The sequence below is a fragment of the Zootoca vivipara genome, chromosome 15 (assembly GCF_963506605.1).
Source record: "Zootoca vivipara chromosome 15, rZooViv1.1, whole genome shotgun sequence".
Taxonomy (NCBI): Eukaryota; Metazoa; Chordata; class Lepidosauria; order Squamata; family Lacertidae; genus Zootoca; species Zootoca vivipara.
The window spans coordinates 39,288,056-39,360,144 of NC_083290.1; the positions used below are offsets into that span (position 1 = coordinate 39,288,056).

The 72,089-nt window shown below is 44.8% G+C and overlaps 2 protein-coding genes across 2 annotated transcripts; one reads left to right on the plus strand and one right to left on the minus strand.

Moving 5' to 3' along the window:
- The first annotated feature begins 12,814 nt into the window (after positions 1-12,814).
- On the plus strand, positions 12,815-28,517 carry LOC118097081 (uncharacterized). Its single transcript, XM_035139677.2, has 2 exons — positions 12,815-12,953; positions 23,211-28,517. The coding sequence occupies exon 2, from the start codon at positions 23,221-23,223 to the stop codon at positions 25,006-25,008; it is 1,788 nt and encodes a 595-aa protein (XP_034995568.1). The 5' UTR covers positions 12,815-12,953; positions 23,211-23,220; the 3' UTR covers positions 25,009-28,517.
- Positions 28,518-33,310: 4,793 nt separating this feature from the next.
- Positions 33,311-53,112, minus strand: LOC118097106 (major prion protein homolog). Its single transcript, XM_035139717.2, has 2 exons — positions 52,965-53,112; positions 33,311-37,637 (listed from the first exon to the last, which is right to left on the minus strand). Exon 2 carries the CDS (start codon positions 37,634-37,636, stop codon positions 36,833-36,835), a length of 804 nt encoding a protein of 267 aa, XP_034995608.1. The 5' UTR covers position 37,637; positions 52,965-53,112; the 3' UTR covers positions 33,311-36,832.
- Between the last annotated feature and the right edge of the window lie 18,977 nt (positions 53,113-72,089).

A 72,089-nucleotide genomic window follows, 5' to 3' on the forward strand; every position in this document is an offset into this window, starting at 1 on the left:
ATTATTTATACCCCTCCCATCTGGTTGGATTTCTCCTGCCACTCTGGGGAAATTAAGGATGCATTGCAACAATGGATGTAGATCTATTTCTACTATTTTCTGTACACATGGTGTTATGTATTGAAGTTCTCACCCTGGGCCAGCAGAGGGATACTGTATATAGTTTCCACTCAGGTCCTCGTCAGTTAGTTTAGGCAGGAAACCCTGGGTTGTTGTTGTGTTACAATGTCGCATTATTGCCAGCCGGCTGCCTATAAAAGGAGGCCGGCTGAGCTGTTCTGCCAGTTCTGTTCCATCTTCCAAATAAAAAACTGCTTTGGAGAAATAGCTGTGTCGTCTGCTATGTCAATCCACTATTCAACACTGGCGACGAGGATGGGATATGATGGACATCAGAGCACAGCCAGATTCGGACGCTCACTGAGCAGAATCACTGAGCAGAACCAATTCAGAGCTGACCGTTCTGGCTAGAGCACTGTGTTCCATCCATTGGCCTCCACATCGGCATCAGAATCATGGCTTCACTCGTGCTTCTACCACCGTTTGCCCCAGCCTCTGAATCCTGGGACTCTTACCTAGCTCGGTTCGACTGCTACCTCCAAGCAGACGAACTGACAGCAGGGTCAGAAGCAGGTAAGCTCTTCCTCAGCCTCTGTGGGCCTGAAGTGTTCAAGATGGCCCAAGCTTTGGTCGCGCCTCTAGCAGTCAAAGCCATGGGAAACGCTTAAAGAAAAGCTCCGAAACCATTACACTCCCAAGCCATCCAAAATTGCCGCCCTCCGAAAGGCCGCAATGCACTGAGAGTTCCAAGACTTAGACGATGCCCTGATGGATCGAATTGTCTGTGGGGTCGGGGACAACCGTCTGCAACGGTGTCTCCTCACCAAGCCAGACCTAACGCTGCAGAAGGCCATTGAGGAGGCTGTGGCCTCAGAAGCTGCTGAACTCTCTGCCCAGGAGATCCGCAAGGCCAGCAGCCCGCAGCTTGCTAGGAAGACAGTCCCAGTGCATCACAAAGACGCCAGCAGTGATGAGGATTCCTCCAGTGAAGACGATGACGTGCACCAGACGAAGCGTGAACGTGGGAAGTTTAAACAGAAGTCCAAGGGCCAATCAGAATGCGCCGGCTGTGGAGGCAACCATTACCGTGCCAATAATAATAATAATAATAATAATAATAATAATAATTTATTATTTATACCCCGCCCATCTGGCCGGGTTCCCCCAGCCACTCTGGGCGGCTTCCAAAAAAACAGAAATTCTAAAATACAGAAATCCATCAGACATTAAAAGCTTCCCTAAACAGGGCTGCCTTGAGATGCCTTCTAAAGGTCTGGTAATTGTTCTCTTTGACCTCTAGTGGGAGGGCATTCCACAGGGTGGGTGCCACTACCGAGAAGGCCCTCTGCCTGGTTCCCTGTAACTTGGCTTCTCGTAATGAGGGAACCGCCAGAAGGCCCTCGGAGCTGGACCTCAGTGTCCGGGCAGAATGATGGGGGTGGAGACGCTCCTTCAGGTATACCGGACCGAGGCCAAGTGTCGGTTCAGAGACACCACCTGTTGGCGATGTTCCAGAAAGGGCCACATCGCTAAGGTCTGTCAATTGGCTCTGTCCAACACCCCCCATTCACTGTCTCACAAGTAATTATTATTATTATTATTATTATTATTTATTTATTTATTTATTTATACCCCGCCCATCTGGCCGGGTCTCCCCAGCCACTCTGGGCGGCTTCCAACAGAAAAATACAACACGATAATCTATTAAACATTAAAAGCCTCCCTGAGTCCAAGTCTTCACTCCAGTCTGCCAAGAAAAGCTGTTTCGCCCTCACCAACTACAAGCTGCATGTCACTGTGCTCATTGAAGGAGCTCTGTGTGACATGGAGATCGACACCGGCGTCTGCCATGTCCATCGTGTCTTGGAGCACCATCAAAAGACTCGTACCCAAGGTGTCCAAGAGGCAACTCGGCTCGCACCGCATATACCTGAGAGACTACCAGGAAACGACATCCCCGTGGTAGGCGTTGGCCGGTTCTGGATCACCTTCAAGGATTTTTGGGGCATGCTCCGACTGGTGGTGGTCGAAGGTCTGCAGCCAAGCCTCCTAGGGCTAGACTGGTTTGATGCCCTCAGCCTGGAAGTCACCGGCATCAACTGCATCTCTAACGCACAGACTGAAGGTCTGATCAAAGACTTTGCCGAGGTTTTTGACGGCACCTTGGGCCAATATACAGGCATGCCCATCTCCTTTAGCCTTGATCCACAAGTCGCCCCCCATCAAGCTAAAGCCACGCCGGGTTTCGTTTGCCCTCAAAGCTAAGGTGGACGAACAACTTGACAAGCTGATCGCACAAGGAGTTTGGGAGCTGGTTGTCCACGCCAAGTGGGAAACCCCCATAGTCACGCCTGTCAAGCCGGACGGGTCAGTGAGAATCTGCGCTGACTACAAATGCTAGATCAACAAGGCACTTCAGCAGCATGCGTACCCAGTTCCCGTTGTCCACCACCTGCTGCATTCTCTGGGTGAGGGTAAGGTCTTCGCTAAACTGGACCTTGCCCAAGCCTATCAACAACTGCCTGTTGATGATGCCACCGCTGAAGCTCAGACGATCGTCACCCACCTACCGTGTTTCCCCCTTTTTAAGACACCGTCTTATTACTTTTTTTTCTCAAAAAACCACAGGGTGGCTTATTTTTGGTGGGATGTCTTACTGGTACCGGTATTTTTATTACGAGTCTGAGGGAAGGGAGGTGTGTGCGTCCCTGGTGCAGCCCTCTCTCCCCGGCCCTGGGATGTTCGCGAAGGGCTGCTCTCTCTCTCCTCCAAGGTGGGGACTCACTTAATAGCAATCTGCTACACTGGAGCTTCTTAAATCTAAACCAGTATAATGGAATCTATCTGTGTGATACAGTCCTAGCAGTAGCCTATACCTAAAGCAAGTAAGGATCTCTACCAGCCAGCTGCCCAAGACTGCAAGACTGTCTGAAGTTCCAACAACATAGCACTTTGCAGTGCTATCACTGATAGCAAAGAAGCTACCTGCTGAGAACAAAGAAGCCAGCTAAGCAGCAATTAAGATTGCTGACTTGGTAAATGGTAGCAATTGAGAGGCAATTGAGCCAGCGAGGTGAGGAAGCACGTGTTGTTAGGACCGGCAGTTTAACTTTTGTGTAAAGCAGCGTTTAGCAGCTCCTTTTAGCAGCTCGCAAACAGCGAAGGAAAAAGTCCTTAATAAATAAATAAAAGTCCCCAAGGCAAGGACTGCGATCCAGACTACTTACAAATCCTTAAAGGGGCAGCTCCACAGACAACCAAGCAGCATAAGGTAGAAAGAAAACTGCAGCAGGATTTTTAAAAGGCTGCTTTATGCCCGGTAAAAGCAATGAGACAACAATCAGACACGGGAGATTCCCGTTAAGAGGAAATCAACGTGCATTGAATGGAAGGGAATTTAGGGAAAGGTGGGGGGAAGCGAGAGGTGGGCTGTGTGTGTGTGTGTGTGTGTGTGTGTGTGTGTGAGAGAGAGAGAGAGAGAGAGAGAGAGAGAGACACGCAGGGGGGGGGAGAGAGACAGACGCGCGCACGGAGGTCTCTCCCTAAAAGGGAAAACAGCCTTTGCATTCTTCAATCGCCCCTCTTTTCTTCCTCGTGCCTTCATCTCCTCCCCACCCCACTTTTCTCCCCTTCACCAAGTAGAGCTTACACAGCTTGGCTTAAAAAATTATTTTTGGATCTTTTTATTTAAAAAAATGCTCTCAGAAACGGGGAAGGGAAATCACAAGGCTTCGGCAGCCAGCAGCTACGGCTGTTCGGTGCATTTTTACAAGCTTTTAAAGGAAATACGTGTCTGTGGAGCGACAGCAAAATGGGGAGAGATTTTTAAGGGGGGAGTTGGCTGGCAGGAGGGGGGTTATTGCTAGTGGGTGAAGGGTCTATTAGTATGTCTTATTTTCGGGGTATGGCTTGTATCGCGCAATTGCTTAGAAATCCTGCTATGGCTTATATAATGACTACGTCTTAAAAAAGGGGAAACACGGTAGGGGCGTTCTGGTGCCGTCGGTTGCAGTTCGGGGTGAGTGTGGCTCCTGGCATCTTTCAAAGCCTTATGGAGTGTCTCCTGCAAGGACTTCCAGGTGTGGTGCCTTATTTCGACGACGTCTTAGTGTCCGCAGACTCACACCAGCAGCTGTTCGAGCGCCTCCGCACCGTGCTGACCAGGTTCCAGGAGGCCGGGCTCAAGGTGAAGAAGGAAAAGTGCCAGATCGCCGTTCTACAGGTGGAGTTCCTGGGCTACCTTATCGATGCCTCCAGCCTTCACCCGATGACATCCAAGATCCGGGCCATCTAGCAGGCCCCCATCCCAAAGAACAAAACGGAGTTACGGGCATTCCTGGAACTGCTGAACTTTTATAACACATATGAATTGGGCAAATGATTTGGAGTGCCTAATACAGTGGTGCCTCGCTTAATGAATGCCCTGCTTAACGAAATTTCCACTTAACGAAAGGATTTTTCGAGCGGAGCTTGCCTCGCTAGACGAATGCGTTTTACGAAACATTCGTCTAGCGAATTGCGGTTTCCCATAGGAATGCATTGAAATTCAATTAATGCGTTCCTATGGGCTAAAAAAAATTCAATGCATTCCTATGGGATTCGCTAGACAAATTTTTCGCTATAAGAAAAGACCCGTGGAACGAATTAATTTCGTCTAGCGAGGCACCACTGTATCTTCTTTCAGAGTGACTTAAGTTGTGGTCCCCACCACCACCACTGATGTTCCATAGTATACAACAGAACTTGCACATCATACTCTTGAAATTGAAGCACCTTGTGTTCCAGTGGTTCTAAATGCTTAGCTTTGAAGCGTACAGAACAATTAAGTGTTCTCCTCACACACCTTCTCCAGAGTGATCCTAGGAGCCAATCCTCTGTGGATGACTCAGTTCCTTTCACTATGACTGGCTCCAATCAGCACAAACTGCGCTGCAAAAATAGTTGCGTGTGTAGACCTTTTAACCACCCCCGAAATAAATTCAGACGAGACTCAAATTTTTGGTTTGGTTTTTGGCAGAATTTAGGCCACAACTTTATTGATTACAATCAAGTGAGTGGTTGCATAGGCTCTGGTTCGACCAGCTTCCTGCACCCTTGCAGGTAGCGCTGACCCAGGGCACCAACCATAGGTCAGCCTCGGGTGAACACCTGGGACAGTGGAAAGCAGGAGCCCTGCTAGTCCTCCACCCAGATGTCCCCTGGACTCAGGCTCCGGGCACAACCCCTCACAGGGAAGACCAACCATGAGTCCGTGGATTCCTTTATTGGAATACCCATTACATAGGGATGGCCAGAACGCTCTGCCAACCCAATCACCTGAACCAGAGCCTATCTGCAACCTTACAAGTTGTGTCGATTTGCTACGCGGCAGATGAAACCAAAGTGGCACCAGCCAATCAGCCAAGTGGGGAAAATTCCTGCCCTGCCCCTGTCCCAATGACAGGCGACACACAACTGCATAGCAAGGTCAAGCACAAGCCCTAAAAATGGGGAGAGGTGGCAGGTGTTCCGGTGCACTGAGCCCAAAAGAGGAAGCTCAGGGACACGTGCATGGGCTTAAATAGAGGTCCCTTGATTGATTTGACTGACATCCCAATGGTCAAATTGCACCCGAGATCGAGGGACCTCCAATAGGGTGTTGTGGCCAACCAATGTTCCCACCCACAACGCAGGGTCTGGTTGCCAGGTCACACCACAATACATGCCCTCTTGTTAGGGAGGACCCGATTAGCAGATCTTTGACCCCCCCTCAACCCTGACCACTACCACTCTGCTCATTCTCTAATAACAGATCAGCGGCAACAAATTCATTCTTAAAAATGTCAGATCAAGCAAGCAACTATATGACTGTAAGAGAGGCCCTAACATAAAAGAACAAGGAACATACAATGTTGAGAAAATTCAGAACGCATTTTAAATATTTAAGGGAAACCCCACAACTAACTGGTTCTTAAGGGATCAGGCCCTTGCAGAGAGGAAAGCCTGAAGGACTATCCTAATTGCACAGAGGTAAGTAACCTTGGCTCATATGGTAGCAGCTATTTGTTTACTGAGCACGTGCAGAATTAAAGTCAGATACACCAGTGGATTATACCTGCCAGCCCCCTTTTTGTCCAGCTGTGGCTGTGCCTTTACTTGTAAAGCAATTGGGGGTGGCTTGGCCAAAATAATCTTGCAGACCAAATGTGGAGGTCTGGTGGACCTAATTAGACCCATGGGATGGAAGTTCCTGACTTCTGCTTTAGAACAGAAGCAGCTGCAAAAACAGATTACATTTTTAACTTATTGTTGTCAGGGTTGTTTGTTTGTTTGCTGCACATTAGCTAGACCAGCCATCTTTCTGAACTATCCCCAAATAATCTGAGCCTATGTTTCTGGCATATATTCCTTTATGTTTGGGGGTATATATACCCAAGCAAGCAGCATTTAACAATGCGGTAATTTGTGGTGTTATCAACTAGTCCTTCTTTCTTTGATTTGTTTCTGCTTGAAGAAAATGCTGGTGGAGAGCTGTCTTCATGATACTTAGTACTTTTTCTATAGAATATTTTCCCTCCTACAGACATACTTCTCAAGACCTTTTGGTTCTTTTCAGCTACTTTTACATGTAAAAAAGAAGCTAAAGGACCTCTGGATGGTTAAGTCCAGTCAAAGGCAACTATGGGGTATGGCACTCACCTTGCTTCAGGCCGAGGGAGCTGGCGTTTGTCCACAGACAGCTTTCCAGGTCATGTGGGCAGCATGACTAAACTGCTTCTGGCGCAATGGGACACCATGACGGAAACCAGAGCGCACGGAAATGCCATTTACCTTCCTGCCACAGTGATACCTATTTATCTACTTGCGCTGGCATGCTTTCGAACTGCTAGGTTGGCAGAAGCTGGGACATAGCAAAGTGAACTCACCATTGTCGTGCAGATTCAAACAGCCGACCTTCCGATCAGCAAGCCCAAGAGACTCAGTGGTTTAGATCACAGCACCATGTAAAAGTGGCTAAAAACCTGTAAAATCAACTAGAATCCCAGATATTACTGTTAAGTGCTATTAAAAAATTTAAAAAAAATAGTTATATGTTTTCCAAGTAATTAGAAACTTCAGAACCACAAAGTCATTTGGGAAACATTAGCTCATAATATTTATTTTAATGAGCAGAATGAACATGAGTTAATGGAACTTAAATGTCAGAGTTTTGGTTTTTAAAGAGCATTGGAAAGCATTATCCGTATTTAACACTCACCAGATTGGCAAAAATGTATATAAAAAGAAAAGGTATATTTTGGAAGTGTAATGAAAATGAGGGATCTTTTTTCACATGTGGTGGTCCTGTAAAATAATTAAGGAATATTGGGAAATTATAATGAATTAAAAAAGATACTTTAAAAAACTTTCCCCAAAACATCTGAGATTTTTCTCTTAGGAATGGTAACAACGGAGGTCCCCGCCCCAAAAAACCCAAAAGGGTTTATTACTATGTGCCACCACTGCAGCTAGAACCTTATTGGCACAAAGGTGGAGAACAAGTATAGTACCCACTATAAGGAAGAATGGCAGTGTAAAATGTTTGAATATGCTGAACTGGCTGGTTTGACGAACAGGATAAGAGAAAACAAATATCAGGAATACAAGGAGGAATGGAAAATGTTCATTGCATATTTTAAAAAACCAGCATAAACAAATACATAGCTTAGCAGGTCTCGTGTAAATCCAGCAGAGTTGAAATAGATAGAGTTGTTAATAGATAACAAATTGGATGATTAAAAAGATGTGGCTTATGTGGAGTAGTAGAAAAGCAATGGAACCAGGAAAATGGTGGAAGGGATGTCATATGGTATATGTACGGTATACATGCTGTATTTGGTACAAGGTTGTAAGTGGGACAGGAGGAGTGGAGGGGGAGGGGGGTTAAATATTCTCTGTTCCTGTTTTTGAAAATGCAAATAAAAAAATAAATGGGAAAAAAAAAGCATTATCAGTCTGGAAAGTCCAGCCTGAATGGTCGGCTTCAACGGTCAGTGCAAGGGCTTCTGGGATTGCACTTGCAAAATATCGTGGGATTGCTAGGCACTGTTTTGTGCCTCTTTTGCCCTTTTGGGCTCTTTGAGGGCCATTTTTAAAGTCACTTCTGGATTTGACTGGACATGTAGTCACAGTTGCATGTCAGTTGGACCCGCATAAATCAGGAGTTGCCTGTAATAATAAACAGGATCCACTTGGCTTAGTATTTATTGCTGCTGAAAAGGCATTTGACTGAGTCAACTGGGAATAACAGGTTCAAATTAAGCAGAACTTGGATTGGGACCTGCTTTTGTTATTTGGGTTAAGTTAATATACAGGAATCCAGTTGCTATGTGTAGACAGCACAAGATTAAAAAAATATTAGGCAGTCTAGAGTAGCAATACAGGGATATCCATTATCCCCCTGGTTGTTCAATACTATGATAGAGCCATTGGTAGAGAATGTAGGATCTAGCCAAGAGAATGAAGGGCTTAGAATAGGAAGCTAGCCTTTATTGCTGACAATGTACTGCTAACAGTGAAAAATCAAGAAATTTATCTTGAGAAAACACTAAAGGTTTTTCAAGACCATTGTAAGATCTAAGGCCGTAAGATTAATCTAAAAGAAATCTGAATGGTTCAGTTATAATGCACAGAGGAAGGTTAGACTCAACTATACCAATGCCATTCAGAGCTGTTAGCCATCTTTGTTGTCATACGCATTTATGTGTCAACCACTATAAGTTTATGCAGGGAGGAAACAATTTTTTTAGCTTGCAAGTGTGGTGAGAGAGATGTAATTCTGCCAGAAGTTTTTGCACCATACCAGAAGGAATGGGTGAGTGCTAGCAAAGATGCTCAGGATCTGAACATTCTAAATCACTCCTGTGTGGGAGATAGGACACTTCAGAAATTACTTGCTACTGTTCACATGCTTAATCTGCAAATACACCACCTTTCCCTGGGAAAAATTGATTGCACAAATATATATATATTATCCAAAAATGCATACAAAGATGTGTTTGCTGGGAAAATTGCACACAAAAATGCTGAAAAAAATTCATGAAGACCGCCCCCCCCCCGCAAAGCTCTACTACAGTAATGTGGAGGACTGAATTTGAAATGGACACATATATCCATTCCCTACCCACCAATCACAGTAGTGATTTCACTTGTTGACTAAAAGCAGGCTAATTTCCTGTAAAGAAATGGCTTAGAATAGCGCCTGCCCATTTTGCTTCAGGACTGTAATTCTACAAGGGCTAGAGACTTCCTTAAAGCTCAGAGTCCAATGGCTCTGCGCCCAGGACAGTGGTATCTCCTGTGCTTCCTCTTGGCAAGGCTGCCTGATCGCCCACCAGTTTCATGGTTTGATGCCAGGATTCCAGGGCAGAAAAACTTTTGCCTGTGCAGTTTTCCCACACCTTGCCTCATTTATAGACCTCTATCTTATTCTGCCTCACTCAACTTTTTAAAGCTAAACCTATTCTAACCTACCGGTATCCTCATAGGGGAAGCTTTTCCTCATAGTAAGGCATTGGAATAAAGCAGTGATTCTCAGAGGATGCGGCAAGAGAGGATGGCAAGGGTGATGGGAAGATTCAACAACAATCAAAGAAACATTTAAACAATATAAAGTATTTGTGTTCTATGTTATAAATCAAGCACTGCTAGTTGTTGTTTCTTTTTGTTTTCCAATGTTATTTATTATCAATAAGAAAATCGGTGTGGCACAAGCAAATCTTTTTTTTAAAGACAATTTATTAAATTTTCAAATAAACCACATTAAACAATAACAAAACATTGAACAACAAACACAGCAACACACAATAAACACAGAATTTCCTCCTTTTAACATCTATTCAACTATTTTACTTCACTTTGCTCCGCCGAGCTTTGACTTCCCTCCTTCCCCTCATTCGGTTTTCCTACCCACTCTTATCTCGCAGTTCCTTTGTCCCATCTACTTAAAGTCAATTCGTAGGATTTATTTCAGCCCTGCAAGTGTCTTTAAACTTCTACAGTTCCTCTCCATATAGTCCACAAATTTACTCCAGTCCTTTTGGAACCTTGACTCTCCCTGGTTTCGGATCCTGCAGGTCAGCCTTGCTAATTCCGCATAGTCCATCATTTTCGTCTGCCACTCCTCAATCGTCGGTAACTCCTGAGTTTTCCATTTTGGGGCTAATAAAGTCCTAGCCGCGGTTGTCACATACATAAATAATTTTTGATCTCCTTTTACAATCTCTTCTCCTATAAGTCCTAATAAAAAAGCCTCTGGTTTTTGGGGGAAAGTGTATTTAAAAATCTTTTTCAGTTCATTATATACCGTGTTTCTCACATTATAAAACACCCCTACAAAATAAGGCATGGCAGGATTTTTCTGAGGTGGCAAAATATAAGGCATACCTCGAAAATAAGCCATACCACAAGTCTGTGGCAAAGAAGAGGAAAAGGAAGGGGGCTGCTCGGAACCGGCTGCTGCTGCTGCGTTAACCCCTGGGACCCGGCTGCAGCCTTTGCACGCGGCACGCAAAGCCCCGGGACCCGGCTGCAGCCTTTGTGCGCGGCGCGCGAAGCCCCGGGACCCGGTTGCAGCCTTTGCGCGCGCCGCGTGAAGCCCCGGGACCTGGATGCAGCCTTTGCACGCGCCGCGCGAAGCCCCGGGACCCGGATGCAGCCTTTGCGCGCGCCGCACCAAGCCCCGGGACCTGGATGCAGCCTTTGCGCGCGCCGCGCCAAGCCCCGCTCGCAGACAGGCAGGCGCACGAACGAACGAGGGAGGTGTGGAAATGGCCAGGAGAGGTTTCCCACCCACCCCTCCTCCTCCCTCGGCCTTCACATACGATAGCTGGGCAGCCAGTCACCGGCTCTAACTACGGTATGGACTTTTTACCTCAGGCGGGGAAATGGGGTGGGGGTCGGTTGGCGGCGAGGGAGGGGCGGAAGGAATCTGAGGGGTTGCATGCTGACGCGCATCTTGCCCCCGCCGCGCAAAGCGGGCTGAGGATGCGCGCCCGGCTGAGGCGCAGGCATGGGGGGGGGAGAGCAGCAAACGTTTCCTCAGGCAATCCGAAATAGACTCCCTTGCCTGCCTGCCTGACTCAATCAACTCAGCAAAACCACCTCCGCTCCCCAGCTCACTGCCCGGTGTGGGAGCGAGAGGACACACACTCGCAACAGGACACGCAAAACGAGATAGCGGGGGGAGCTACTGCACTACCCATGTACCGTAATAAAAATAAGACATCCCTTGAAAATAAGCCATGGTGTGTTTTTTTGAAGAAAAAATAAATATAAGACGTGTCTTATAATATGAGAAACACGGTATCATTTCCCAAAATCTTTTAACTTTTTCGCATGTCCACCACATATGATAAAATTCACCATCCTTGTCTTTACATTTCCAGCATGATTTACTACTCATTCTATACATCTTAGCCATTTTTACTGGTGTTAAATACCATTTATACATCATCTTCAAAACATTTTCTTTCAAGGCAGTACATGCAGTAAACTTCAATGTTTGATTCCACAATTTCAACCACGCATCATATTCAATATTATGCCCAAAATCTTTTGCCCATTTTATCATCACATCTTTTGTCAATTCATCTTTCGTATAACATTCTAACAACAAATCATACATTTTTGACAACAATTTTACTCTGCCTTCCAATAATTCTATTTGAAATTTGGACCTTTTTTCCTCAAAACATATTTTTTTAATCACTTGTTAAAACATCATTTACTTGGTGGTATTGCAACCATCCAGTCAGAACTTCTTTAATTTCCTCATAAGGTTTCAATCTCCATCCCTTTTCTGGTTTCATCAATATCTCCTCGTAAGTGGCCCTCCCCCCCCATATTTATTTTTTTGACCGTCAACACCTCCACTGGTGAAATCCACCATGGGGGCTTTGTTTCTAACAGCAACTTGTTTCTTTCCCACACCTCATATAAAGACCTTCTTATCACATGATTTGTAAAACCTTTATGAACTCTTTTTTTGTCGTACCAAAGATATGCATGCCACAAGCAAATCTTTAGTGAGTGTGTGGCCCAGAGGAAAATGTTTGAGAGCTCATGGAATAAAATATCCTAAGGACCACCAATGGCATGTTTTGACAGTGGTCAGCAGCAAACATTCTCCCTACCATACTAAAATGCGCTTCTGCTTTAAAACTTACCACCAGAGGCAGGGCCGGCTCTTCATAGCCCCCCGGTGGCGCAGTGCACCATGGCGCGGGGCTGGTAAGCTGGGCGCCGGCCCAGAAAGGAGGGCGCCGCGCGACGAAGCCGCACGGAAACCAATTGCGCCCTGCAAGGGCGGGGCGGGCGGCGGAGCGATCTCCGCCCCTCAGCACCAGGGCGCGCGATCTGCTCAAGGCGGCCCTGACCAGAGGGGAGAAAACATCCATTTTTAAACAGAGGCTGAATCAATCTGAAAAAGGTAGAATTCTATCAGAAGCTGATAAGAGTGCAAAAAAGATTTTGATGTGCACAGTCGGTGATCACACACTGCATGGAACACAGTCCTAGTTTTAAAATCCTACTGGAAAATATGGACCTTGTTCAACTACATGTTTGAAAGTTAGAAACTAGTTCTGAAAGCACAACTTTTCCCTGAAGTCTGAGGCTGACTGGTGAGTCTTCTGCTCCCCTGCTCCCTCCCACCATCCAGAAACTAATTTCCTAATGCGTTTACTGTAGAAGGGTGGGCTGACTCAGAGGCTGCTCTCAAGTGACGTACCTCCCAAGAAAAACAACTGTTCTTATTAGGCGTTCAGCATGCCCCACCTACTGCTACTTATTTGGAGAGACTCATAGATTTCCGGACACACAGAGAGACCTGACGTATAAAAGAAGAGTGTCTTTGAAAAGCAGTCCAAATAAGGGTAAGTTGTTTCATCTTTTAAAATGAATTTACAGGGCTTACAGCTGCTCAGTCACATCATGGATACTCTTAATTTCTACCTCTTAGATACTTACAGTTCCGTTGTCAGCAGCGTAAGAGGCTGATATTCTAGACGCTGTGATTTTCTTTCTTCCTTCCCCTCCCAAATGGCATCTTCAACATTCTGCTGTCATTCTATAGGTCCTGAATGTTCATATTTATTAAATCTGCTTCATTAAATTAAATTGAGTCCCTGCAGCTGCTATATTGCATAAATCGTAGACATGCCTGCCAATTTCCTTTTATTTTTAAGCTACTCTGAATGGAGACATTATTTGGAAGGGTGTCCGTTCATGTTAGGATCAGAGTGCCGGGTTGCCTAATGATCTCATAGCATCTAAATGAGCAATGGAGGCAAAAGGATTTCCTTTGGTTTGCAGTTTGAGGCAGTCGCATTTCATTGCATAACGCAGCAGATAAACTGTCTGGGGGTTTATTCTGTGAGTGCTCCGCATTTACAAAGCTTTTCAGGCAGCTGTTGACAGGATGTTTAAATCCTTGCTGTCTTCACCAGCCATTATAAACATATCCCAAATTAATAGCATATATGGGGTGCAAGAAATTTCTGACACATTGTCAGATTGTAGAGACTTCTCAGCAAAGAGGAACTCCTTTTATATCAAGGAAGAAATGGAAGGTAAAATAGAGCATGTCATATAAACATGACCACAATATTCCTTCAGTTTGGGTTTTTAATAAAACCTGCCTTTGTAGCTGCTTCTAAACTCAGGGGAAAGAGCAGAATTCTACACATTTTATTTCCGCACCATTTTGGAATATACAATACACACCTGCATGCACACACGTTCCAAATAGTTTCAGGAAAATTAGATTAGATTAAACCTGGGTTTGTAAAAATGGGAGGAAATTGGCCCCACCCCTCTGCACTGTTATTACACACCAAATCTTACTGCTTTACGACCAATTGTGTGCTACGCAGTTAGAGCACCAGTGTGGGGTTGTAGCCAATGGCATGTTTGTATTGCTTCTAGACACAAGTTATATTCGATGCATTACCTTATAATATATTCACCACCCCCACCACCCAACAATCTGTCTCCAGATTATGCAAAATGTGCTTCTCTAATTCCCTGCGTGATTGTCATTTTAGCTCTTAGGAACTACTGTTTATATCTTCATCTAAGGGTTAAGCCGGTAGCCAGAGCTACAAAGCATTAACTGGCCAGAACATATTATTTATACCCTGCCCATCTGGCTGGGTTTCCCCAGCCACTCTGGGCGGCTTCCAACAGAATATTAAAATACAATAATCTATTAAACATTAAAAGCTCCCCTAAACAGGGCTGCCTTCAGATGTATTCTAAAAGTCTGGTAGTTGTTTTTCTCTTTGACATCTGGTGGGAGGGCGTTCCACAGGGTGGGTGCCACTACCGAGAAGCCCCTCTGTCTAGTTCCCTGTAACTTCGCTTCTCACAGCGAGGGAACCACCAGAAGGCCCTCGCCGCTGGACCTCAGTGTCTGGGTTGAACTATGGGGGTGGAGACGCTCCTTCAGGTATACTGAACCAAGGTTGTTTAGGGCTTTAAAGGTCAGCACCAACACTTTGAATTGTGCTCGGAAACGTACTGGGAGCCAATGTAGGTCTTTCAGGACCGGTGTTATGTGGTCTCGGCGGCTGCTTCCAGTCACCAGTCTATAGGTGATCTATGGATCAACACAGCGCCAACAAACTTGTTGATCCTCCCAGGCTAACGCTTGCTCTCCTGGTTTCTGTCTCAGTGCATTTCTTCTCTGCCTGTGGAGTTATTGATACAATAACAAGTGTGGCCAGCTGCAACAAAATGGTGCAGTGCATTGCCAGCTCCTAAGAGGAGTGTTCCTGGAAGATCTCCAGCCAGCCTCAGACAGAAGGCACCATTTGGGCTGGTGTTGCTGCTGATGGTGGGAAGAGTTCCAAGAGGAGGAATAGACGCTGCTGATGGTGGGAAGAATTCCAAGAGGAGGAATAGATGCCCTCTTTTCCTTTACCATCCTCATGAAACCTTCCCTTGCTCTGCTATGAAGCGTTAATGGGATCAGTTTTGGAGTCGATTACCAGCCCTGAAACTTACTACTTTATTGGGTGCAAGTGGCGGGTGGGAGGTTTCTGAGGAAAGTTTCAAAGACTCACCAGATTATGCAGAAGGGTGGTGGGAGTTTTTAATTTCCTGGTGGGCAACCCTTTAATTGTGCCTCCCCCCCTAGTATGGCACTGGTGGTCACCATGGCACCCGCAATTATCACCAGTGCCCTCTGCCTCTCCTTTTTTAATGAGTTTTTTTGGGGAAGGGGATGTTCTTGGTGGTTTGTGTGCTGCCTGCCTCCCTGCTTTTTTGTGGGGTGGGGTGTGTGGGTGTTCTGCTTGCTTTGGAGCAGGAGTCAGCAACCTTTTTCAGCCGTGGGCCAATCCACCATCCACCATGGGGGCCGACGGCGGACTATATTTTGAAATAATAATAATAATAATAATAATAATGAATGAATTCCTATGCCTCACAAATAACCCAGAGATGCATTTTAAATAAAAGCACACATTCTACTCATGTAAAAACATGCTGATTCCCAGACCATCAACGGGCCGGATTTAGAAGGCGATTGGGCCGCATCCGGCCCCCGGGCCTTAGGTTGCCTACCCCTGCTTTGGAGGAAGAGTTCTGAGCATCACATTTTTCTTCTGTGAAACTGGTATTTTTTGGTTTTATGACAGTTTCTTGGCTTCCCAAAAGATAGGGAACCTCTGCAGATTTCTACCACCTGAACACTCACCATACGTTGTTAAGGAAAACTGATATCAGTCCCTATTTGAATTTTCATCTGCCATCCTCAACAGGCTGTGCCTCTACTGCGGTCAACATTCAATAGGTCCTAGAAGCTAACAGGTCCTTGTCAGGCTGTTGTGATGTGTGTGTCTCCCCCCCCCTAAAATCTCTTTTTTTTACCAGTTAATACACTTGTGACAGGTAGGTAGCCGTGTTGGTCTGCCATAGTTGAAACAAAATAAAAGCAATTCCTTCCAGTAGCACCTTAGAGACCAACTAAGTTTGTCATTGGTATGAGCTTTCGTGTGCATGCACACTTCTTCAGATACACACTTGTATCTGAAGAATACACTAATACACTTGTGGATACCTGGGAAGATCTATTCTCTATCGAAGCACTTTATTTTTTACTTTTTTGGGTGGCTCCATTTTGCTTCCAAACCTAAGTGCAGAATTAGATGGAAATGCTATTATTAATCTAGCTCTACTGGTGCAATTTCCAGAGCAACATAAGCAACAAACAAAGTCAAAACGAACCCCGAGGTGCCTGCAATCTAATTTTAGACAGTGAAGGAGACAACATGATTTCAGGGAACTGGGAGGCTCAACAGATTAAGTAATACAGTATATTATGGTGTGGCTGTCTCGGGAGCTGATCTGCCGCAGTCCCCTTTCGCTTTGGTTTCTCCCTCTGTCACGCCACTAGGATTTGTGGACATTCAACGAAGCTGAATTTGGGAAAATCCAGAACAGACAAAAGAAAAATGAGAAACGGAGAGAACTAAAATTAACAGATCCGGCAAATTCATGGCTATATGTTGTCCCTCCACTATCAGAGGCAGTTTGCTAGGAATCACAAGTGGGTAGAGTTCTGTTGCACACAGGTCGCACTTTGGACCATGACAATGTCTCCAGTTTGCAAATGTGCCCATGGACTCAACAAGATTGGCAATCCCTAAATCTCCCTAAATTTCATTTACCCTTTGACGTATCAAGTTTAACTTTAAAAATAAATAAATCCTCACACATCACAATAAAGGACTTGTTTATACACAACATTCATCTTACATGGTGGTTAGATTATGTCCAGTCCTTAATGAACATCCATTCTGGTTTGTTTTACATGGTGTGGTTATACCACAGGATAAGAATTTGGCCTGATTTGCCTGCAGGGTGTTCACATGTCTTCACATTAATCCTTAGTTCATCTCCCCATTTTTCCTGCATTTCTCTGTAACTTTCATAATTGCAAAAAGCTGGTTCATCGCACTAGGGCAACAGGACACTTTAATCCACTTCACCTATGCAAACCTAAATTTTTATTTTAGTATTATTTATTAAATTTCGATGCTGCCCTTCATCCAAGGATCCAAAGGTGGTTCACAATATAAAAACACAAAAATACATCACATAGTAACAAAGTAACAAATTACTGTGTTTTATTTTTCTGTTGGAAGCAGCCCAGAGTGGCTGGGGAAACCTGGTGCTTAAAGATATGTAACAAAGGCTATATGTAACCTTGCAAGCCATACTAAAGTTCCAGGATACTCTTGAATCCCTCTTTAAAAACAGTGACAGTTTGAAGGCACCCATGTTTCACTGGCTACAACAGAATATTTATTTCAGGCCTTATTTCAACAGGGTGGAGGGGACCCCAGGGGCACTGGGGGAGGCCTTTGCGGGTGCATTTGATCCCACAAGTGCCACTTGGAAAGCCCTGCCCCGGATCTCTCTGATTGTGAGCGATCAAATCTACAGTTTTCATCTGGAGAGCTGGGTGGAGTTTCCTCTCCTTGGCCAAAAAACAATTTGGTTATTTGAGCAAAAGCCAGACTCCTGGCATATCTCTATTGTACGTATCAGCTATTAGTGTTCATGTTTATATTACTGTGAGAAGCAGACCTCGTGGATCTTGCTGCTCAGCTCAGCACGGAGGTGCTTCTTGCAGGTTTATTCTATCTATGGTTCCTCCAAAACCTCAGAAGAGTAAACAAGAGTCAGGTTTCCACAGAGTGTGGGCAGGGCTGAGTATACATCTTGCAGCTGGTCTAGAAACTCCTGTTGCAGGTTCTTCTTTTGCATGTTTTTGTGGGTTAATGCCAGGATCTGTCCAGGTCTTCTTAGTCCCCTATGCCTGGGCAGGACGTCTGGAACACCTTCAGCATACACCCGGGAATCATGGACTCATAACTGGGCTTTATGAGCACCAAACCAGCAGTCAACAGCAGAAGCATTTGTAGAGGTTTCAAAACATTCCTCATTTATTTCTATTAACTACTGGCATATTTACAGATCTGGCTTTGTGAGTGTTACAGCCTCTCACTTAGCCATCTTATCTACAGCAGATATTAAGCTGCACACAGCACATGGCAGAGAGCAGAGTCAGGAATGAAAAACAACAAAGTAACAATTCCTAACTGTTCCCTCCCAACAGCAGATATCACCAGATTTTCAGAATGGGGAGGGGTGAAAATGCTCACATCTTGCAGCTGGTCTAGAAACTCCTGTTGCAGGTTCTTCTTTTGCATGTTTTGAGTACTTTAAACAAGTTTGGCTTGCACAGATGGCTTGGATGGTTATGAGCTGGTAGTTTGTTGGAGAGGTGTGTCCATTCAATGGGATTCTGTGGATTTGTGGTCAGTTGTGTGGCTGAGGGGTAAAAGTAGGACATGTGACATTGGCTGGAGTTGAGCATTAGGTTGTGGCTGTTGCTCACAGTAAATGCTCCAATCTTGCTGTGGAATGGCAAGTTTCCCCATCTCTAGAAAAAGAGGCATATTAATTCACATTTTGGTGTGTGTGTTTTTTGTAAACTATTCCCTCCATGCTTTCCAGTAAAATGCTTTCCCACTAGTCAACACTCTCTGCAGGCACCATGCTGGTGAATAAATAAGATTTCTTTGCCACTGGCCTCATCAAGGAATAGAATCTCAGCTGAGTTATGAGTCATATCCAGTCAGATTCAGGCCAAGTTTTCGATCACTTCCACTCTAACCACCAGGCATGCCAACTCTATGAGGCCAAAGGCACCTTGGCCCTCTCCATCTTCAATTGGTCCTACACACATTGCACCCACCTGGCATGCACCAGAGGTCCAGTGGCCAGCTTCTCCCGAATGCTCGGCTCCTTGTATCATGCATGCACCGTCACATGGGCACAATGCACAACACTTGTGATGTCACACGTATGCAACAAGTGTCACGCCCGATGCCAATAGGCTCATTTCTGTCACCTTCCCTAGAAAATGAGGGCAGTTAGGGCAGTTAGGAAAAATTGTATCGACAGACCCGGTCAATTCCAAATTCCAGAACTCAGTCAAGGTCCAAACAAAAAGTCTAGCGTATCAGCTTGAATTTCCATGAGGGCAAGTTGGAAGCCAATTCAACTCAACAGCCTCCCATTACCAGGGGTCTGCAAACTTTTTCAGCAGGGGGCCGGTCCACTGTCCCTCAGACCTTGTAGGGGGCCGGACTATATTTTGAAAAAATAACCCAGAGATGCATTTTAAATAAAAGGACACATTCTACTCATGTAAAAATATGCTGATTCCTGGACCATCCGCAGGCCGGATTTAGAAGGCGATTGGGCTGGATCCGGCCCCCGGGCCTTAGTTTGCCTACCAATGCATTAGACCTTTCCACACACTTTGTCTTGGGTTTGACAAGCTCAGGCTAGTTAGAATGCTGGAGGTGACTTGCAATTCCTTGGAACCATCCACAGCCCCTGGGTAGGCAAAGTTCTTTGCCTCTGCTCCAGTTCAGACACTTCTTTAGTGATAAGTGCCAAAGCCCCCCCCCTCCACCCCATCAAGTCCTAGCACATGTTTACCAAGCATGGATGACTCTCTTCAACAAGCAGAGGCATGACCAGAAAACAGAATAGCTGCCCTGCTGGCAATCCTGGAGGAACTTTTAATACAGTGTCCCCATTGTTAGGAGGGTGCAAATGAAAAGAAACAAGGGGGGGGTGAGGAAGCGGGATAAACAGCAGATTGAGAGCAACAGTGCATAGGAAGGAGGGAACATTATGCGATCAAAACAGGCTCTTCCTGACAGCTACTCTGAGTGGAAGTTGGAATACCAACATAATACAAGAATACCCTGCTGTCTAGAATAAAACCACTCTTATCTTCCTTGCCCATATAAGGAGGGCCACTTTGTCTTCAGAGACGGCCAATGCCTTCAATGGAGACAGGACTTCCTGGGCTCTTGTGGGAAATGTATTTTATGGGCCCCTGGGAAATGTGCCGATTCTCACTCAGCTTGTGGGCTCTGAACAAAGCAATAAAGGATTCCTCCAAATCATGCTAAATAATAATGCAGTGGTACCTTGGTTCTCAAACTTAATCTATTCCGGGAGTCCATTCCAAAACCAAAGTGTTCCAAAACTAAGGCGCGCTTTCCCATAGAAAGTAATGCAAAATGGATTAATCCGTTCCAGACCTTTAAAACAACCCCCCAAAATTATTATTATTCTATCCTAATTTTAAAAGACATCTGAAGGCAGCCCTGTTTAGGGAAGCTTTTAATATTTAATGCTGTATTGTTTTAATATTCAATTGGGAGCTGCCCAGAGTGGCTGGGGAGACTCGGCCAGATGGGCAGGGTATAAATAATAAATCATTATTAAATTATTATTATTATTATTTAAAGAGCAATTTAACATGAATTTTACTATTTAACGAGACCATTGATCCATAAAATGAAAGCAATAAACAATGTACAGCAGTCACACAATCAATCAGTAGCTGAACTGGGTTCTACACAGTCCCAAAAACAAAACAAAAAGCCACAAAAACGCAAAATAAATAGCAAAAACAGACAGACCTCAGCGTAACACTCAAAACGGAAGTGTGGCACTCAAATCGGAAGCGTTACACTTCTGAAAAAAGTTCACAAACTGGAACACTTACTTCCAGGTTTGCAGTGTTCGGGTTCCAAGTTGTTTGAGTATCAAGGCGTTTGAGAACCAAGGTACCACTGTGAACTTGCTGTGACCAACAGTGATTGCATGCATCTCATGGCAACTTGCAGTTGAGAAAATCAGAACATCAGAAGAGCTTGGCTGCAGGATCAGACCAAAGGCACATGCAGCCAAGCATCCTGTCCACACAAGCCCAAAAGCGGGGCCTGATTACAACAACACTTCATGAGGTGAGGTGGTGTGAGTTCTCTGTAAAGCTTGCTAGGACTTGGAAAACCCCACCTCATGCCGGAAAAGTGTAAGCTGATTATGGTGAATCTGTGGGAAAGGGCAATCTGCACTAGCTCATTGGCACTGGCCCCAAAGCCTTTGGAACAATTTAAAAGGTTGGACAGAGAAGAGGAATGGAACTTTGTTTGTACGCTAAAACACACTGCGTCAAAGCAGGGGACTTTGGTCTTTCTGAGAATTAGAGTCTTGAACTGTATTTTTTCCCTTGAGAAGGTTCTCCTGCGCTTAATTTCTAAGGCGAGCACGCGTCTTTCCAATACACATATGGGTGGGCATATTGTGATTGCTCAGGAGTAAGGGAAATGCACTTTGCACGTGCTCAAGGTATCTCTGTTATACTTTATTTACCAAGCCCTTAATTTTCCAATGGGTTCAACGTATTTTTTAAAATTATATTTTGGTTCCCCAATCTGTGGATGCATTTGCAATTTTGTAAAAGGACCTCATTTCACAGCGTGCTTCTAGCAATGAGAGATGGTGGGTAGAGTTTGAGATACCTGATCCATTTGATTGCCAGGGCTGCCTTTTTGCCAACACATTTAATCATTTCCACTGTAAACCATAGTGGCTCATACGTTGCGAAACTTTGGGATCTATGTACTGACTATCACAGTAATAATGTGGTCTTTTTCCAAAATAAAATTCTGCTCTAGCTTCAACAGGAATTTATATAACTGGGAGATAGATTAAACTAGCTGACTTCGGGGAGATGATTTACTATGGTATATATTTTGGTATATGCAGTAGTGTTGGAAAATACCAAATTGGCAAGTTGGTGGTTTTCACTGGTCTATTGATGCTGGAACGTACAAGTTTTCAAGTGACTCAGAATTATTCATCAAAGAAATTGGCACAATTTTTAAGAGCTCCTAACTGGCATTGTGAGGGACAGGAGCTATAGACTACCCCCTCCCATCGTGACAACCAGTTCCTCCCCGAGCACAAGCGGGAGCGGGGAGGGGGATGAGTCTAGCGGGGAAACAGAAAGTAGGGGGCAGGGCTCTGACAGGGTCACAGAGCCCCTGCGCCGATCGGGAGAGGAAGGAAGGGAGAGGGAAAAGGGGAGGCAGGAAACCGCGGCTAGGAGACCTCTCCCTCCAGTTCCGGAGCTGCGCTTGAAGAAAAGGGGGAGGAGATTGGGGATTCCCAGACTACTTTGTTGGAAAAAGACGCGGGAATCCCCATTCCGGGGTACTGACCCAGACTGAGAACATGTACGTTGTACAGCTTCTGCACTGTAAATAGTCTGCACATAATAAAAGCATGAAAAGGCAGCGTGTCGGAGAGTCGTTACTCTAGAGCAGGGGTCAGCAAACTTTTTCAGCAGGGGGCCGGTCCACTGTCCCTCAGACCTTGTGGGGGGCCGGACTATATTTTTTTGGGGGAAATATGAATGAATTCCTATGCCCCACAAATAACTGATAGATGCATTTTAAATAAAAGGAGACATTCTACTCATGTAAAAACACCAGGCAGGCCCCACAAATAACCCAGAGATGCATTTTAAATAAAAGAACACATTCTACTCATGTAAAAACATGCTGATTCCCGGACCGTCCGCGGGCCGGATTTAGAAGGCGATTGGGCTGCATCTGGCCCCCGGGCCTTAGTTTGGGGACCCCTGCTCTAGAGTAGCCGCCAGCGCCCCTGTGACAGGCATGAAAGTGAGAAGTTTGGTGCTTATATAAAGCTGAAGTGGAGCTACCTTCTGACTTCTGCCTGATGTAATTTTGTCCTGCATGTCAAGTACTTAAACACTTGGGCTGTTTTATATCCACTGCACCCCGCCCCCCCCCAAAGAAACGTGCCTTGCAAGTTGTATAGACTTTTGTCAGCTGGTGCAGGCATCAACTTAGGAGCATAGAAAGTTGCCTTAGAGTTAGACCCATCAGAGTATTGGTACCTCAAGCTCAGGATTGTGTGCAGTGGCTTGCATAAGCTGTCCGGGATTTCAAACAGGGCCCATTTCCAGTCCAGACCCATAGTCCTTCTACATGCAAAACCTGTCATCTTCCATTGGGTTACAGTCTCTCCTCTTGTTGGACAGTTGTCAGATTCACATTACTGACAACACATCCAAAGCCTGCTCAACATATAATGTGAGAGAGAATCATTTTGGAAATACCACCATCACCTACTTGCAATTATATATTCTGCATTTTGTGTTATATCCTCCCTGTCTTTTCTTTAAAAAAAAAATTGATTCCTTTACTTTGTTTTTACAGAATAGCCATTATGGGAAAGTGCTTGGTGATCTGCTCGATAGCAATTCTCTTTATTCTTCTGCAGACTGATGTCATTGTCTCTGTTTCGGGGAAAAGCTCGTCCAGTAGAAGTAGTAGAAAGCCTAGCAAGCCTTCACATCATCGACCTAGCAGGCCTGCACACCATCGACCTAGCAAGCCTGTGGAACATCGACCTAGCAAACCTGTACAACATCGACCTAGCAAACCTGTGGAACATCGACCTAGCAAGCCTGTACACAACCAACCTGTACACAATCCTGCTCCCCCACAACACAACCCTGCTTATCCCCCAGTAAATCCTGGTAAGCCCCCAAGCAATCCTGGCAACCCTCCTCCACAAAACCCTGCTTATCCCCCCCACAATCCTGGCAACCCTCCTCCACAAAACCCTGCTTATCCCCCACGCAATCCTGGCAACCCTCCTCCACAAAACCCTGCCTATCCACCACAAAACCCTGCTTATCCCCCCCACAATCCTGGCAACCCTCCTCCACAAAACCCTGCCTACCCACCACAAAACCCTGGTAACCCTGTCTATCCGCCACAAAACCCTGCTTATCCCCCCCACAATCCTGGCAACCCACACAATCCTGGTTATCCGCCACAAAACCCAGGATACCCTCCCCACAATCCTGGCAACCCACACAATCCTGGTTATCCGCCACAAAACCCAGGTTACCCTCCCCACAATCCTGGTAACCCACACAACCCTGGCTACCCCCAACAAAACCCCGGCTTTCCACAAAACCCTAGTTACCCTAGGTATGGAGAAGGAGGCAGCTGGGGCAAATATGACAGTAAGCCATGGAAGCCTAAGCCAGCCAAGCCCAATATGAAATATATGGCAGGATCAGCTCTGGCAGGTGCTGCAGCGGGAGCCGTTGGCGGCTACCTCTTAGGTCGTGCCATGTCCAATGTCAATTTTCAGTTTAACAACCGTGATGACGAGCGGTGGTGGCATGAAAACCGCAACCGTTACTCCGACCAGGTTTACTACCCACAGTACAACCAGCCTGTTCCGCAGGATATCTTTGTGAGAGATTGCACAAATATCACTGTGAGCGAGTATACGGAGCCCAGCGGAAACCAGACGGCAGATGAGATGGAAACCAGGGTTGTGACACACGTGGTGCGCGAAATGTGCATAGAGCAGTATCGTACCTACTCTAGTCATGCAGGAGGCAGCTTCAGACGTCCCGGGAGTAGGCCAGAGGAGCCTATGCCGGCCAAGACGGAAGTGAAGCCTGTGGCAGAAGAAGCTATAACAGGCGCTGTGGCAAAAGACAGTTTGGCCAGCTCCATGTCTAACATGCAACTGCATTTCAATGACAGCGATGAGGAGCGATGGTGGAGCGAAAACCGCAATCGTTTTACCAATCCCGTCTTCTACCCAAACTATAGCCACCCTGTCACGAATGAAGTCTTTGCAAGTGATTGTGAGAGTGCCACCGCAAACTATTACATAAAGCCCACCGGAAACCAAACAGCAGATGAGGTGGGAGCCAGGGTGGTGATGCGAGTGGCATGGGAGATGTGCAGGGCGCTGTACAGTGATTTCATCCGTCACATGGAAGGAAGCAAATATGATCAGAAGCCAGACGTGCCGGTGCCAACCAAACTCTGGCTGAAGCAAGTCCCAGAAGCGGCTAACATTCCTGGCGCAGGAACCACTGGAAGCCATCGCAACAGTGCCACATCTCGCATGCATGACAACACTTTTGCCAAGTCTTCTGTGGTTTGGATTATCGCCCTGGTCACTCCTTTCCTGATACCTTGAGGCTGGACCTTAAGCTGCCATTTTGTTGCTGAGACAGGAAATGTCCAGAAGGAAAGAGATGTGTGTATATAAAGGAAATGTTTTGTGGAGAATACACTATCGCTTCTGCATCTGTTTGGTGGGTTGTCTTTAATAGCTGTTGCATGTGCTAATTCTTACTCCTTCAGAGCCACCTTTGGCACTGCCGCTGTTTCAAAATAGTTGAAACTAGGGAAAGGAGCCAAGGGTAACCTTGCAATGAAGGGAACCTCCCCACCCCAGCCCACATGATTCAAGCCGTGTCCTTTTTCATAGCTAGTTGAGCATATTCAGTGTATAAACATGAACAAGTTAATGGAAACGCGGAGAAAAACACACCTTTTGCCAGACTACTCCTGCTACATAGGCTCTTCAGTGAAACCTGCCATAGCTTTACATATCCTGTGGCAGACTCCTCCCAGTACACTGACCCCTCATGGGAACCTACTCAGCTTTAACAGAAAGCTTTATGGTGCAGTAAGCCTTTATACAGAAGTCTAGCTTCAAGAGAAAGAAAGGATTTCCAGTTCTTATGTAGCTTCACTGAGAGTGACTTTCAATGCTATGAAATGGGGTGGGGTGGGAGCACAAGCAGCTTACGGATAGGGATGGCAGAATCTATCAATGTCAGCTTCTAATTTTTCCAGTTCTACGCTCAGTTCTTCACATTCCACCTCCATTTGTGATTTTAATAATAATAATAATAATAATAATAATAATAATAATATCATTATTTATACCCCACCAACCTCATGAAAATTTATCAGCCTTTTAGTGCAATTTTATTCACATATACACATTTTGTATGCAATTTTGCATACAATATACACATTTTTTTGAAAAGCAATTTCCCCTAAAATAATACATTTTTTGCATGCTATTTTCAATAATATATGCATTTGTATGCACTTTATCCTAGTATATGTGGGATGTTTTTTTTAGTAAACTACTTGGCTGTAGTTTCACACATTGCAAGTGTGAATTTTAAAGGATGAATGTGTTCTGGTTTGTGCATTGTTTGAGAACGTGAGAATTGGGTAGGTTTGCCTTTAAATGTGAACTGAATCAAATTTCTCCCCCATCCCTTTGTGTGCCATGTGCGCCACACTGAAGTCCAAAGAAAATTTTTCACATTAACCTCTGTAAACAAGATGCAAGATTGGCTCCACATTGGGAGTACCTCACTGGCATAGCTGCCAAGTTTTCCCTTTTCTCGCGAGGAAGCCTATTCAGCATAATGGAAAATCCCTTTTAAAAAGGGATAACTTGGCAGCTATGCTCACTGGAGGTGTGAAAATTCCACATGAGACGCTCCTTTGGGTTGTATCCAATGTAGCACTAAGTTAAAGCCACTTAGTGGTACTTGTTCCACAGGTGAAATGTTTTGCAACAGTGCTCCACGGCTGCAGAAGAGAGGCTGCTAGTAAATTTGTCGCACAACAGATTGCCCACTAAGGTTCCGCTAGCACACCCTTTGGGTTGGGTTCCTCTCTAGTGCAACACAAACCATTTCAAGGTTTATTATTATTATTATTATTATTATTATTATTATTATTAACAACAACAATCAAGAGGTATATAAATTTTATGACATAAGTAAATAAACATTAAAACTCACCCATCCACTTGAGCTAGCAGACAGGGAACACTGGACACAGTCCTAAATGCAGTGAACACTTTTAACATTTTAAAATGCCTTGAGATTCTGGTGGGGGGGGGGGTGAGGAGAAGAACACAGAACATAGAAGAGGACATTCCCTCCCACATATCACAATGTGAGGTCTGTGGGATGCTCCTAGTCGCAAGTTCATGTGAGGGTGTTTCCATGTGGGTGTTTATTGTGTCAAGGACTTATGTCAAGGATGGGGAGGGACCAGGGTGATGTCCATCCCTAATAAAATACCGTATTTTCCGGCGTATAAGACAACTGGGCGTATAAGACAACCCCCAACTTTTCCAGTTAAAATGTAGAGTTTGGGATATACTCGCCGTATAAGACTCCCCCTCTTCCTACCATTGTCCATGGGCCGGACATGCTCGCGCTGCCCATATCCGAAATGTCTGCAGCACCAGAAATCGTGTCTGCGCATGTCCGGAAGCTGAAAATCATGTCTGGACATGCACAGAAGCAATTTCTGGTGCCACACTGCTCTTTTCCAAAATGTCCACAGTGCCAGAAATTGCTTCTGCGGCTGCGTATAAGATGACCCCCAACTTATGAGAAGATTTTCCTGGGTTAAAAAGTAGTCTTATACTGTACGCAGGAAAAGAGTATATTGTGCTCTCATTTTAGTGCCTTTGCAAATGTGTCAGCCTAGTGAGGAATGGGATACGCTGTTGTGGGTTCTTTATACTTGCCATGGAGCTCCTGTCAATGGAGGGAGTCCTTCTACACGGCAGCTTGTTGTGGAAGCATGCGTGCAAGTTTTGTTCAACATCCACGTGACTTCGCCCTCATCCAAATGCTGCCCTACATTATCTTCCAATTTAATCCAAAATTACTGTTTCTATGGAAAATCTGTTAAGTAATCCTTTCCCTCCAAACAGATTAAATGGAGGGGGCGCAGAATGATACATTTTGAAAGGGACACCATTATGTGAATGTCATTTTTAAAAAGTGCATGCATTTAGCAGCACCAACTCCGCAATAAAATTCTGTGTGAAAGTGCCCTGGGTACCCTGGAACAGCCTGCATGAAAGCCTTAAAAAATTGTAGGTGGTGGACATGCTTGAGTTTTTCATTGTCTTTTGCCTACACAGAAATAATTTATGCTGCTCAGGATTTTACAATCGTACAACACTTTCTGTCTTTTAGAAGCAAAGCCGGTCATCATGTGTTGGGAAAGCCAATCCCTGTGAAAATCTTCCTTACAACATCATATCACTTCAGCACTTAGTTGTGGTGTCTGATCTAAATTCCTCTAGAGAGGGGATTTCCAGGCCTATCTAGCCACAGCAAAACTGCCTGAGGAGGTCTTTCCTGGGTTTAAAACTGCCAGCTACTTTACTCTTTAATTGTAAGATACTGGTAGAATATTTTTTTAAGCCACTTGTGATAAGGACTGCTTTCTTTATTGTAAAGTAAAGCCAGAAGGAACTTTGCCCAGTGGGATTGTGGGCGATTCCAGACTGGCTGCTTATTGAGCACTCATGTTGATAATGTTCACACCAAACTCGCATGGATCTGATACATCAGGCATGTCCAACAGGTAGATCGTGATCTACCGGTAGATCACTGGACGTCTGTGGTAGATTACCGGTAGATCAGTGGCTCCTCCCCCCAAAGAAGCTAGAAAACTTTGGCTGCCCTAAAAAAAGCTCAACATCTTTGCCCTGCACCCCTAAAATGACCTGAACCACAAAAAACAGGGCTTTCCTTCCAAATAAAAAAGCTCAACATCGCTTTCTTCCCTAAAGAAGCTCAACAACAAAACAGGGCTTTCCTTCTTAAAAAAAAAAAAGCTCAACAACTTTGACCTGAACCCCCAAAAGGAGGGTAGATCACTTCCAGTTTTTAACTCTGTGAGTAGATCGCTGTCTCTTGGAAGTTGGCCACCCCTGTGATACATCATCTGTTTATGAAGCATTCATCCTGGTAAGCTTGGGTAGAGGTTTCATTGCATTGCCAGTTAGTGGTTATTACCCTGCACTTTCCAGCACAATTTTCCATCTCTTTTCTTATTGGACTTTTTTGCAGTTAGAAAAAAACACACAGGATAATTGCACAAAAAAGTACGGAATGGCAGTCAAATTTTGTGCCAATAAACAGCCCATCTGGAAGCACTGTGCCTCTGTTTTCTGTGGCTTCAGTGTTGGAAACCACATAAATAGCACTACAGAAGGAACAACAGCTGGAGGTGGTCATGTAGCATCAACATACAATTCTTAACATTTCCTGCAGTGCTTCTTTTTAGTATGTTTTTGCCAATGCATTCTGGACTGTGGCATTGACATGTTCTAAAAGACTGATGACCAAACCATGATTGGCTCTTCCCTTTTCTAATAAACAGGTTAAAACCAGTTGCCGGTGTGCGCAGTGAGCAGATGGATTAGCTCCGGCTGCAGCCCCAATTTTGTAGTAGATTTTGTATTTCTATTGCCCCTGCCTCCCCCCTGCACATCGGTGCTGCTTCCAGAAGCACATTCTAAAGCTAGAACCTTCCTCCTCAAAATTTTAATATGTGTGGCAATGTGATTTTGGGACACAGGTTTGTATATGTGTGGATGCAGGGCTTGTGTGTGCAGGAAATTGGGAGCCTGGTGGCCTTGTTGGGTGAGCAGAGAGAGATTTTGTAGGAGACGAAAATAAAAACCAATTGGGGGGGGGAGGTGAATTCAAACCATACACCAATAACTTATTGGCCAGTCTAGGGTTGCCATATGTCAAACAGCGAAGGTTGTTGAGTTTTTTTTTATTGGGGGGGGGCAAAGTTGTTGAGCTTTTTGAGCAAAGTCGCAAAAAAACCAAAACGTTTTTGAGCTATTTTTATGGAGAAAGGGCAAAAACGGCCCTGCTGCCATGGGCTGCCATACGCCCCGATTTTCCCAGACATTTCTCTGGTATCCACCTGGACACTGCTGCCAACTGCAGTTTTCCAGACATATGGAAATCCTACTAGAGCAGTGGATGGGTGGGGAGGCAGGTCCTCCCGTACTCAATTCTACCCTTCAACACGGCCCGGCATGCTTTGGGAGGTCACTTCTGATTCACGGGAATGGGAAGGATTCCCAACCCCTGGCTCCCAGCAGATATTTGGTGTCATTGATGTGGTGTCAGCCTATTTGGCCTTCCTCACTTCACCTCCCGTCATCTCTTTAAGCTTAACGAATGCACTGTGAGTTTGATGCAGCTGCTGATGTTTGCTCTCTGCCAAGCTGTTCTGTGCCTTGACACACTATGGGCCTAGAGACAAGGAGAGATGGGAAGAGAAGGGAAGCCGGGTTTGAATGTGGAAACCGAAGCACCAGAATCGGCATGCTGATCCCAGAAGCGGGGGTCCTTTTCTCAGCAGTTCTAATGTGGAGGGCGGATGGATCCACTCCAGCTCTTGGGAAACCCACTTAAGAGTTTGCATTTCTCCATTTCTGAAGTGACAGTCATATGCAGCTATCCTCTTAGATCAGTGCAAATTCTACAAAAACCCACCTGTTGCATATGCATTGTCTTACAAGTTGTTGCTAATGGCATCTGGGGAACAGGGGGAAATTGTTGGTTGAATAACCAGTTATTGCTCCTGACTTGCTAACCTGTACACCTTGAACCCTGATGCTCCTGCGAAAGCTTCAAATAAAGCTGTGGCCTGTTTAACACAAAAACCATGTACAGTGGTCTTCCTTTCCTGTCCTGCAGACTAGCCAGACATGTAGTTTGGCCTACTACCCTGACCAGCTCCGTGCTTCTGAGGCCTAAAACAACCTCAGTGTAAACAGCGTTTTTGCTTGGACTTGTGCCACATGTACTTTCAAACCCTCCAAAGCGTCCCCGTTTCCCAGGGACAGCCCCTGATTTACAGAAGCCGACCCAGTTTCTGATTTGATCAGGAATGTCCCACTTTTCCTTAGGACGTCCCCAATTTCATCAGATAACTGTTGGAGGGTATAGAATTATGTGATCCCCGAGCCAAGGAGATATGATACAACCCTTAGAACAGGGGTTCCCAACAAAATTTTCTCGAGGACCCCTCATCGTGCCACTATTGTGACAAGGACCCCCATTAATTCCTAATCCTAAAATTAAAAAGTGAGAGCCAAATTAAGAGTCTTTTTATATTTTATATTTATACGTTTTTTACAGTTACAACAGAGTACTCCATCAGTATACAGTTAGTTTTAATTTTCAGTTCTTAATGAGATGAACCACTTTTTAACCAACGGTCCATTTTTAACTACGCGAACTGTAGCTTCCGCGAAAAACGCTTTGTTTACAAACACTACTGTTTTGCAAAGAGGCAGCGCGCGCCAGGGAGGAGGGAGGGGAATGGAGAAGGATATCTGCGCAGTAGCGCACAAATGAAGCCGACGCGCGCAAAGCATCTTGGGGAGGTGAGCATTAGTAGAATGCGCGCGCTGCCTCTTTGCAAAACAGTAGTGTTTGTAAAGCGCCACCTAACAGCATACAGCAGAACTACTGCCTCATCTAATTCTAGTTTTGCGCTAGACTCTGCTCATGCAGGAAGCGGCCAAAACAAAAAATCTGTTATCATACAAAATATATTTAATATATTTTTTATTCTAATAGCATCTTGCGGACCCCTCTGGCATAGCTCGCGGACCCCTGGGGGTCCGCGGACCACCTGTTGGGAACCACTGCCTTAGAAGACAGCTGAAGGCAGCCCCGTATAGGGAAGTTTTTTTAAAAAAATGTTTAACATTTTACTAAGTTTTTATATATGTTGGAAGCCACCCAGAGTGATTAGGGCAAGCCGGTCAGATGGGTGGAGTAGAAACAATAAATGTATTAATATTATTATGGAATAGGATGTCCCTATTTTCATCAGAGAAATATTGTGAACTGGTCTGTCACTCACATAGGCAGACAGCTCCCCACTCCCCACTTTATCTTCTTAAATAAAGGATGTTAATAGGTGTGGCTGATGGTGCACTTGGGCCCAGAGGAATGTCAGATATAATGGCAACCACAGTGTGTGGGATGTGTAAAGTCATCCTAATAGGCTAGCAACTGCATTCATTCTGGCCCCCTGCACTTTGACTGATCATCTCTGGCTGGTTTAATTCTCAAACCTGATAGTTTACCCCAGGTCCAAAAGTGTGCTTGCACTTCCACCCCTCTGCTTGCAAGACTATTTCTGTCCATTAAAATTTGAGGACTCTTCCACCTACTCCTTAGAGCAGGGTCCTGGACTTCTGTTCCAAAGTTCTGTCCTGATTAGAAAGGGACGAATGTGACAATTTTGGTTTCTGTGTTTCTCATTTCTTCTAATCTTAGGTTTAGTTCTCCACGTTTCCACCAGTTTGCATTTTTTTTTAAAGTCCACATGGAAATTCACCATTTTAGTATGAATTTCTCCTAAACATTTTTGCAAAGCAATTTTGCCAAATAAAATGCATTTTTGTAGGTTATTTTCAGTACTGCACATTATAACCCAGTATTAAGCTTTACTGTACACATTACTTGGCAGAAGTGCACATTTTGAAGGATGCGTTTCAATTTGCATATTGCTTTGGGAAGTAGGCAAACTAGGTAGGTGCACTTTTAAATGTGAACTGAATCACATTTCTCCTCCACCCCATGACTGGCAGCACCGATTGAGTGAATTGATCCATGTCAGCTTGCAAATGCGCTATTTATTTATACAGTATCCAGTCTTTTCTCTGAGTTTTAACTCTCCACTCCCCACAATTAGGCCATATCTGCACTGCACACTGAAAACAATATTATACAACTTTTAAAGTCATGGCTCCTGCTTCCCACCCCTCAAAGAATCTCAGGAACTGCGGCTTAGGGTTGTTGAGAACTGTTAGGAAGCCCCGATTCCCCTCCCAGAATTACAGTTCCCAGAGGTTTTTTGGGGGAAGGAGGAATGATTGTTAAAGCACTCTGAAATACAGTGGTGCCTCGCTTAACAAATGCCCTGCTTAACGAAATTTCCGCTTAACGAAAGGATTTTTCGAGCGGAGGTTGCCTCGCTAGACGAATTCGTTTTATGAAAAATTTGTCTAGCGAATCGCGGTTTCCCATAGGAATGCATTGAAATTCAATTAATGCGTTCCTATGGGGAAAAAAAATTCAATGCATTCCTATGGGATTCTCTAGACGAATTTTTCGTTATAAGAAAAGACCCGTGGAACGAATTAAATTCGTCTAGCGAGGCACCACTGTATGCAGCTATGTGACCATAGGGATTTCCTAACAACTGCCAGTACCCTTAACAAACTACAGTATGCTTCCTAGTTTTTTGGGGGGGAACTCGTGACTGTGGTATGATACAGCTTTACATGTATAGTGCAGATGGGACAAGATTTTATTCTCCCAACACTGCAAGGTAAACTGAGCCAGTTCTCTACCATGGTCACTTAAATATGACTGAGGAGCGGAGTTGAAGTTTGGATTCCCTGGTCCTAGTCCAACATATTAATCCTGGGGTGGGGAGCCTGGGGTGTTCCAGTTGTTGCTGAACTACATCTGCCACTCCCCGACCGCTGGCCATGCTTAGATGGGAGTTATAGTCTGGAGGGCGTCATGTTGGAAGTGTCGTGTCTGTCTGTGTGTACACATACATACACAAAGTTACATCATCAAAAAAGAAGCTCATACGACAAAAGCTGGGGCCTTTGGCCATATTTTATTTCTACTAGATATCAAACACTTATTTTTTTAAAAAGCACAAACAAAATTGCAAAGTACAAGGTGTACTCCCTAACAAACGTGCTTGTCTCTCCAATGTCCCTGTATTTTTACTACTGTTGTGTGCTTTCTACTTGGACCAAGTCACCAATATTTAAAAGTGCATCTGTACAATAATCATCTTCTAGCAAAATCCACAGAATATATTAAGATATACTCAGAAGGATAATTGTGTACTCTTTACATTTTGACTACACTTAAAAATATATCTATACCCTTGAACAAACATGGAGTTGTCAGCAAGTCAACTGAAATACAGGTTAGCAAAAATGTAGCCATTACAAATGCTGCAGGCCAAAAGCGGTAGAACAGACAGAATTAGTACCACCCAAAATGTAGTCCTCAATTATAATGTCTGCCTTAAGGTTAAATATGGCATTTTCAAAGCCAGCTACATTACTGGAATGCATAAATCCTAGTGACTGTTCGTGTGTCTCCCATCAGCCCAACCACACTGCCTGCTGCATACATTGAAACCAAGAAAATGAAGCACATGAGCTTGCTTAACCAGAAGAGTATCGCAACTGGTGGTGTGGCATTGCACCCTTGTTCTTGCACACTAACACAGCATCTCTGGAAGGAGAAAAGGCCTTGCAGAAGCCCAAAGTGAGCAAGGGGAGGGTGTGGCAGAAACAGGATGTGTATGGCATCCCTCCCCAACTGCCAAGAATTGGCTCTTCGCAGCAACTCATAGGATAGGACTGGAATTCTGCACTGACTTACTTGGAAGCAAGTCCCTCAAATTCTAGGGACTTGCCATTAGTCTACAGCAGGCATCCCCAAACTGCGGCCCTCCAGATGTTTTGGCCTACAACTCCCATGATCCCTAGCTAACAGGACCAGTGGTCGGGGAAGATGGGAGTTATAGTCCAAAACATCTGGAGGGCCGAAGTCTGGGGATGCCTGGTCTACAGGCTGGAATCCAGTTTAAGATAGAGGGATGCTTAACCGCTTTATGGAGAGTACCATTGGCTTTGACAACATGGCTTTCATGTCTGAATATTTTGTGAGTTATTGGCACACAACTTGAGTCTCCCAACAGACTGAGAACCTGCTCTGAATTTTATAAGACTGCCTTCAAGTCACATTTGCCACCAGTTCACCCAATAGGTTTCCTCACAGATGTAACTTTGGAATAACTCTGGTGTCTGCAGTTGACCCTTAAAGTTAGTTCCAAAATTCAGCAGGGTCAATACAATTAATGCCCCATAATTTTGAGAACGGAAGAGATCAAACAAGTGAAGATGCTCAACAGCAGCAGCGTAATTGTTAAGGTTAGCTCAGACAATGATCAGGAACTTCTACTCTTGTAAGGAAATATGCAATTGCTAAGTCACCAGAAAATAAATGCCTGTGGATCACAGAGGGTTAAAAATTCCTGATGAATGGTGCACTCATGTTCCCATGCTGCAAAACCGAATGCTTTCCTTTGCAGCCTAGAAATTCTAAGTGCTATTGAGACAGCCAACACAATGTCAGAAGACCTGCCCCAGATTTATCAGTTCCAGTAATAAGCCATTATTTCTCCATGAAAAGGATACTTCACTGAGGTTCGTCTTTCATTAAAAAAAAGAAAAAAGCAAGAGTTTTTGGTGTCATCAGCAGTAATGAGCCTGTGTAGGCAATAACTGTGGTTCATAGGCAAACAGGTTTATTACTGCGCAGACAAGTACCTACAGTATGCTCATGGTACAATGGATAATGAAGGGCATGTTCGCTTAATGGCCACAAACCCCAGATAATGTGCAAAAGAGCCCACAAGGCCCTACAACTTTCCACATGGCCAGCACTAAATCAGGAATGCAGGGTAATTATTTGTGGTTGTGTCGTCTTGCTTCGTGAAATTCCAGGCAGTATCCATCTTCTTTGTTGTGAGCTTAACATGACTTGGTTCCTGGAATTGTGTCCAATAAGACACACCAGAGTCTTCTCACCTTGCAATAATGTAGGAAGGGATGCACATGGCCTTTCCTCTTTTGCTTGTATTAATAGATTTAACACCCTGGTGTTGTTGTTTTTAACTCCAACCACACCCTCAGGACAGTTTATAATATAAAAAAGTGTTTTCTGTGTTTTTTACAGTGGGATTTCCATAGATTTCCTCCAATATACTGAGATTAATATATCAGTATGTATGTGAGTCTAGAATGAGAATCTTACTGCACGATGGGGTGGGATTTTTTTATTTTTAAACAATGTATAGTGGAGAACTTAAAACCCGATTCACTTCAGCTTCCTGCCTCTCGTCATATAACGTATTTTCAAATAACAGTTGGAAATATTTCCTTCTCTTAAAGGCAGGAACAGTTTACCACAGGGGTCCCCAAATGCCCCCCTTCACCCACAAAGGGCCACTTGAAAACTGCTGAAGGTCTTTGCAGGCCACTTAGATTATTTTTTCTGCCAGCTATCGCAATTGTAATATGCAGGGGTACATGCTGTAAAAATTTTTTTACTGTCTTTCTATTGCTTCTTTTCTTTCTTATATATTGCCTTACAATTTGAATTCCACGACAAGAATAAAAATGCAATACCGGTATATAAAAAAATTAAAGCCGCAGCAGCAGAAACACAATTAAAGACCAATAGGACAATAGTTCCACCGACACACCGTAGACCACCTGAGTGAAGCTTGCAGATCACTGGTGGTCTGCGGACAATGATTTGGGGACCCCTGGATTGCTGCATTATAGAACGTGTCAATTTGGTTTCTGCGAAGAGCCAGCGTAATGAGGGTAGGCAAGCAAAGGACTGTGGCAGCTGAAGATTTCACAGAGCCCGTGGACAAAGACATCCTCCACAGGCCTCAGGCCTCCACCTCACTGCCGTTATCACCAACTTCTCCTCTTCCCCATTAGAGCTCCCATCTGCTTGTTTGCCAGAGAGCCAACAAGCAAGAAGGCTGTGGCACAGACCTCACCTCCACCGCTGTCTGCACCAGAGCTAGAGGCAGGTGAACAGGCAAGTATCAACATTCAAGAGGAGGAAAGTGGGAGCCCTTCTCAATTGTAGGCTCTCCGGCAGAAACCCAGCCACATCAACCCTTAATGTTGGCCCTAGCAAACAATTCATTTTTCTGTGTGGAGTTGCTATTTACAGTTTGCATTACATTAGGCTCGACTGAAGGAGGGAGGGGTTTGATTTATGACGGGTTCTCCCTGCCCTCCCTTCATTACAAAATAAGCCCTTATGCTCTCCCCCCCACAAACTATTTCGTACCACGAACGACAGAAATCAAAGATGGCTGCAAAAGGAATGTGTGCTTGGCAGAAGCCTGGGTGTTCATTAATACGTAGCAGATGTAACAGCTTTGAAAGACACTCCACCAAACAGGTGCATTAGCGAGAATGTAATCTCCCCCCAAGCCGTCGCTCTGTATAGATCTCTCATTCCTTCTGGACATTTGCTCAATGAACAACCAGGTGCAGGCCTGAGAAGACCTCAGGGGATAAGGAAATACGTGGCCAACATGAGGATGAAAAGCATGGAAGGGCTGGCGAGAAGTAGAGCTGCCCCTGATATCAAGCGGTACTGCTCTGTGCACATTTCGCGCACCACATGTGTCACGACTTTCACTTCCATCTCATCTGCAGTTTGGTTCCCCTGAGGAGTGATATACTCCGTCAGTGTGACGTTCACACAGTCTCTCATAAAGACATCCTTCGAAACACGGTCCTTGTACTCTGGGTAGTAGACTCTGTCGGAATAGCGGTCGCGGTTTTCATGCCACCACCGCTCCTCGTTGGGGTTGCGGAAACCAAAGTTCATGTTGGACATGGCACTGCCCAAGAGGTAGCCGCCCAGGGCTCCTGCTGCCACCCCTGCGACAGCTGCTCCGGCCACATGCTTCATACTGGGGGGCTTGGCCGGCTTAGGCTTCCACGGTTTGCCTCCGTAGCCCCCACCATAGCCCCCACCGTAGCCAGGGTTCTGCTGAGGGTAACCAGGGTTGCGTTGAGGATAGCCAGGGTTCTGCTGTGGGTAACCAGGGTTGCGTGGCGGGTAGCCAGGGTTCTGTTGGGGGTAACCAGGGTTTTGAGGATAGCCTGGGTTGCGTGGTGGCGGGTAGGCAGGGTTCTGCGGATAGCCGGGGTTCTGCGGGTATCCAGGCTGACGTTGGCCTCCTGTGTTCCAGCCACCACCGCTGGGTTTGGGCCTTTTTTTGGAAACGGAGACATCGCTCTGCAGCAGGATCAAGAGAATCGCTACCCAGCAGGTCACCAGGTACTTCCCCATGACGGTCATTCTGCAAGCCAAAAAGGAGGAAATCTCATTAGATAAAGAACAATGTTTCTGGCACAAAGTGAAATGGTTCTCTATAGCAGGGTGTGAGAACCTTTTCTAGAGCAAGATACACCCTCCTTTCTGAGCAGCCTTCCAGGAGCCACATGCAGATTTTACCTCTGTGCTGTACCCTAGCTTTACAAATACTCACACACACCCCCACTCCTCCCTCCAGGTAAGCAAGAGGCATTACCAGAGTTCAAAGGCACATTCCAGCCAGGCAAAAACACTCAAGGTGAATTTCATGTTCTTTATTCAGCTCATAGTCGTCAAAGGAGAAGAAGAGAAAAATGGCTCTTTTCCCAAAAACATCCGCTTATATAAATTATTTACACAATGGGCCTTGCGTGATTGGCTACTTCAGGGCTACATCTGTGGGCCAATCAGGTTGTGGATTCACTTCTGCCAGCAGCCTGATTGGCTGCTCCTGCAGGCCAATCAGGTTGCTGATTCACTTCTACCTGGAGTTGGATTGGGTGGCTCCTGCGGACCAATCAGACTGCTGATTCTGGATCCTATTGTTCTAGGATTCAGCTCAGTACATAACAGTGGGTATGCAGCTAGACCACTGAGTGGGGTAGCCTGGGGAGGGGAGTAGCCTAATGTGTGTGTGGGGGGGTGTCCCTAGGGCCAGACAGAGAGGGCATTTGGCCCCTGGGCTTGAGGTTCCTGATTCCAGTTCTTTACATATTTACAAAGCAATTTCCCCCTATATAATGCATGTTTGTATGCTATTTTCATTAATATATACACTTCTATGTATATTTTACCCTAGTTTATGCATGTTTGCACATTTTACTTGGCTGGAATACTGCACTGCAAAATTTGGAGAAGTTCACGTTTCAAAGGATCCCTGTGTTTCTGTCCATGTATTGTTCACAAAGTACAAATCTGGTTAGGTTCATCTTTAAATGAAGACTGAATCTAATTTCTCCCCCATTTCTAATATTTGACCATTGTGTGAAGCTGGCTGGAGATGATGGGAGTTTTTATTTATTTATTATTACATTTCTGTATCTCCCTTCAACCAAGGATCACAGGGCAGTTTACAATATAAAAACACAAACATACCATAGTAACAAACTAAACAATACCCCCTTCCCCCCAAATGTACAGTTTTAAAGGCCATAGACTGCCAGAGGCATGGGAGAAGAAGAATGTTTTTGTCCGGTACCTTTTGATATGTAATGAAAGACACCAGGTGAGAACATTCCACAAGCAAGAAGCCATCAAAGAAAAGGCTTCTTTACTTTTTTTTTTAAAATAAATTTTTATTCAATTTCTAATTCAACCAATTAAAGAAAAAAACATTCTTTTATACAAAACATTATAAATTTTCATCTAACATTTTACTCTGCCGAGCTACGACTCCCCCCCCCCCTTCATGCGGGTTTCTTATTGACTACATTTTTGCAGTTCCTTTTTTAACTGTTTGGTCAATTCGTAGGATTTATTTCAATCCTGCAAGTGTTTTTAAAGATCTACAGTTTTTCTCCATATACTCCACATATTTACTCCAGTCTGTTTGAAACCTTGTCTCCCCCTGGTCGCGTATCCTGCAAGTCATCCTTGCGAGTTCAGCATAATCCATCATTTTAGTCTGCCACTCCTCAATCGTTGGAAGTTCTTGTAATTTCCATTTTTGGGCTAACAAAGTCCTAGCCGCGGTTGTCGCATACATAAACAATACTTGATCTTCTTTTCTAATCTCTCCTCCCATTATTCCTAGTAAAAATGCTTCAGGTTTTTTTGGGAAAGTATATTTAAACATCTTTTTCAACTCATTATATAACATCTCCCAAAATCTTTTTACCTTATCGCATGTCCACCACATATGATAAAATTCGCCATCTCTCTCTTTACATTTCCAGCAAGTTTTGTCACTCATTCTATACATTTTGGCTAATTTAACTGGTGTTAAATACCATCTATACATCATCTTATACACATTTTCTTTCAAAGCAGTACATGCTGTAAATCTCAAAGTTTGAGTCCATAATTTCAACCACGCATCATAATCAATATTATGCCCAAAATCTTTTGCCCACTTAATCATTACTTCTTTTGTCAACTCATCTTTCGTATACCATTCTAATAACAAATTATACGTTTTTGACAGAAGCTTTGTTTTGCCTTCTAGCACTTCTATTTGGAATTTAGACCTTTTGTCCTCAAATCCAATTTTCCTATCTTCCCTAAGAACATCATTTATTTGATGGTATTGTATCCATCCTGTTAAAACTCCTTTAATTTCTTCATAGGGTTTAAGTCTCCATCCTTTATCAGTCTTTATCAGGATTTCTTCATAAGTGGCCCACCTCCCCTCCATATTTACTTTCTTCACTGTTAATACTTCTGCTGGTGAGACCCACCATGGTTTTTTGGTCTCTAACAGCATTTTATTTCTTTCCCACACCTCATACAGAGATCTTCTTATCACATGATTAGTAAACCCAGTATGAGATTTCTTTTTGTCATAGCATAAATATGCATGCCACCCAAATCTGTTGTTAAAACCTTCCAAATCTAGCAGATCAGTATTTTTTAACGTTATCCACTCTTTGATCCAACAGATACAAGATGCTTCATAATAAAGTCTTAAATCTGGTAGGGAGAAACCACCTCTTTCTTTTCTATCTACCAAGATTTTATGTTTTATTCTGGGTTTTTTCCCCTGCCAGAGGAATCTTGACAAAATCTTTTGCCATTCTTGAAATTGCCTTGTACCCTTCACCACCGGTATAGTTTGAAATAAGAATAACATTTTAGGTAAAATGTTCATCTTAATTGCTGCTACAGAAAAGGCTTCTTTACATGTTGCTGCCCTCTGGACCTCACGGGAGGAGGCACATGAAGAAGGGCCTCAGATGATGAACAAAGAGCCCAGGTAGGTTCTTATTGAGGCATTGCAGTCCAGAGCCATTTAAGGATTTAGAGGTCAAAACCAGCACTTTGATTTGGGCCCCGAAATTAATTGCCAGCCAGTGCGGTCGGGCCTGGAATGGCATTATATGCTTAAACCATCTTGCCCCTTGCCTGCTGAATTCTGCACCAACTGAAGTTTCCAAACCATCTTCTGCCCTACATATAGCATGTTGCCGTAATCTAACCTAGAGGTACCAGAGCATAAGCAACGGAAGTTAGGCTATCCCTGTCCAGATGGGGCGCAGCTGGGCCACCAGCCAAAGCGGATGGAAGGCACTCTGTAGCACCAAGGCCACCGGAGCCCCAAGTGACAGCAATGGGCCCGAGCTGCGTGCTTGCTCCTTCAGAGGGAGTGTAACCCCATCAAAAGCAGGCAACCGTCCGGTCTAGGGAACAACCTCCTAACAGTGCCTCAGTCTTATCTGGATTGTACTCCAACTCCTTGGGATCTAAGGCTGAAGAATATGGCTGCACAGAAAACTGATCCTCTACAGAGATTAAGATGTATGGCTGCCCACCATATCCCCAGACTCCTGAGTGGCCATTGAGAGCAGTAATACTAAGTTTAACTGCACTTTATCTATTTGTAAACAACATACAGCAGTAACTTTCTAAATAGACTACAGTCATACCTCGGGTTAAGTACGCTGCGGGTTGTGTACTTTCAGGATAAGAACGCGGCGGACCCGGAAGTGTTTAATTCCGGGTTCCGCTGTGCGTGCATGCGCAGAAGTGTTCTCTGCGCTTTGCCGCTCTGGATACGTACTTTTCGGGGTGTGAATGGCACCCCGGAACGGATCAGGTACGTATCCAGAGGTACCACTGTATGTGACTTCTGTATAAAGGAAGAAGTTGCAAGGTAACAAAAGGCACTTCCTTTTATAAATGCAATTGTATTATCAAACTACAGTGGTACCTTGGGTTACAGACGCTTCAGGTTACAGACGCTTCAGGCTTCAGAGTCCACTAACCCAGAAATAGTACCTCGGGTTAAGAACTTTGCTTCAGGATGAGAACAGAAATCGTGCAGCGGCAGTGCAAGGCCCCAATAGCTAAAGTGGTACCTCAGGTTAAGAACAGTTTCAGGTTAAGAACGGACCTCCAGAACTAATTAAGTTCTTAACCCGAGGTACTACTGTATCCACCTCCCCCCCCCCAAAAAAAGTTGGTGGCACAGGTGCCAGAAAGAGGATATATATGAGATATTGTCTTGGAATGGCTAAGGTAGAAATCCATTTTTCATCCCCAGTTTGGGATCTATGAAAGAGCTGAGAGACCTTACTATTTTAAATTGATTCTTAATTCATCAAATCCCGGATCTTCCAGTGGTACATGAACCACAATGTGAACTTTCCATAGATCTGTGCATGCAGCCCACAGACAGCAGGTGGCAATCTATTACAATATATAATCTATTATGCAAACAGCCACCAACTCATTTCCCATTGTTGCACACACACACTATTCTCAAACATGTTTGTGTTCTGCTCACTGGCAGCTGCATGCAGAGAAAGCAGAAGACATCAAACCCAGTGTCATGGGATTGTTGCGGCTACTCCTGAGTAAAAACGCTCCAGTCCGATCTGTCTTTTAAGGTTTTATTGTGCATACTATTTACAGTGCAGAGATAGCAGAAAACATGACCTCCCAGTCACTTGCAGAATCTGGCAATGGCACCCTTCTGCTTCGGGGCCAGCATAATAGCTTGGGGACCCCGAAACGCCGCCCCCTAAACCTGTGTTTGGGCGCCAGAAGCGGCTGCGCTCCCTCTTCCACCTGTTGGCTAGGGCAGTGCAGGGGCTCTGATACATCGCTCCACTAGATGGCTGGGGCGGTGCAAGGGGTCAGATGCCTCACTGAGCCCTCCGTCCATTCAACATTCCCCCCGCCTGACCCACTGCTACTGCTGTCGCTGGGCGAAGTGCTGGTCAGGATGACGGGGGGAGGCTCCCTGTAGGGAGTCCCCCTGACATCCAGAAAACAACCTGAGCTATTGGAACAATGCTATCACTAGGCTGCAGAATTACGAAGAGAGATACAGTCCCTTGAAAACACGGAGGTAAGATCAAAACTCTGCTGGCAGTGAACCTCCCAGGTAATTCAGATCAACAGGCAGATTTCAGCCACTCTGCTTGGCTCTCACTTAGCGTTGTGAACTCACAGGGCCCTAATGATAAGAGAGGTTGTAACTTGGAGAACTTTCCTTTAAGCGGTTCTGAAAGGCACATGAACCCTCTCAGATGCTACTCTTTGCCAACATGGCTTCTTGGCTTCCATGCACATAGTGTCTGGCTTCTAAAATCTCCATTTCTGTTGATGCCCCTCCTGTTACCAGCATATAGGCTCCTCCTGGGCCAAGACAGGGTGGCCTTGTGTCCTGCTTTACAGAGGAGAGGACTCGACTTGAAGAGCTGCCCAGTCCAAATCCTTTTAAGAGTAAAGACCAAATGGAGACCAAGGGCCTTGAAGTGACCCATCTGCACTGGACAACAGACTGAGCTGGTACACAGTCACCTGGTCATCTCTTTCTCACTATATTGAGAGGAATTGCATTTCTATTCAAATGGTAGTAATTGCTTCTAAATTTGCATCTCGTCCAGTCATTCAGTTTTGGATCTATGAAAGAGCTGAGGCACCTTATTTTTTTAAACGGGTCATTTCTTCAGAAGGAAACAAGGTCTCATCTGCACTAGACATTTAAAGCAGGCATAGGCAAACTTGGCCCTCCAGCTGTTTTGGGACTACAATTCCCATCATCCCTGACCACTGGTCCCGTTAGCTAGGGATCATGGGAGTTGTAGTCCCCAAACAGCTGGAGGGCTGACTTTGCCAATGCCTGATTTAAAGCATCATCATACCACTTTAACAGTCAAGGTTTCCCACAAGAAATCCTAAGAACTGTAATGCGCTAAAAGCTGCTAGGAGACCCCTGTTCCCCTCACAGAGCTACAGAGCGGTTTAATAGTCAATCCCTCTTCCCAGGGAACTCTGAGGAGAAAGTGCCAAGAACTGAATCTGGGACCTTCTGAGCATAAAGCAGAAGCTCACTCTTCCTTTGAGTAACAGCCATGGCGAAAGGAAGAACCTTACCCCGTTACATGGTATGCTATTAAACAGCACACGAAACTGAAATCTGCATGAACACCAAAGGCTAAAGGGCCTAAATAGGTACCACTCTGTGAAACGGTATCAGTAAACGCCTGTAACATGAATACATCACCTAAACAGACCACCACACAATCCTTTCAAAGTGGATTATTATTTCTCAGGAGTTGGTTGGATAATTCAGTTGCATAACTGAGCAGGGTGGCTGTGCAGATATCACCTCATGCAAAAAACTACAGGGCAAAATGTTCTTAATGCAACTCTACAGCACACCATGTACCGCAGAGCATGTATAAACACATCTGGTAGCTGGTTGAAAGCCTTGACGTATAGAATGGGCAGCTAGATTTCACCATCATCCCCTCTGCCAAGGGAGGGCAGGGATTTTAAAAATAGCTCTCATGACTTGCTGGATTTTGCGACAGGCCCAAAGCAGATGGCAAATCAAATGTGTGCTAGCAGGGCCATTTCTAAAAAACAACAATGCTTTTATCTAACTGCAGCTTTAGTATGCACGGCATTTAACTGAAGAATGAACCCTTTTAGTAGTGTCTTTGTTTTCAATCAACGAGTGCCATTTTCTTTGTTTAAAATGGAAAAGAAGAACTATGAGTTATGTTAAATGTTTTAATGCATTTAATGGGACTGTATTTTAAAACTAACCCCCCTTCAAAAAAGGAAAAAGAAAGCCACCCCAGATATGTGATTTTATCATGCAATATTATTATGCATATATAATTTTAAAATGCTGATTTTTTTATGACAACCCACAAGTCCAAATGTACTTGGTATCGTGATGAATTTTGAACCTTAGATTTTTGGCAGCCATCTGTTTTGTGCATTTAAACTGCAAGCCTGCCTACATTATAGCCGCTACTTGAGACACCCAAGCAAAATTTTGCTTAATGCTCCTATTAAAGTGGAATTTGTTGAAATATTTATAGTACTTAAAAGTTAGTTAACGTTACGTTTATGGGATGCAAGATCACCACCCACCTGATTCCAGAATATTGCTTCATAGGCTATAAAAATCCATTCTAAAAACATTTGGTTTCCTAAGCAGAGCTGGATATAATGAACCAGGAACATTATGGCAAGTATCAGTGAGGTGGCTGAGCTTGCATTTTGCTCATGGGTTGACAGTTGTCAGACACAGTCACAGATCATTATAGATACATAGAGTAAATATATTTTATGTTGATGAAGCAAACTTCAGACCACCCTTGGCTTAACTGTTAACTAAACCTGCCAGCAGATCCAGTGACCGTTTGCCCCAAGGTGCTCATATTACAGCTCGCCTGGGATGGTGAGCCCCTTGTGCAAACTGTCACTGAATTGGCCCCTAAAAGTTCCCAAATGTTAAAAGACTTGAGCCTTTCTGGTGTTTGGTTACAAGTGCAAACATAGCATTAAAACATGCCAATGAATCAAAATAATTGCAGGAGCCATTCACCATACTAATGGAGGATTAAAAACAAAAGCTACTGGTATTTGGATTTACTTATAAGAGCCTGAGTTCCACTTGCACAGGCTACATGACCCACATGCAGGCTGTGATAAACTGCTTCAGAGGTTTTTGTTGATTACACCATATACAAATCCTGTTAAACAAAGGAGAGCAGGATGGACAGTGAGTTTAATTAACACCTGGCCCTTAGTATGGTCCATTTTGGTACCAATGACAGTTTCGCCCCCAATACAGTCATACCTCGGGTTAAGTACGCTTTAGTTTGAGTACTTTCAGTTTAAGTACTCCACGGACCCAGAAGTGTTTACTTCCAGGTTCCGCCACGCGCGCATGTGCAGAAGCGCTCTATCGGCGCTTCACGCGTGCTATCGCCCCCCGGATTAAGTACTTTTCGGGGTGCAAATGGCATCCGGAACCAATTAAGTACTTAACCCGAGGTACCACTGTACTATACTGTAAATGTTATTTTTTTCATCTAAAATACTGTCTTATTTATTTTATAGTACAGTACATTGCTTATTGCCTTCATTTTATGGATCAATGGTCTCGTTAGACAGTAAAATCCGTGTTAAATTGCTGTTTTAGGGGGTGTTTTTCATCGTCTGGAACGGATTAATCTACTTTCCATTACTTTCAATGGGAAAGTTTGCTTCAGGTTAAGTACGAACTTCCGGAACCAATTAAGTACTTAACAGGAGGTACCACTGTACAAGTAGCAGGGAGGGAGGGTAGACATGATTTTCAACAGGACTGCTGTGGGGGAGGAGGGGTTAATCTCCCTTCTCCCTGCCCAACACGATCCTGATCAGATCTCCCTTGGGCAGCTATGCTAGTTTCTTAAAATATATCCACCACATTAAATGCAATTAATAGGTAGTATTTAGAACTCAGCATTTGTGGGCTGCAAAACTCGGGAGCGTCCTAGAAAAAAAACTTTTTTCTCCAAAAATGTTTTAATACTGATTTTCAGTTAAAAAGGAAATGCCAAAGTGGTTTGCAGATTAAAATGGCAGGGCAAGCCAGTTAAAAACAAGAACAAACCACACGGAATCCAATATGTAAATACTGCTGGCATTGAATCGGAAAGATCATAAAGCACAGCCCCGTTGAAAGCAGCTTTTGAAGCTTATAGAAGAGAATCCTGTATATGTCCAAAATTGATTGACAGCACAATCCTACCTTTCTACTCAGAATAAGTCCCACTGAATTCAATGAGCTTTAGGCCAGGGGTCCCCAAACTACGGCCCCCGGGCCGGATGCGGCCCAATCGGCCTTCCAATCCGGCCCGCGACGACCCCCGCCGCCCGCTGCCGCCGCCCGCTCTCACGGCGCACGGCGCAGCGACGATCTAAAAAATCGCCCAAAAATCGCCGAAAATCCTTTGTGCGCATGCGTATGGGCCTCTCCTGACCCGGAAGAGGTCATTTCTGGTGCACTTCCGGGTCAGGGGAGGCCCATACGCATGCGCACAAGCGATTTTCGGCGTTTTTCCCCCCGCACGGGCGCGTGTGCGCATGCGCACGGGCGCGCACTCCCCCGCCCTCCGGCCCGCTGCGCACGCACTCCCCTGCCCTCCGGCCCACCGCGCGGTCGGCGCGGCGGGCACCGGCCCGCCGCACGGTAAGTCTGGGGACCCCTGGCTTTAGGCTGTGTACATACCATACATTTAAAGTACCCCCCACGCCAGTAAATTGAGAACTGCAATTTACCCCTCATGAACTACAATCCCCAGCAGCCTTAACAAACTACAGTTCCCAGGATTCTGTGTGTGCTTTAAATGTATGGTTTGTGCACAGCCTTACTCGTCTCAGGCATAGCTTTGTAGTGTAAAAGTTATTTTAGCTGAAGTTTGCTTTTAACTTTTGTTAATTTTAGCTGTATTGTATCAGGGCAGAGTTTATTTTACTGCTGCTACTACTACAATATTAAGCAGCATCTATTTAGGGTTAACACTATGCAGAGTTTAGAAGGCCAGTAATCCCTTGTTGGATGGCTTACGTTGACCTTAATATCTCTGTAAGGTCGGGTGTGGGAAGATCAGAGATTGTGACATGAGCTGTAAAGATGGCAGCAGAATTAAGGGTCAGGAAATCCAGAGAGGGCCTTAACAGAGAAATACATTTCTACTAATCAGGAGTGCCAACAATTTATAGCAATGTTTTTAATGAAAAAGCAGGCTTTTATAATATTAATTTATTTAGGCTGCTGCTAGTATTAGGGATGGAGTGGAACATCGATTCTGTTTTAATTTAAAGGAGATCCTACCTGATTCACATTTTCCAGGATGGTAATATGTGAGCCAAAACACAGGCACACTTCCAATTTTGCAAGGCAGCTCTCCAGTCAAGTAATGAGTATGCATACTGGTGACTCATATCTTACGCAGGAGTTGTGTTTCAGGGATAGCTTGTATGGCATGGCCATAGCTGAAATCTCAATGTGGTCAAAACAACCCTTTTAAAACTGGGAAACGGCCTGTAAAGAACCCACAATGGTACATGCTAACTGCTTTTAAGCTCCCAGACTTGCTTACCAGGCTCTGGGAGGCTCTTGAGCAGGCATAGGCAACCTTGGCTCTCCAGATGCTTTGGAACTACAACTTCCATGATCCTTAGCTAACAGGGCCAGTGGTCAGGGATCATGGGAGTTGTAGTTCCAAAACATCTGGAGAGCCAAGGTTGCCTATGCCTGCTCTTGAGGGATCTATCAGGGCCTTCCAAGATCTTGTAAGAGCCCAGTAAGCAAGTCTGTGAGCTTTTAAGCTCTCCACCTCTCAGGAATTTAATTTGTGCGATCTCAGCTGGCTGGCCTTCAACTGTGTAAAGCTGAAACCGCACATGTCAGACACATGGGAGTTATCTTTATACGCAGGTGAAACAAGCGTTAAAATGTGTAAATTAAAGAAAACAATACACAAAAATTGTCTTAAGAAAAACTACTTTGCAAAAATGTGTGTATTAGGCAAAACTGCACACACCATGTGTGTATTAGGAGAAACGTGCACCAGAATGCTGAATTTTCATGAGGAGGTGTGGAAATGTGGAGAACTGAACGTAAGATAGGAAAAATGATAAACCAAGAAATGGAATTTGGCAGATGCACCCATCCCTAATGACTACGCACAGACCTGGGAAAAGGGCCTACTGGACTCAAAAGGACTTACTTCTGAGTATTCATGCATTGGATTGCACTGATAACTGATTTATACAAACAGGGCTGCCTCTAGGTAGACTCCCAGTGGCGCGGTGTGCCAGGGCGCTGGGCCGGTAGGCGGGGCGCTGCGTGGCGAAGTCGCGCAGAAACCATGCTGAGCCCTGCGAGGGCGGGGGCGCCGGAGCGATCTCTGCCCCTCAGCGCCAGGGCGCCCAACCTGCTCGAGACTGCCCTGTATACAAACATGCTTCCCCAAAAACCTCAACTACGGGGCATTGCTGAGAATCATGTACATTCTCTGTGGATCCTTATGAAGCGAAAACAGCATCATCCACATGCAAGAGAAAGGCACCAGCAACAGGGGTGTAGCTAGCTCCTTTGGTACCCAGTACGGCTGGGCGGAACAACCCACCCATGGCGCCCCCCCCGAACGGATCGATGCATCGGCAATCTGCATGGGGATGACAAGATCGCTCCCTGAGCAGATCGCCACACTGCCGATTGGAGCATCTGTGATCCGCCCGGGGTGGGGTGGGGATCTTGTCACCCTCCTTAGGCATGAAATCCCGGGGCAGAGCGCCCCCCCCGCCCCCCATATCCCTACGCCAGTGACCAGCAAGCTTGGAGGAAGTGCAACTGTCCTTGCCAAAAAGGGGGGGGGCTTTAAGGGGGCAAAAGCTCTCAAGGAGTTCTGGAAAGAACCCAACTGTCCCGTGAGAATCAAGTATGCTCAGCGACCATGAAGGGTGGGTGGCGTGGCGTGGAATGGAATGGAGTGTCTTGGGAAAGGGCATGGCTGGCTGGCACCCTGCACAAGATCAAACCCTACTGCGACATTTTTTGCTGGGGCCGCTTGTTTCCTTCTGGCACAAGGGAACTTAATATTTAATAAATGAAGTTGCCAGCCTTTCGCATTTCCTTTGCCATCACAATTACAGAGCAATCCCATGAATGTTTACTCAGACAGAAGTCTCACTGGGCCCAAAGGCTGCATTAAGGCCTTGACCACACAGGGCTGCCAAATTACAGAGCAGAATATAAAAGCTCAATTCCCACCAGTATTGTGAAAGCTCAAAGTGAGGAAGATGTTTTAGAACATTAGTGCTGCTACCAAGTTACTTATGCCTCTTATTGTTACAGGAGAACCATCGCCCTTTCAGCCTGCATCAATGCTATGTGCTAATGTTATGCACAAACTTAGGCTGTATACACATTATTGCATGTTGGCTACCCCTCTGTAGCTCTAACCACCACTTCTGTCTCTACTAAACTTATGATTTGGAACAACTGCAAAGAAATATTCATAGAAAATTGCAGAACAACCTCTTTAACGTGGACTGCTCTCACCAAAAGCTCATGTTTTTAAATCTGTGGTGAATGTTATTACTTGACAGATCAATCTGAGCAAAGCTTTTCTGACCTCATTTTAAGCATGGCACAGTTATGATAGCAAGAGAGTGTTTTGGCAAAGCCCTGGGGGATGCTCTCTAGGGCAGTGGCTTCCAACCTTTTTGGTACGGTGACCTACAAGTCCAACTTTATTTGGTATGGGGACGCATGCTGTACTGTTTTTTAATATTCGGTTGGAAGCTGCCCAGAGTGGCTGGGGAAACCCAGCCAGATGGGCAGGGTATAAATAATAAATTATTATTTTTATATTATTATTATCATCATTTTACTGTCACATGAATTTTGGACCTTAGGCCTCTGGCAGCTATCTCCTGCATGCATTTTAACTGCAGGTTTGAGTGTTTTATACCTTTTATTTGAGGCAACCAAACAAAAATTTACTTAATGCCCCTATCAATGTGGAATCTGTTAAAGTATTTATCGTACTCACAAAGTTATTCAGTTTTGCTATGCAAATATAAAAAAACCAACCACCTGATTGCAGGATATTGCTTCATAAAGCTATTAAAAAACACATGAGCATTGTTAGATATAACAAACTATGACTTTTCTAATCGTAAAGTCCATTAGCGGTGTGGCTGAGCTTGCATTTTGCTAATGAGTAAGTAAGTGCAGGATTCGATGGTTGTCACAGAAACCATAATGGACCCTGCTTAGCTTTGCAAAGGTGCTACCTGGTTGGGTTCCCCCCCCCTGCACTCTGAGATCATCATTGATACACAACATAAATACATTATTTCTTATTTTGACTAAGCAAACTTCAAATCATCCTCATCTTAACTATCAGATAATCATGGCAGCAGATCTAGTGACAGTTTCTCCACAAGGTGCTCATACAGGGAGTTGCTTTGAGTGAGGATGGCAACCAATGTGCAATGGTGGGAAACCTACTGGGAATGCTGCTCAGGGGAATCACCAGGCATTGGCAGAGTGAGAGGAGCTCCCTTTACAAATCAGGGTTTCTGTGGAGCCAGAAGACAGGCAAAACTGCTGGCTTGGAACTGCATGTCTTTTTAACCCTGTAACTGCTGGTGCGTGAGCAGGACTCACTTCTGATGCCCAGAGAGCTGAAGAAGGATTGCAAAATGTTCAATGCACATTTCATCCCTTGCAAATTTCTGAGATGATCCTAACAAAACATTTTCATAAAGCAAATGTGTGTGGCACCTTAAAGCTTGCTGTGGCATAATCCTTCGCAGGAAAATGCCTACCGGTAACCTTTAGGGGATCTTTCTCATTCCTCCTACGAGCCATCTCTGGGAGCAATGCAAAATGATCAAAAAGCAACATTCTTTGCTCCAAGAGGACTGTACAACCAACCAGGGTGTTCTTGGTGTCAAGGGTTGTTATGTAATACCCAGAAGCATGGCTGACATGCTATAAGCAAGCAAAGATTTCTTGCCATGAGAGAGAGAAGCTAAAATGCAGAAATGAAACATTAGAAAATAAGCCTGGTAGGTGGGGAAAGGGGGCAATTCCATGGTATGTTATCCAGAAAAGGGACCACAATGGAAGGGAGACTACCACAGTTCAGTGGCAAAGCAGACACCTTGCTCCAGTGATTCAGTAGTAAGGAACATACAACACTGTAAAATAGATGCTGGGAAAGGAGTCTGCTTAAGACCTTAGCAAAACCACTGCCAACCAAAGCAGACATTGGCTGTGTACAAACCCTTGAAGCATCCGCACCACAAGAAACCTGGGACCTGTAGTTTACCCCCAACAGAGCTTCCATTCCCAGCAGCCTTAACAAACTACAGTGCACTTTAAATGTATGGCGTGTGTACAGCAAAATGCCAGGGCAGATGGACAAACTGTCTGACCCACGGCTGGATTTAGGTTTGATGAAACCGTAAGCTACTGAAGGTATGTCCAGCTGTCCTTTGTCAACAACAAATTGTCGTTGTTTTTTGTTGTTGAATATATGCTAGATCAGGGGTCAGCAAACTTTTTCAGCAGGGGGCCGGTCCACTGTCCCTCAGACCTTGTGGTGGGCCGGACTATATTTTGGGAAAAAATGTGAACGAATTCTTATGCCCCACAAATAACCCAGAGATGCATTTTAAATAAAAGGACACACTCTACTCATGTAAAAACATGCTGATTCCTGGACTGTCCGCGGGCCGGATTTAGAAGGCAATTGGGCCGCATCCGACCCCCAGGCCTTAGTTGGGGACCCCTGTGCTAGATGGTAATTTATGGACCTAATAGGTATCTTCTCGAAGCTACGGACATGAGAACATGAGTTTGACCAAACTGCGGGAGACAGTGCAAGACAGGAGTGCCTGGCGTGCTATGGTCCATGGGGTCACAAAGAGTCGGACACTACTAAACGACTAAACAACAACAATAGGTATCTAAAGCCATTTGCACATAACAAAATATGTATTTTATCAAAGTAATGCAACCAGTCCATGCAGAATGTAGGCACTCTATATGAAAAAGAGCAAACCTGTGATATTTGAGGGAGCAGGCTAGTAGGCTTACATCCTAGGAGCCTACACAACACAAAACACTGTTGCTGTATGTAGGTTTTATTATACAGTATTTGTTTTTTTATCTTGTATTTTGGAAATGTACATCCAGGTTTCCCCCCCCCCCGCCTTTAAATTGTTTTGGGCCCCCCAAGAGAGTGGGGCCCTAAGCTAGAGGAGCTTGTTTAGCTTATAAGTAAATCCGGCATTGGTCTAGAGACCCAGAATGTGTGGGGCAGCTTTCCTCCCTACGCCACAGCAATCTTTAGGCCCATCGCTCGGCCGTTAAAGCAGCATCTCCAGCATCTTTTGCTAACCTGGCGAGGGGAGAGGCAGGTGTGGGGTTTTTTTTGGGGGGGGGAGGGGCGGAGAGGAAAGCTGGGGGCAAGGCAGAATTCTCCACGCGGAGGAGGGGGCGCATCCCACCTCCCCTCCTCGCACGGCCGCCAGCGAGCCCTCCCTTCCAGAAGGCTGCAACCGTCCCCTTGCTTTCCGGGCCCCCTCCGCGTCCTCTCCATTTAAAAGCGCACACCAAAGCCCCCCGGCCAGCGCGGCCTGCCTATGGGAGGGACACCTGGACAATGAGAGCATTGAGTCGGGGTGCCGCCGAAGCCCCGCAATTCCGGTGCCCCAACCCGCTTCTCCGGGCTAGAGAGCGGCCAGCTGGGCCAACAAACCGCCGCTTCTGGAGCCCGGAGCCCTCCCTGCGCTCTCTCCCCCCCATCGCGCCCACATCCCCAAGCGCTGAACCCACCTGCGCGCCTCCTCCTCCTCTGAGGATCCTAACGGCCAGGGGCTCTCTCGCTCTCTCGCTTTCTGCCTGTCTCGCTCTCCAGCTCCGCGTACGCAATGAGACACCCGCGCACGCGCTTCCAGGGCGGCGGACTTGCGCTCGCCTCCGCGCTGGCGAGGCAGAGATTGGCCACCGCGCCCGCGTGGCGTGGCAGAGAAAAAGGGGAGGGAGGGCGGAGCTACGGCGAAAAGCCGCTCATCTTCGCCCGCACCCATCCATCTGCTGATCCCCAGGGGTTCTTCATCTGTTGTTGTTGTTGTTGTTGTTGTTGTTGTTGTTGTTGTTGTTGTTGTTGTTGTTGTTGTTGTTGTTGTTGTTGTTGTTGTTGTTCGCCTTTCCCCCAGATCGGGAATTCAAAGCCGCTTACAGATACGGTCAATTAGAGAAAGGCTAAAAAAACAGGCACAGCACAGTATTGCATCGCACATAGTTTTATTCAGGTGGCTATTTATTTGATGGTTGCAGGAAATTTTGGTGCTTGATTTGCCTGGAAGTTCTCAAATTCTTATTGTTCTGGAGGGTTCAATTGAGACACATTTTTTTTTACAAGTTTTTGCTTTTGCTAAGTCATTAGGGTGTTTATCAGACTGTACTGTTCAGTTTGCTTTTGCTTAAGGCAAAATGGTACGCCCATGGAGGGGTCTAGTGAGTTCTGCATCACTATACTGAGCCGCCCACCGCTAGTTGATCAGTATTTTAGTTGAATGTGAGGCGTTAGTTAGTATTCACTGTTGATGTTTACTATAAGTGTTTTAAGACAACCAATTGTTCGAATTTATTCCAGTTATTTACATTTAGAAGATATGTGTGGGGGTTAATAAAAATGATATTAGTATAAGACATATAATTAGAATAGAAATTTTAAAAAATTCAAGCAAATAATTGTAATAACTACCGTAATAAAGCACTGTTATAATTATATATAATAAAATTTTGGTTTCATTCGCCTTTTCCGTGCTGAAATGTCACAACCTGGATGACCATGGCTTGCCCCCCCTAGATTTGATCCTGGGTACGCCCATGTTTGTATACCACTTTGACATAATGAAGAGCATGCTCAAGGCGGCACAAAAACATGGGGAAATTGTAGTTGCAAATGCAACAAAAATCAATAAAACACCAGGATGTACACAACCAACATGAACAATTTCCACAGAAATCATAATAAGATTTAAAATAAGGCACCGGAAATTACTATCAAAACCAGAAACAACCCCCCCCCAAAAGCCCAGTGGAAGAGTCTGTCCAGCAGCCTCAGCTTTTGCAGTTGGAGTCAGTCAAGCCCTGCCCTCCCAGGCCAGGTGGGAAAAGGCCTGTAAGGCAGGGAGCGGGTCTTTCAGGACTCATAGCCAATGTGGTTTAGTATTACTCAACCTCCTGGACGCTGGTCTTGCTCCCCCTGGCTCTTAAGATAGTGGCTTAAGAGCCAGGTGGCACTTGACATTGATGATGATGGTTTGCAGCCAACTTAAGTTCGGTTCAGAGTGGACTGAACACTTCACTGGCTTAAAACGCAGCTGGTTTATTACTTTTCTTAATTTGGATTGAAGCTGGGTTTTTTGGGGGGGATGTATCAAAGTGTAGTTTTTTTGTAAAAGAGAGAGGGGGAGAGGGGGAGAGAGAGAGAGAGAGAGAGAGAGAGAGAGAGAGAGAGAGAGAGAGAGAGAGAGAGAGAGGCTAGACACAGGTTGCGGTTGATGTGTATGTGCCATTTCTCAAACCAGTGGCAGGGGTGGACTGGATGCAGAATACACTGGAGTGTGTACACAGTCTTAGTCATGGGTCTGCTCTGAGTAGGACTAGCATTAGAACAGGGGTGCCAACTTGAATAAAATAATGGGGGGGGGCAGGTAAGCACCGCCCTGCATAACTGATCACTTGTTGTGGTGCACAAGGATGGCAATGTCCATCAACTTTGGGGGCCTGGCCTCCTCAAATATTTTATTGGAGGAGGGCTGAAGAGACCTTGGCCCCTAGGAATTGGCTCCTATAATAATGGGTGGTTGGGTGGTTTTAAGCACAGTGAAACATCAAACATTAAAAACTTCCCTATACAGGGCTGCCTTCAGATGTCTTCTAAAAGTCACATCTCCTCCTTAATTTAGCACTTATAATACACCTATTTTCCCCCTAAGTGATGTACATATTATATTAAAAGACCATAGGCTCACAATCAAAAAGGCACAATATAAAGAGGAAAGAAGCAGGGAGAGGAACAAGGTTGGTTTTCGCTCTTGACCTTATGAACTCTGTCTGGTTCTGCAGTCCTAGAGCAACGTGAGTAGAATGCAGATTCATTTAAAAACACATAGTTATTACATTTATAATTCAAACTTTCTTTCTTGGAGCTCAAGCTGGCCAACATAGTTCACCCCCCGCCTTGACGACAATCCTGTGAGGTAGAGGAAAAAACAGAGGCAGATGTGTTTCATGGCTCCATATGAAGAAGAAAAAAAATCAACAGGAGACCAAAATCCTTATTGGAAAAGATGAAATGCCCACAAAATAGTAAGCAAGGTTTCTACTCTTTCCAGAATTCTTCATCAGGCTGGGTGTTAAACAAAGCAGGGAGATGGGAAGGTAAAACTGAGGGCTTGGTGTTAAAGCTGAAAGTCTGTGTTGGTATCTGTTTTGGGTGAGAGCAAAGGTGGTAGCAGATTTAACAGACTTGCTTGTTGTCTGGGCAGCCCAGGACCTCCATGCCCCGTGTCCAGGCTTGTGCCCTGGGGAGGTCACCCCCGGAGGCCTCACACCATTGTCTCTTGAGACACAGGAATTCTAACAGGAACTCGAGGATAAAAAATAACAATATTTAACTACATTGCAAATATTTATTTCATGTATATAGGTGATGAGAACAGTATTCAAATGCCTCCCGTGAAGTAAGACCTCAAGGACAATATCCTGGTATTTGTAAATAAAACAAATTCCCCCAAAAAAAGAAACAGAAAATGTTAATGCCCTCCTACCAATGGTGTAGTGTGGAGGGTGGGCAGGGGAGCCATGGCCTCTGGCACAAATTTCTGATGGGCTGCTGTGCTGCCCACATGCATCCTGCCTCTGGGCCAGCCAAGAGGGAGGGAGTGGGAGGGCTCTGCTGCTGCCGCCACCAACTGAGGAGGGAGGAGGGAAGAGGAAGGTGGGGAAGCACTGCTGGAGGAACATGCGTTGCCCAGAGCACCTCACTACAAGGACAGGAGGGTGAGGTTGCTCCTGGCTTCATTTTTCTTTGCCTTTTCTCTGCTCCCACTTTGGGGCTAGTTACTGGCTGGCAAAGGGACTGCCCAGACCACTGCCCAGTCCTCTGTCTCCAACATCAATAATAACAACTATTCCCCCCATAAATGGTTAATGGAACAGCCTACTTTTGTGTGTGTTTAAATTAAAATCCGTGTGCAGCTCGCAGGCTATGAGGCTTCAAGGACGCTGTCCTGTTATGTGCTGGAGCTCTGCCAGAACCAGAGTAATTGCCATAATTAAAGAAATGCCAACCTAGCAGTTCGAAAGCACATCAAAGTGCAAGTAGATAAATAGGGACCGCTCCGGCGGGAAGGTAAACGGCGTTTCCGTGTGCTGCTCTGGTTCGCCAGAAGCGGCTTTGTCATGCTGGCCACATGACCCGGAAGCTGTCTGCGGACAAACGCCGGCTCCCTCGGCCTATAGAGCGAGATGAGCGCCGCAACCCCAGAGTCGGACACGACTGGACCTAATGGTCAGGGGCCCCTTTACCTTTTACCTTTTAAAGAAATGGGGAAGCTGCCTCCAGATTCCTGAATGCTTTCATGTCACCTTTTCACTGCTTCCACTTATATGTTTTTCTTCTGCCAAGCCAGAGATTAAACACTGGTGTTTCTGAAATATGTTTCTGAAGGATGCTTAAATCTCTTAATATTGCTTAGTGTAAATTTCAACTATGAGTTCTAAATGAATCCTGCTAATGAATTTAGTTGTTTACAGTGATTTTTCAAATACATTACAGTGGAACCTCGGTTTATGAACACCTCGGTTTACAAATTTTCGGTTTACGAACACCGCGGACCCATCTGGAACGGATGAAATCACTTTCCATTACTTTCAATGGGAAAGTTCGCTTCAGTTTATGAACGCTTCAGTTTATGAACAGACTTCCGGAACCAATTACACCCATGCTTCGGGTTAAGTATGCTTCACAATGAGAACTCCGCGGACCCGTCTGGAATGGATTAATCCACTTTCCATTACTTTCAATGGGAAAGTTCGCTTCAGTTTATGAACAGACTTCCAGAACCAATTGTGTTCATAAACCGAGGTACCACTGTATATAGTATATGATGAGGAACATTTTTACCTGGCCTCTAAAAATATGTAATGAAGGAGTCAGGCAAACCTCCCTGGGGAGAGCATTCCACAAACAGGGAGCCGCTGCAGAAAAGGCCTGTTCTGGTGTTGCCACCCTCCACACTTCTTATGGAGGAGGCACATGAAATAGGGCGTCAGATGATCATCACAAAGCCTGAGTCGTTTTATATGGGTTTATAGGATGGGAGTTGTAGTCCCGCAACACCTGAAAGGTCACATGTTTCCCATCCCTGTTCAAGAGGGAGAATAATGTGTTGTAGTTACTTTGGACTTAATTGTGTTGGAAGGACCCCCTGTTTAGACAGTAACACACACTGTACTACTTTATGCTGTGATAAGCCAGCAATGATGTGTTGGGTAAACCTCCTGCTCATTCCCTAAACAGCTCCCCCAAAGTCCTGACCACTGGGAGAACATGGCATGACACCCTGAATGTTGCATGTGCCACATATTTAGTGGTATTCAATACTAGTCCTCTCATCTTAAAAAGCAGAGACATCACCTTGCCTACAAAGGTCCGTATAGTTAAAGCTATGGTTTCCCCAGTAGTGATGTATGGAAGTGAGAGCTGGACCATAAAGAAGGTTGATCGCCGAAGAATTGATGCTTTTGAATTATGGTGCTGGAGGAGACTCTTGAGAGTCCCATGGACTGCAAGAAGATCAAACCTATCCATTCTGAAGGAAATCAGCCCTGAGTGCTCACTGGAATGACAGATCCTGAAGCTGAGGCTCCAATACTTTGGCCACCTCATAAGAAGAGAAGAATCCTTGGAAAAGACCCTGATGTTGGGAAAGATGGAGGGCACTAGGAGAAGGGGACGACAGAGGACGAGATGGTTGGACAGTGTTCTCGAAGGTACCAACATGAGTTTGACCAAACTGCGGGAGGCAGTGCAAGACAGGAGTGCCTGGCGTGCTCTGGTCCATGGGGTCACGAAGAGTCGGACACGACTAAACGACTAAACAACAACAACAACAATACTAGTCCTACTTAGCATGGACCCACTGAAGTTAATGGGCATAACTGTTAGGGCACATTTCCTTTAATGGGTCTACTCTGAGAAGGACTTAGCCAACTGCAAGCCCCATTCTTAAATCATCTAGAACGAAAATCACATTCACAACAGCACCAGGCATCTCCCTCCCCTTTTGCGACACTGAACACAAATATTTCCCGCAATTCTTTGCAAGGTATGATGCATGGATGCTTTTTGATGTACTGCCAGCAAAGCAGCTTTGACTGGAAGAGAGCTTTCTAGATTCCCTATAGACACTGGATGGGAAATGTATATTCAAGAAGATGAGAGATGGGTACAGTTCCCTGCTCCCCACCCCCCCAAACTGAGTGGATAATTGCTTGAAGGAAGATTGCCATGAGACAGACGTGTGCTTTCCCAGTGAGGACACATTACGCTTAGCACGGTGAGGTAGAAATCCTGTGGTAATAAATCAGGATTCCTCCCAAGTAAACATCGCTAAGGTCAGGGGAAGGGCCATAGCTCATTGGCAAGAGCATCTGCTCAATCCCCAACAGGACCGAGAGAGACCCTGATCTAAAACCCTGGAGGGCTGCTGCCAATCAGTGCAGATAATACTGAGCTCAAGGGACAGTTTCATTTCATTTTCATTTCACATTTAATCTTTATACCACCTTTCTATTATACTCTATACCCAGAGCAGTTTACAAGCTGAAGAAACAAAGAATGTACACCTTATAAGAATCTAATCCAGGCAACCCCAAACTGCGGCCCTCCAGATGTTTTGGCCTACAACTCCCATGATCTCTACCTAAGAGGACCAGTGGTCAGGGATGATGGGAATTGTAGTCCAAAACATCTGGAGGGCCGAAGTATGGGGATGCCTGATCTAATCCAATACAAAAATGTGATAGTAAAACATGTAACTTTAAAATAAGCAACTAATATCAAATAAAGTAATATTCAACTATCCATTAGAATAGTATAGTCGGAACTGCCCAGAAACAAAACATTTGATGTCCAGGAATGCAGCAGCAAAACTTCCTTTATTTCAATAGAAGTGGAGTGTTCCTTAACTTTTGAACTTGTGGACAAATGGCAACACTCTAAAAAGAGCCCCCAAGAGTGCTCAGATAGTACATTAGCCTGCATGCTAAGTGGCCTGCAAAGCATTCAGCTCTCTTTTGTTGCATGCAGGACTCCAGTATTGATTATAGAAGATAGGAAAGGAGGTCAACCACAGAAACCTCTTCATGGTGCTGATGGAGGACAATAATGTATCATATTCATGATATGAAAGATTATGGAAACCCAGAGAGGAGGAAATGTTTGTTGAGGAAGTGATTGTTTTCACCACCGCAAAGCACCTGGCTCTTGAAGGAGGGAATTGCCAAAGAAAATCATCATTACTCAGAAACTTTGCTCACAGAAACAACGGGTATTAACTATGGAAACCCTGATTAATTTTCACCGGCTTTCAGAATGTTTTTTCTAAGCCCTATGAAATAGTAGTAAATTCATAGCCACTGACTCAGTGAGTCCAGAGCTGCTGTCTGCATGTATATGACTGATTTGGACCATAAAGTCCCAGAGAGCAAGATATTTAACACTGTCAAGATATGTTCCACCCAGCAGACCCCAGGAGAATTACTTGCCGGCCACAACCTGAACTAGCTGAAGTGTCCACAGTCTTCCAAGGCAGCCCCAAGTGTATCACGTTGCAGTAAGTCAACCAGATATCTGAATATGAACAAGGGCAAAGAACTGGCACCATTACAGGTGCCACATAGTACTCATGTAGGAAATAAATCTTTTAGTGTGGCAGCACCTAAACTTTGGAACTCCCTGCCTATTGCAGGCACATTCAATGTTCTATTTTTGGTGCTTGCTTAAAAACATTTTGTAAACCTATCCAAACATGTGGAGATTACATGCATTTGAAATTCTTTTTAAAGCACTGTTGATTTTCATGATCTCTTGAATATTTTAAAATACCTGTGTGTTTTTTATTGATACTTTTAGTTTAATTTTATATTTTTGTAAACTCATTAGAGGTTATCTTACAATCAAGTAATTTGTTTAAATATATAATAAATAAATGCCCTGAGCAGCATTTGATCAGTGGAGTCGGTGTCTCATCCATGCTTTAACTCCCCTTTCTAGTTAACCTACAATATTTTTAGTCATTTGTTCCACTCCATCGTCTGATTATGTGTGCCGGTGTTTCTGTGCTGCCATGAGTCATATGCTGTTTCAGGAATGAAGATAAACTTCTTAAGGATACAGCTTAAATCGTCTTCATTTAGGTCACGGAACAATGATGCAATAAGAATTCTGTGGATGGCTGCCCAAACCTGCACAGCTGATGTCTCTATGGGAACTGCCTTAGAAACAGAGTCCCGCTGATGAACACATGGTGTGTTTATTAGCTTGCTATTGGAATAGGCAGTGCTCTGCAGTGAATTGTCTTTCCTGTAGGAACTCCTGGAAACCAGGATGATATACGCACATTGTTCATGTTTTATCAATAACTAAGCAGGCGGCTTCTGTATGTGATAGTGAACTATTCATTCATTCTTCATCTGGTCAAAGCATTTCTACAGTGTTCTTCATCCAGAAAAGCTCTCACAGTGGCTTGCAATTTAATTAAAATGACACCATGCCTGCCCTCAGACCTTCAACTAAAAAGGAGATGACACAAAAGGAAATAAAGGATCAGGAGGGAAGAGGGAAACGATTGGCTGTTGCCTTGTTACAAAGCGCAAATGAGCAGCCCAACATATTCGAGAACTCACCTGCACCTCGTCATGCACACAAATGGTCATGGCCCTTGACTCAAAAGTATAAAAGATGTTTATTCGGCTTTACGCCCATCATAAAACACAACACAGCAAAATAAATCAAATAAAACAGCGGACTCGTACAGGCCAGAAATAATATAACACAATTCACAGCTCACAAGGACAAATCCAGACCCAGAGTTGGGGGCTGCAGTTTTATAAGAGTATATATTTAAAGTGGATGAATAAATGAGTAGATTAAGTTCATTTGGAATATGCAGGAAAGCATAAATAAAATAATTCATAAAATAATTATAAGCATAATTATAATAATAAAAAAACAGAGTTGGGGGCTGTAGCGGTACCAGCTAAGCAGCCTGATTAAGCTCAGGGCTCTGAGGTGGTTGCAGGAGATCAAGGGATCACTGTGTCTGAGAATGACAGGTGGAAACTCCCTCACCCCACCCGAGGGACGTCCCAGACCTTTGTGGATGCCTTCTCCTGAGCCTGAGGAACCAGACAGAGAAAGCACCAAGAGGGAGGCTATGGAATGAAGGTGGTGGTGGTGGTGGGGAGTCTGGCTTCAGGGCAGGGGGTTGGCCCTTTAAGGCATTCTCCATGAGAGGGTGGAGCCTGGAGGAGGTAGTCTAAGGACAGAGGCTTAAAGGGCTTCAGTCTGCTCCCAATCCTTATTCACTTGGAGCTGTCTGTTGTCTTTCTTGCAACTTCTGGCCAGCCTCACCTTGGCTCAATCCTGGCTCTCCCTGTCGGATGAGAGAGAACACCTGTACAGGACTCATGGCAGCCTCCAACCTTGTCCTGCCTTGCTTCACCTCCAGCCTTGCCATCTTTTCTGTTGGCTCTGGTACTGGATTTGTAGGTGAGAGATACAGGTCACAGACACACAAGCATATCTCTTTCTCTCCCCCCCCTCCACTTCTTCCTCAGTTCACCAAGTGCATCTTTCAGGAAGGCCCTTAGCTCAGGGATAAAGCCTCTGCTTTGCATGCAGAACTTCTCAGGTTCAATCCCTGGCATATTCAATTTGTTTGAAATCTTGGAGAACTCCTGCCAGTCAGTGTAGACAATACTGAGCTAGATGGAGTAATGCTTTGTCTCATTATATGGCAACTTCCTATGTTCCGATGGGCGGCCACAGGAATTCTTCTGGAGGTGTTTGAGGAGATAAAGCACTGAAAGGGCCGAACTGGCTGATTTCTTCAAAAATTGAGGATATCTATGTTTGGTCTCATATCTCAGGTTCTAAAAATACTACAAGCATAATTTTTTTATTATAAAAAAACAGATTTTATTTCATTTTATTTATCTGGGGGTTATGATTCATTCAAGAGACACCAAGAAGACATTGGTGACCTCTGTGCTGTTGAAACAGGCTGTCCTTCTGGTCTTGGAATCGTGGCAAATGTTCAGCATTACAACTGTCTGGAACCAGCCCTGCAAGGAGATCACAATGTTACACACTGTTTTATAATGCTTTGGGGTCGCTTATTTTGATTTGTGTTATGGGAATTGAAGCATGAGACCAAGCTGCTATTTCAGACATTAAATGGCTTATTGTACATTATCACATGACCGTTTCCAGGAAGCAGCAGCTAAGCAGACTGTTGCCAGCTGACTTCTTTCTTTTTAAAGTAAAAATGATGAAGTCAAGGTGGCTTATATCTAATTAATCCTATACTTAATGCATAGGGTTGCATTATAAGGACACAATCCTATAAACAATTATCTGGAACTAAGATCCATTGGGCATAGGGAGCACAGAAACTTTAGGGTCAGTGAGTTCCACATATGGAGTATCAAAAGCTGCATTCAGATGGCACTTTATTCCATCTTCCTGACATCATCTTCCTGACATTTCCTTACCCATTAATTTCAATGTTTCATGTCATCTTTAAACAACAAAAAAGCCACAGAATCTAGCACATGTTTAGCACAAATTTCCTGTGGTTTTCATAGATGATATCCCCATCGCTCATGTAATAGCATTTTGGGTGGTATTCTGGCTAATCAGGGAACAGAAGCACGCATGTGCCAAAAGAGATGGGGTGGCAACACGCCACAAGGCATTGGTTGTGTCACACCACAAAGACTTGTGTGCATGAAATTTTGCATGCCACAGTGGTATACTGTAGTAATAAAAAAACCACATTTCCATAATGCAACAGTTAAAAAGGTAAAGGTACCCCTGACCATTAGGTCCAGTCGTGGACGACTCTGGGGTTGCGGCGCTCATCTTGCTCTATAAGCCGCGGGAGCCGGCGTTTGTCTGCAGACAGCTTCCAGGTCATGTGGCCAGCATGACTAAGCCGCTTCTGGCGAAGCAGAGCAGCGCACGGAAACGCCGTTTACCTTCCCGCTGGAGAGGTACCTATTTATCTACTTGCACTTTGATGTGCTTTTGAACTGCTAGGTGGGCAGGAGCTGGGACCGAGCCACGGGAGCACACCCCATCGCGGGGATTCAAACCGCCGACCTTCTGATCGGCAAGCCCTAGGCTCTGTGGTTTAGACCACAGCGCCACCCGCATCCCCTAATGCAACAGTTACTGCCATGTAAAAAGGGTGTTGGAAATTGGGACAGAAGTGCTAGCATTATAAACAGGGGGAGAAGTGTTACTCGAACTGCTTGGAGACCATGTGGGATAGAAATGTAATACTGTAATAAAAAGTAGCGCTGTGAGGGAAACCAGGGTCCCCCCTCAACATCTTTAATGTACAGTTATACAGCAATATAAGAGTGCCTTAAATGTCTGATTCAGATGTGGCCTAAGAATCTGACTCATCGTGAGCACAGTTCCTCAAGATGCACAGTGTTTCTGTAGATGCCTCAGTGCACCGCAAACCAAATGTCTGCCTAAGCCCTAAGACTCTTTCCCAAGCCCCACCCTCTATAAAACTCATGTAAACAGAGCCCCACAGTCAAGCATCTCTTCTTCTTCTTCGGGTTGCTTAGCAACACTTCCTGAAGGCTCAAACAACCCTGCTACTTTTCTTTTCAGCAATAAACTTGAATATTCTACTGCTCTCTCAGCCTCACACGAAAGCCTGACTGAAAAAGACTTTTAACCATTCCCTTCCTGATTTTTTCACATTGAATATTTCATTCCATTTATTAAATACCTCCAAGTGATTGAACAACAAATATATATATATATGAAACCTTTACGTAGACAGGGTCGTATTCTTCCCGAAGGAGAAGGTCCATAGTTCGGGCTCGCTTCTGGATCCAGCTCTGTCACTGGAGGCCCAGTGCATTCCTCTGAGCATTCCTGGATTGGGAGGGCTTGGCAACTGTAGTTCTGGTATTGGTGACTTTGAGACTAGATCACTGCAATGCACTCTGTGTGGGGGCACTTGATTTGGAAGCTGCAGTTGGAGCAGAGGTGGAGGAAGGTGGGGGCGGTGGGGGCGGCTCGCAGCGGGTGTCATCCCTGAGGGGGGGTGACATCACCACAGGCGGCGCCCGCCTGAAATGCTCCCCCCTGGGATGTGCACTGCTGCTAGCTCCCCCTCTGCCCATCCCTATGGATGCAGCGCAGCCCTAGCCCCTATGGGTGCGCACCGCCCCAGGTGCCCGAGAGGCTTCTTCCGCCGCTGAGTTGGAGCAGAATGTTGCAGCACGGTTGTTGACAGTGGTGAGACCTTGCCGGCATAGAACATCTCTGCTCAGATATCTGCAGTCATTTGAATAACAACCAGAGGACTGTTAATGATATTGTGGAGGACTGCAATTAGGATCATAGCTTGCAGGGTGGGGCAGTTAACTATTTTAACTGATTTTAATATTGCATTTTAAAATGGCTGCAACCCACCCTCCTAAGACCTTATGGTAAAGGGCATGTAAGAAATCAATAATAATCACCATCAGTTTTATGTCCACTTCTCTTCTCTTCTCATCTCTCCTTCCAATCTCTTGTTGTGTGTCAAACAGTCTCCCGATTTCATCCTCTAGAGAAGCTTATTAGTCCATTGTGTATATTTATGTAATCAGCTTGTAAATTGCTTTGGGATTCATTACCGTAAAGCTGTACTTAATTGTACTTTCCTTATTGCACGTCTCTGTCCTTTAACCCAGAGAGATGGCCTCATCCCATTTCAGTTAGTTCAGAAAAAAATGCAGCCATGAGGTTGCTAGGTGAGACAAGGTGTTGGGGAAAATAGCTCACAAGTCCTTTAACACTTGCACTCCATTTCCAGGCACAACGGAAAGTTCTGGCATCGTCCTTTAAAGCCCTTCACAGCTCAGGACCAGGATACAGTACTTGAAGGCTCATCTGCTTCCCTATCGGCCTGTCCATGCACTGAGGTCATCTTCAGAGGCTCTTCTGTGAATGCCCTCACTGACCAAGGAGTGGATGGCAACCAGGGAGAGAGCCTTCTAGGGGAGGAACACTGAATGCTCTTCCCAAAGAAGCTCGCCTGGCCTCTACACTCTTCTCTCTTTGGTAGACAATGAAGGCCTCCCCCCCCCGACTTTTAAGCAGCATTTTATGCTTTAGGATTCGTCCACACTTTTACTTGCCTCAGTTTTCAGTTTTCCACATTTCTATGTCAGTTTGAGACTTTATTTTTTTAAAAAGTCCTTATGAAAGTTCACCAGCATCCTAAATATACACGTTTGCATTCCATTTTGCCCAGTATGCACATTTTTGCAAAACAAAATTTCCTTACATAATGCATTTTGCTTGTTATTTCCCCTCGTATATGCTTCTTCTTTTTCCGGTACACTTTGCCTTGCTGTAATGCATTTTTTGTACACTTTACTTGCCTGGAGAACTGCATTTCAAAATTCAGAGAAATGTGAGTTTCGAAGAATTGGCTGTGTTTCGGTTCCTGCATTATTTTGGCAAGCACAATTTTTGAAGATTGGCCTTTAAATGCAAATGGGATGGAATTTCTCTGACTATATATCTCTGCTGCTATCATACATGCATTTTTTCAGTGGGAAAAAATGCTGGGAGACTGTGCTGTTTTATATTGCACGTATCATGAGTAGTAATATGCTTTGCTTTGGTGGGGCAGCCCTGTCTTCCTGACTCTGGTGTCACTACAGGTGTAGTCGGATGGCTCTGGGGCAGAGCGGCAGTGAGATTGAGGGTGAACAGATACACAAGCAGGAGAACTGGATTGGCTCTGCCAGTACATCTTTGCACCCCAACCTTATTGCTGCCCTGATCTGGACACAACCAGAGGCTGGGTGAGGGCTTACAGCTGACTGCAGAAGATAGGAGAGAACATTGTGACAAGAACTCCCAGAGGAACCTCCCAGACCACCAGGCCTCTTTGGGTCCAGCCCTTTAACCACCCTTGCCTCCAACCCTGCAACTTTCACCTGTGGGTTCCGGCATCAGATCGGTACATGACATCATCCTTGTGATCTGCAATGATGCCAGTGTCAGGAAAGTGCTATTATTGTTCCTCAGGGCAGGCACGCCAACTTCAGGGGGCCAAGCACCTTTTATTCTATGTGGTGGAATTGTAAGGTAGTAAAAGGAACTGGATATGGAACAACTGATTGGTTCAAAATTGGGAAAGGAGTACAACAAGGTTGTATATTGTCTCCCTGCTTATTTAACTTATATGCAGAATTCATCATGCGAAAGGCAGGACTAGATGAATCCCAAGCCGGAATTAAGATTGCCGGAAGAAATATCAACAACCTTAGATATGCAGATGACACAACCGTGATGGCAGAAAGTGAGGAGGAATTAAAGAACCTTTTAATGAGGGTGAAAGAGGAGAGCGCAAAATATGGTCTGAAGCTCATCAAAAAAAAAAAAAAAAAAAAAAAACTAAGATCATGGCCACTGGTCCCATCACCTCCTGGCAAATAGAAAGAAATGGAGGCAGTGAGAGATTTTACTTTCTTGGGCTCCTTGATCACTGCAGATGGTGACAGCAGTCACGAAATTAAAAGACGCCTGCTTCTTAGTTAAAGCTATGGTTTTCCCAGTAGTGATGTATGGAAGTGAGAGAAGAGAAGACTCCCTGGAAAAGACCCTGATGTTGGGAAACATGGAGGGCACAAGGAGAAGGGGACGACCAAGGATGAGATGGTTGGACAGTGTTCTCGAAGCTACGAACATGAGTTTGACCAAACTGCGGGAGGCAGTGGAAGACAGGAGTGCCTGGCGTGCTATGGTCCATGGGGTCATGAAGAGCCGGACATGACTAAACGACAACAACAAAAAGGATTTTGGGAAATCATATGTAATGAGTTGGAAAAAAAGTTTAAAATAACCTTTGCTAAAAACCTGAAGCCTTCCTTTTAGGAATTTCAGGTGCTGAAATCCCAAGGGAGCAGAAATGACTATTTATGTATATGACCATGGCTGCGCGGATGTTATTGGCCCAGAGATGGAAAGAAGATAGAGTTCCTACCGGAGAAGTATGGCAGATGAAGTTGATGGACTATGCCAAAATGGCTAAAATGACCGGAAGAATCAGAAATCAGGAAGACCAAAATTTTAATAATGGAGGAAAATTGTAACTTATCTTAAAGACCATTGTAAACAGTTAAAATCGTTAGTAGGATTGGAGTATCACTTGTAGTTTAAGGGTGAATTCTGGACACAATGGAGAAGTAAAAGATTTGGATCATTATAAAAGATGTGGGAGGAAATAATTAAAATAGGACCCACAAAGGGGAGGATGGAAGTCCAGGAGATGCCTTCGAATCTTGTTTTTATGATTTATGTTTGATATATATCTGTAAAAATTTGATCTGAAAAACCAAATAAACACATTTATATTTTAAAAAAACAATTCAGGGGGCCAAGGTGTCTTGTCCCCTCAAAATCTCTGGGCAAGGGGGTCAGGTCCCCTCTATGTTGAGGGGGTGGAGGAGGCTCCCAATGGCCAAGTCTTCCCAACTGCCAACCTCCTCCAGTCGTGCATGTTACACACGTCTGCCAAAGGTCTGGCACTCTGGTGTGACTTCTGCCCAGCCTCAAGTGCCAGAGCCAAATGGGAAAGTGCGCTGGGCTCATTAGCAGGGGCGCACCAGAGTACCGAAGCACTCTGGCATGATTCTCTGAGGAGCGCAATGTGCCATGTGCTTGTGACATCACGTGACAACCTCCCCCTCAATGTCGGGTGCAACTTGGCGCCTCTGCCTGAGCATATAAGATTCCAGAAGATCCAGTTGCTGAATTATTTATATGGAGTGGTTGAGTTGAATGACATTGATGCGGTTTCTAATTTCCCAATAGCACATAAGTCTATTGCTTGCCATTTGGGAAACATGTATTTCTCTGAATGCATTGGATTCGTTTTATTTATATCACCAGGGACATTGCAATCATGCTACTTGATTCTAAGAAGACAGGATGATGCTGAATAAATGTATACAAAGATGGCTTCTGTTTGCTACCTTTTGGAATGACAGGTTTCAGGATAATTTGACTGGATTCATGCATATAATGTAGACTAACTTTTTTTCTTCTGTTGAATTGGTTAAGAAATGCAACAAATCCTGCTGTAGTTTAGATGCTCTGCTTCTTCATATGCTGGGTGCTGCGAGAGTCATTATTTGTTTCTGTTTTCATGAACAGAAGTAGCTAAAAGAGATAAGGTGATCGGGTAGATCATAAATCTTGGACGCATTCAGCAGCCTCAGCTAGAGATGGGGGAATCTGTTCATTTCAGTTTTTCTCTGCTTCTCAGTCTTAAGTTCAGCCCTCCACATCAGTCCTCGGGAAGATCGAGGAGCACTTTAGTTCTTGTTTCCTCTAATATACACATTTTTGTATGCAATTTCCCCTAATATACACATTTCTGTAAAGCATTTTCCTAATATAAAGCGTTATTGTGTGATACTTTCACTAATATATGCATTTTGGTGCATATTTCCTCTGCTGTATGCATTTATGTAAATATTACTTGGGTGGAGAACTGTATTGCACATGTGAATTAGATAGGTTAGCCTTTAAATGAAAACTGAATCAAATTTCTTCCCCACCTCTCGCTCCAGCCATCAAGGACAATGGAGACAACAGGGTCTCTATCACTGGGCAAAGGGCTTTCAAAATCACATCAGTTAAGCTTGCCACAATTGATTCCAACAGAGGGCCAGTTTCTCTGTTTGCACTACAGGTGGAATCTGAGCCTTTAGTCTACAGGCCACCAGTTTCTTCTGCCTTCCTGCTCTCCACTTCTAATATCTAAAGTCCCTGTTTTCCCTGCCTACTACCCAGTTCTTGCCTCTATCCAGTGATAGCGGTGCTTGGAATGAACTAGTTTAGTTGAATAAATCTCTGAACTACACTTGTAATAGTTTGCCTAATTGCCAGGTGAACTAAAGGCAAATTAAGTTCATTTTGGTGTAGATTCTTAGTTCATCTTATAGTTCATTCTTTTCCCCTGTCTTCATTTTTTTCTATATAGGAAAGGTGAGCCAATAGGACATCCACAGAGGACATTACAAAGCAAAATGTGGAGGCAAAATTATAATCCTTATTAGGTAAATACAGAGGTGCTGCTGTTGCTAAGTGAAATATACTCAGAGTCCTGTAGTGACTTCATGCTCTTTATTGCAGCTTATAGAACAGTGAATGAAATGCCCCACAAACCTCAGGCTTTTATATACATTATTCACACAATGAGTCCCGTCTGATTGGCTCATTCTGCTTCCCTCCTGGAGCCTGATTGGTCTTTTCCTGCAGGCCAATCAGTTGCTGCATTCTACAACCTTACCAGCCTAATAGGCTGATTAACTTCTTCCTGGAGCCTGATTGGTCTTCTCCTGCAAGCCAATCAGTTGTTGCATTCTAGGATCCTACTTGCCTATTGTTCTAGGATCCAAGCTTAGTACATAACACTAAGGATGCTCAAGTCACTTGATAACTTTTGCTAAGCAACCAGAATGAAGGAATGTGAGGCTTTTCCTGCATCTTTTCTGCTGAAGAGATTCAGGAGGAACAACTTGCAGCAAGAAGTACAGGTATAGGAACAAAGCAAATGATGTCTTGTGCCTTTAACAGCTGTGTGTGGCAGGCGCAAATTAAACAGGGTAAGCCTTTTATGTTGTAGAAATAGAATTATCAAGAAAGCTTCACCAGTTGACATTCTATCTGTCAGACACCTTGTTAGTTCCCTGATTCACCTTTGGACCCTATACGACTGTACAGCAGCTTGTAACATTCTGAATACTTACCGTGTGTGTGCAGAGGATGAACTGGAACTGAAATAGTTTCGTTTGTAAAAGCGTGAACTTGAATGTAAACTAGTTCTTTTTTGGACTGGGTTTCGGTGAGGAGGACATAGAACTAGTTGCTTTTAAAAATGAAACTTCTAAGCACTGAGTGACAGGGTTTTAGGAATTGCACTTGAAATATTAGGTTTACAGTTCTGGAACATGTAATTGTTCTTGCAATCCCAGATGGCGCCTGTGCCCGTAAGTGTGGTTGCTGAATTTTAGGCTGGTGTATCTGCTGCACCTAATCCTGAGGAGGGCATACTTTGCAGGTGTCACTCATGTCTGTGCTACATCTAGATTGGGTACTGTAATGCATTTTTATGGGGCTGCCCTGGACAACCATTCAAATGTTACATCTGGCATGTGATGCATATGTGTACGTTTTAACCAATGCTGGTTTAATGGCACATAATGTTCCATTCTTATACCAAATTCACTTTTTTTATCTGTTCCCAAGCACAATTTAAGGTGTTGATTATCATTGTTAAATCCCTGACTGATTTAATGACTAGGGTAATTAAAATATCATCCCCATATGAAGCTGCCTATCCGCTGATATTGGCTGATAGTGTGTTTTTGTGTGCCCTATCACCTTCTGAAGCAGAAATATATGAGAGAACTTCTTCTTTTTCTCCCCCCCCCCCCGCAGTGGTACACAAGATGGGGAACTTGTTGTTCTTGGAGGTTTGGGTCAGCTGCCTTGCTATTTAGTTTTTAAAGTCAGCTGGTAGCTTGTTGGATCAGTGAGCTTTTGGTTTATCTGTTGCTTTAATGTGACTCTATTGCTTTGATACTTTCTGTCAGGAGTGGGACAAAGGCAGCCTTCCAGCCCTCTCTTCTGGGACTCACAGGCCACAGCCACCCCACCTGTTCCCCAGGCCACACACACTGCTGGTCCTGCTTTGCACCCACCTTGTGTCATTTTGCCTGGCTGGGATGTTTCCTTCAACTGTGGAAATGCCTCTTGCTTGCCTGGAGGGAGGAGAGAGCGAAGTGTGCACAGAAACCAGCCTACGGAACAAAACTTTGCCTTACCTACATTTGCTTCTGGCCTCACCCATCACCAGCATTTGGCTCCTGAGCGGTTGCCCACAAAGAAATGTGCCATTTAGGCCGAAAATGTGTCCCAGCCTCTGCTTTATGCACCGTTTTCATTATATTTTGTTATAGTTACTTCACGGTTGTTGTTGGGATTGCTTTATTTATTGCCTGCTATTGGCATGAATTGCCTGCACAGTTTCTGCTGGAATGGGAAAGGCCTGAAATAAATCCCCAGACATGTCATTTTGCTCTCTGTGCTTCAGCCGCTTGGCAATGAAGCCATGAGTTTGTCCCTGCTTTGCCTCCAAAGGGTGGTCTCAGTAACTCCATGCCCATTATACAGATCGGCTACATTCCTGGCGTTCCCATTGGACATTGCTGTTTGGTGAATCCTGCTGAAAGAGTTGCTCCTTGTACCCTCTTCAGTTAGGCCGCAGTTAAAAGCTCAGTTAAATGAGGACAATGCCCCAAATGGGTCTTCCTTTTGAGTAGACATATTGGATTGCTTTGTGAATGCTGCATCCAAAGGTCTGGAAAGGCCTAATACTCTATTCCATGGTACCTTGAGAACTTCTGCTGTCTCCCTTCTGTTCCTCCCTTCCAATACAGTGTGCATTTCTGTGGCAATGCTGACATCTATAGACAAGCATGGGCATTGCAAAAACTAGAATAAAGTAAAGCTGCCAGCTGAATACAGCTGGCACAGATCTGCGACTGACAACCACAGCTATT

What these genes read in the sequence shown, in the direction of transcription:
- LOC118097081 (XM_035139677.2), top strand. Translation starts at nt 23,221, where the DNA reads ATGGGAAAGTGCTTGGTGATCTGCTCGATAGCAATTCTCTTTATTCTT.
- LOC118097106 (XM_035139717.2), bottom strand. Translation starts at nt 37,636, where the DNA reads ATGACCGTCATGGGGAAGTACCTGGTGACCTGCTGGGTAGCGATTCTC.